At 35.1% G+C, this 71942-nt stretch overlaps 6 protein-coding genes across 9 annotated transcripts; 2 read left to right on the top strand and 4 right to left on the bottom strand.

Moving 5' to 3' along the window:
- The first annotated feature begins 26281 nt into the window (after window positions 1-26281).
- On the top strand, window positions 26282-29855 carry LOC131648995 (transketolase, chloroplastic-like). The gene is made up of 7 exons (XM_058918740.1): window positions 26282-26911; window positions 27279-27369; window positions 27462-27567; window positions 27689-27971; window positions 28161-28309; window positions 28391-28544; window positions 28655-29855. The coding sequence occupies exons 1-7, from the start codon at window positions 26444-26446 to the stop codon at window positions 29612-29614; spliced, it is 2211 nt and encodes a 736-aa protein (XP_058774723.1). The 5' UTR covers window positions 26282-26443; the 3' UTR covers window positions 29615-29855.
- A 133-nt stretch (window positions 29856-29988) lies between these two features.
- Window positions 29989-32538, bottom strand: LOC131648996 (protein trichome birefringence-like 4). The gene is made up of 5 exons (XM_058918741.1): window positions 31411-32538; window positions 31104-31296; window positions 30812-31005; window positions 30541-30699; window positions 29989-30459 (listed from the first exon to the last, which is right to left on the bottom strand). Exons 1-5 carry the CDS (start codon window positions 32460-32462, stop codon window positions 30111-30113), a joined length of 1947 nt encoding a protein of 648 aa, XP_058774724.1. The 5' UTR covers window positions 32463-32538; the 3' UTR covers window positions 29989-30110.
- Window positions 32539-37000: 4462 nt separating this feature from the next.
- On the bottom strand, window positions 37001-41430 carry LOC131648994 (formate--tetrahydrofolate ligase-like). The gene is made up of 5 exons (XM_058918739.1): window positions 40925-41430; window positions 40645-40794; window positions 38277-39452; window positions 37656-37802; window positions 37001-37519 (listed from the first exon to the last, which is right to left on the bottom strand). Exons 1-5 carry the CDS (start codon window positions 41255-41257, stop codon window positions 37244-37246), a joined length of 2082 nt encoding a protein of 693 aa, XP_058774722.1. The 5' UTR covers window positions 41258-41430; the 3' UTR covers window positions 37001-37243.
- Window positions 41431-41797: 367 nt separating this feature from the next.
- LOC131645812 (F-box protein CPR1-like) lies at window positions 41798-43731 on the top strand. Its single transcript, XM_058916022.1, has one exon. The coding sequence runs from the start codon at window positions 41974-41976 to the stop codon at window positions 43600-43602; it is 1629 nt and encodes a 542-aa protein (XP_058772005.1). The 5' UTR covers window positions 41798-41973; the 3' UTR covers window positions 43603-43731.
- Window positions 43732-45090: 1359 nt separating this feature from the next.
- Window positions 45091-46499, bottom strand: LOC131645811 (protein PHOTOSYSTEM I ASSEMBLY 2, chloroplastic-like). The gene is made up of 4 exons (XM_058916021.1): window positions 46187-46499; window positions 46012-46104; window positions 45783-45916; window positions 45091-45433 (listed from the first exon to the last, which is right to left on the bottom strand). The coding sequence occupies exons 1-3, from the start codon at window positions 46446-46448 to the stop codon at window positions 45786-45788; spliced, it is 486 nt and encodes a 161-aa protein (XP_058772004.1). The 5' UTR covers window positions 46449-46499; the 3' UTR covers window positions 45091-45433; window positions 45783-45785.
- Window positions 46500-55349: 8850 nt separating this feature from the next.
- LOC131645810 (high mobility group B protein 15-like) lies at window positions 55350-58938 on the bottom strand. 4 transcript variants are annotated; one of them, XM_058916020.1, is made up of 7 exons: window positions 58847-58938; window positions 57815-58018; window positions 57349-57427; window positions 56846-57008; window positions 56636-56761; window positions 56074-56468; window positions 55350-55915 (listed from the first exon to the last, which is right to left on the bottom strand). In XM_058916020.1, the coding sequence occupies exons 2-7, from the start codon at window positions 57982-57984 to the stop codon at window positions 55580-55582; spliced, it is 1269 nt and encodes a 422-aa protein (XP_058772003.1). In that variant the 5' UTR covers window positions 57985-58018; window positions 58847-58938; the 3' UTR covers window positions 55350-55579. The 4 variants fall into 4 exon arrangements, with proteins under 4 accessions (XP_058772003.1, XP_058771999.1, XP_058772000.1 ...); XM_058916016.1 differs by lacking the exon at window positions 58847-58938 and adding an exon at window positions 58337-58822; XM_058916017.1 differs by lacking the exon at window positions 58847-58938 and adding an exon at window positions 58434-58822.
- Window positions 58939-71942: the final 13004 nt, after the last annotated feature.

Below are 71942 nucleotides of genomic sequence, written 5' to 3'. Positions count from 1 at the left end.
GAGGGCAGGAAGCCTTTCATTTGGAGGTTGAAGGGTCGTCGAAGCATCCTTTGCCATAAGACTGTCCCATGCCATAGAAGGGCAGGTAGTCTAAGGTAAGGATCAGAATAAGCCTTATTCGTAGGCAACCAGAAGATACCTCAGCCTTTTCCGTATGCAACTTCCGAGGGTCGAGGTCATATAGTGTATCGAAGGCAGCATCATTAGGGTCGCATGACCTTTATTTATCGAGGCAGCATGGCTGAGGTATCCTCGTATTCGAGGGACATGGCTTATTCTGCAAAAACACAAAGGCAACAGGCAACAGGCAACAAGGCAACAGAGAGGCTACCCCAAAAGAGTGCGTGTGTGCAACAATCACGTGGTTAATTCGAAATATATTATCTTATAGTTTAATGACTCTAAGTTGATTCAAAGTTGCACGCCCTAATATTACTAACCACAGGCATAAGTGATAATAAAAGACAGAAAATATCAAGATTAGGGTTTAGGGTTACCAATATCGTAGCTTTGGCAGTTGGCAAACCTTTGAGTATGAAGCATTGACCCTGACCATTGGCAAAAGAATAGAAAAGAAGTGAGTGTATGAAGGTTCCTTTTAAATTGCCAAGGCAAAATAAATAATTAAGAAATTCAAAGGTAAAAATAATATGGTATTAAAATAAAATAAAAAGAAAAAGAAATAATAAAAGAAATTTGATCGAGACTTAGCTTTTGATTGCCTGGCGCGTAGTCGGAGGATATGGGGTAACCCTGAAAATATACATAGAAAAAGAGAAATTTTTTAGTGCATGAATGCTCTACGAACCTTAATTAACTAAAGGTCCATAAACCCTGAAAAGAAAACTTATTGTGGCCTCTTTGTAAGGCCAAAATGTACCAGGGTTTATAAATGTATCGAAGTTAACAAAACAAAAAAACTAATTGATTAAAAGTATATACAAAAATAATAATAATTTTTATTGTTGAAAAACAATTATTGATAAAAACTATGAAAAGTCGGATTTTCGATTAAAACTAAATAATTGTCAAAAATATAACATTATTTTAGTTAATATTAATTTTTAGAAAAAAATTATTAATAGTAAAAAAGAAGAGAAAAGAAATAAACAAATAAAAAGAAACTATGTAATTAAATAAATGAATAAAAAAAAGTTTAGAAAACTCAGCTCTGGATTCTGTGTTGCGCGCTGGTGATGTCCATGGTGGAATGGCGTGTCCTGAACTCTTGGATTTACGTTGATGGAGATCCCACGGTTGGAGATTGATGGTGCATCGTAGGCCAGCGGAGCCCGGTTGCGTTGGATCCAAGGAATAATTGTGGCAAGCAAACTAAAAATAAAGAGAATCATGCGCACCTAGGGATTGAACCCAGGGCCTCTCCGTTACAAGCGAATGTCTTTTGCCAACTGAACTGCTTTGCTATTCTGCATACCACACACGCTAATAACATTATATTTAAAAAAGACGTGTCAAATAAAAATTCAAACCAGAAGATCGCGCCTGGGAGGTCTTCTTCTTCCTCGCGATTCACAGAGATTAGGCAACGGTTTTTCTGCGTTTGCATAGACCTGCCATCTTCAAAAACACATCACACACAATATAAATCCAAGATAGAGCCATATACCGAACTGAAATCATTGCCCGAGCATGAACATGGCCTCAATTTTGTCTAATTTTGGTTGTTTCTCATAGCCCCAATCTGAGAACTGTAAGCCCTAGCAATGGTGGTCAGCTTCAAACGTGCTCAGAAATACAATTAAACCTCCAGAAACATTAATGGCATCACGATAAGCATGTACGTGTATTCAAATTATGAAAAAGACGCATGAATCAATATAATCGAAACTTCAAAAAAACAGTTCAAACCGTGGGATGCAGGTGAAGATTTACGATGCTTCGAGACTCAAAATCGATCTAGGAAGCTTACTGAATGCCTTAGGAACATGAATTGATCAACAAAACTCCTTGAATCGGCCTGCAGATTGGAAAACGAATTTGGTTTTTTGTGAAATTTTCTTGAGTTTGTCCATGGTTCTTGAGGCTCTAACCCTTATCATTCCGCCCCCAATGCATATGGAACCCTTGTACATATATAGGGGATGGTTTTTAGGTTAAGAATTGAATCAAATCATTCAAATTTGGAGAATTGTAATTTGATTTTGGATGAATATTGAAACCTTCCTTTTTTTAGTCCTCTATTAAGTCCCAATCATTCTCAATTCAATATTACATGATTCTTGCATTAGGAAACGATTTTATTGGCTTCTAGGAAGATTCAAAAATATGATTTGTGATTTTAATTCAATTATTACATCTTTTAATGATTTATTCAATATTTAAAATGAATAAAAATTCAAATCAATATAAAAATCATGAAATAAGATAATGGAATTAAAGGCTTTTCTTTAAGGTCATGGGCATAATTAGAGTGATAGGCCCATTGGTTCAAAAATTCAAATTTGTTCACTTTCCCCTTCGTGTATTTATCAATAATTTGCCAACTTCAACAAGTCGTAACTCCTTCAATATTTATCGTATGAATGTGTTCTAGGACTTTCTGGAAAGCCCAACATGTCCTCTATAAGCCACTTTGGAACATATTTCCCGTTTGGAGATTTTATCTTGATGATATGGCTCCTAGCACAAAACAACTTTTTGCGGGCTTCTAGAAGGGCCTGTAATGTTTTGACTCATATCTCTTATGCGGAAGCATTTCTTGATCTTGAGCCCAACATCAAAGTTGTAGAGAATGAAATTTCCTTGAGATTAGGCTTTGGTTGGGGACTTTTTGATAAATTATGCAAGAGATATGATCAGTCAAAGTTGGGTTGACTTTTAGGTTAAAACCTTAAATTAAAAACTTGGACTTTTGTGGATTTTTGTTCTTTCCTTGATGAACCATAATCAATTCTTGATCAAATGGTGAATGATACTTCAATATGAGGATCTTGACAAAAAAAATCAGGAGTTTTGACTTTACTTTGACCACAGTTGACTTTTAGGTCAAGATAGTCGACTGTTGACTTTCTGAACTTTTGAGTGATCAATTCTTTGAAATGAGCCTTGATACTTGTCATAGGGATAATGTGAGATGTATTGAGCCATATGAGATACTTTGAAACCATTGATTCAGTGATTTTCCTTTGAATGAACCAAACCCTAATTCAGAGCCTTTGTATGGGAGGGAGTGTCTATGAGCTTTATGTACTGATTTGTATTGGAATGAGGAAATAGTATGGGCAAATTTTGGGGTATGACAGCTGCCCCTGTTCAATTATCTTAAACCTGAAGATGTAGAGTGGTTTGTATGCCAGTCGGTATCTGAAGGTGGAAGATGATTGAACACTAGAGTACCAAGAAATTTGCCCTAGCTGAAGTAGGGACTTTTGTCGGAGATGGGCTTGAAGATGCCATCCAGGTGTTTGGAGAAGATGTATGACGGAGATGGGCTTGAAGATGCCATCCGACTTGATATACTTGAGAGTCAGAATATGTCGTACGTTAGACTGTTTCTGAGGAATAGACTTAGGTTGAGTCGTACGTTAGACTGGGTCTAGTTTGCATCAGCAGATGTCTGGAAAACCGTGCGTTAGGTCGAAGAATAAATCGTGCGTTAGACTATTCTCAATTGCATCCTTAGATGTCTGGAAAACCGTGTGTTAGGTCGAAGAATAAATCGTGCGTTAGACTATTCTCAAATGCATCCTCAGATGTCTGGAAAACCGTGCGTTAGGTCGAAGAATAAATCGTGCGTTAGACTATTCTCAAATGCATCCTCAGATGTCTGGAAAACCGTGCGTTAGGTCGAAGAACAAATCGTGCGTTAGACTATTCTCAAATGCATCCTCAGGTGTCTGGAAAACCGTGCGTTAGGTCGAAGAATAAATCGTGCGTTAGACTATTCTCAAATGCATCCTCGGATGTCTGGAAAACCGTGCGTTAGGTTGATGGATAAGTCGTGCGTTAGACTAATCCAAATTGCATCCGTAGATGTCTGGAGTAACGTGCGTTAGGCTTTGAATAAGATTCGAATCTTTGTAATGTACCTGTCAGATAATATTCACTTGGTAACAATGTCAGTTTTATGCAATGTTTATGATGTATGTAATGAATGAGATGGAGTTCTCAAAAATAAACAGGGCGCTTTGTATGTTATGTATGAATTATAAATGCATGCAAGGTATGAATATGCATGTGATGTATATGATGTATGGATATGATTTATGTTGCTCGAAGCATCTTGATTGAGAAGATAAATCTCTGTGTCATTGTGAGTTTGATGTTTTGATCTTTTCTTGGAGATGCTCAGCTGGGGATTTATGATTTCTTGCTTGGGGATGATCAGTAACTTGATGTACCCTGTTTGGGGATTTAGAGATATTAATAAACCATGTTTGGAAAAAAGAGGAAGGACGGGGAATCAGTATTGTTGAAGATGTAAACTCTGTTGGGGAGTCATGTCTTTGTCGGGACGAGAACGTTTGAAGATATCTTCTTAATGATTACTCTGTGGGGATGTGATTTTGTGAACCTGGATCTGTGGGGAGACATGGGTGTCTTGAAAGTTGCCCCCAGTATCATAGTAACTTACTACTTGATTCAGGACACGCCACTGAGTATTGATCCAGATGTTGGACTGGACTTGCATAGATTTGCCCCCAGCTAGTAGGAACTTTGGAAAGATTCGCCTCGCGAGGACTTCATGAGATGTGCACTATGGGCGACATGCCCCTATAAACTTAGGACGGTGCTCCTGAATGTTTTTGCTTTTGAGAGATTCTCGGAATCTTGACTTGATTGCCCCAGATTGATTGGGAAATAGTTTGAAACCTACTTGGGATGTATGCCTTTCGATTGTTTGGTATTTGAGAGATTCTTTGAATCTTGACCTGATTGTCCCAGATTGATTGGGCAAAGCGTGTCATGCCCCTTGTATACATAGGAGACATTGCTTCTCGGAGTAATCTTGTCTGTCAGGATAACTTTCAGTCATTAGTTGTACCCTGTGCAAGTTCTTTCTGATGCTAACATTTGAAATTATGTAGCAAAATATGTTTAATAATGAATTCATGAGATGCAATGCATACGTTTGTCTTGAGTTTTTGAAAAACATTTAAAACAGGAGATGTGAAAAGCGTAATATTTATAAAAACATGATATTTGTAACAGCGTGATGTTTGTAAAAATGAAATATCAACTCATCATTTTTGGTAAACCTTAAGGAGTCAGGATACCTTTTTAGTGACAGTATACTTTCGAACTAACCATGCTTCAGTTAGGGCTTTCAAGGGTTGTAACGTGGCTTGGTTCGCGGTTTAAGAAACAAAGGATAAAGGCTCAAAGTTTATTTGTACCCACCCCTCTTCGTGATGATCTTCGGTCCTAAGCTCAGTTAATTCAACTTATGCCTTCAGGTTCCAAGAGACTTTTGGATTTGCACCTTTGATAATGACGATGGTTCACCAGCAAAGAGAACTTTTGAGATGGCAGTCACTTCTTCATTTTGTTAGTCACAACATTGTGTTGTTCAAGAATTTATTGACTTCTCTTTTTTCATCCTTCTGATATCCCTACTTTTTCCTGAACTGTCTATTTTGAGCTTACAGTCAGCGGGATGCCTTGTTTTTTTTGCCTAAGTCTTCTTTTTTGATTTTTGACTTAGCAGGCTTTTCTTTGTATATATGTTTTTTCATCATTTTTGTTTTTGAAAGATATTGACTGCCTTGCTTAATGATTGATGAACCATTGTTGGCTTTTGATTGACATCTCCAACACTTCTTTGATGTGTGCGGATGAACGCTTGTGATTGAAACCTTTGTTGAAAGGTGTACTAAATGATTCTCTTAAAATAGAATGCACAACCAAATTAACTGAGAACTACCCTGCCCCAGGTTACGATCAAGGGTTTTAATTAAGAAAGAAACTTCTACTTCTTAGGCTCAAAGGGGTTGACAAGGGATTAACATCCTTATATCTCCACTGTTTAGGAATTGAAACAATGCCTGTACATCGTTAGCATAGTCCACTCGACAGCATACTGTATGAGGTTGCGGTATCGTTTTCGTCATCCTCCCTCAAAAGGCTTACAGCTTAGCAGGAGTTGAATATCACAAAAAACATATGCAGAATAAAGACATAATTAAAAATGAGTGATAACGAAATAATTTATTCAAGACAAACATATGCAATGCACTGATGATGATTATTAAAACAGATAATGTCTATCATAATTTGAATGTTTAAACAAACAGAATAGAAATTGCAAATGAAAGTAAATCTAATGATCTAACGTTCATCCACTCTGACATTAATCAGTTTTGTCATGACTAGGCGTGGAAACGGTGATCGCCACAGGAGTCTTAGGAAGATTGAACTCAACTTCGCCAGCATCGATCATGTCTTGGATCTTATTCTTCAGTGTCCAACAGTTATTAGTGTCATGTCCAGGACTATTAGAGTGATATGCACACCTTGCATTAGGATTATAGCTACAAGTAGAAGTACTAGGATTCTTAGGGGTATCCTTTAAGGTGATCAACTCCGACCTTAGTAGGTGTTATAATGCTTGAGCCAGTGACATATTGGTCTGGGTGAATTGACGCTTAGGTGCATCTGACTTGCGTATTTGTTGTGGAACTAGTGTAGAGATCAGAATTGTCCCCACAGATTGGCTGTGTCCATTGCGACCTTTCAGATTGTGCACAACATTGTTCGTGATGAGAGAACGGGTCATACATTTAGACCATATGTGATAGAGGAAGTCAGAGCAAATAGACCATATATATTGAGGGATATCAGAACGAGTCGTACATTTAGACCTTGTCTGTTGAAGGATGTCAGAACGAGTTATTCATTAGACCATATCTGCAGAGGAATGTCAGAACGAGCCGTACATTAGACCATATCTGAAGAGGAATATCAGAACGAGCCATACATTAGACCATATCTGAAGAGGAATAGCAGAACGGGTCGTACATTAGACCATATCTGTTGAGGAATAGCAGAATGAGTCGTACATTAGACCATATCTGTTGGAGGGTGTCAGAACGAGTCATACATTGGACCATATCTGAGGAAGGATATCAGAACGAGTTATTCATTAAACCATATCTGAAGAGGAATGTCAGAACGAGTCATACATTGGACCATATCTGAGGAGGAATATCAGAACGAGCCATACATTAGACCATATCTGATTGAGAAATACCGGAACGGGTCATACATTAAACCATATCTGATAGAGAATGCTTGCTCGTTAGAGTCGATGAGTTATTTGACGAAGTTTTGGAATGTAAAAAGGCTTGTCAGAATGAATCTCCAGCTCGATTATGTCTGAGAGGAATGATTGTCGAGGCGGAACCTGAAAACAAAGTTAGAAATATGCAATGTCATGAATGCAAATGAAATGTTTTCAAGGATCTTTAAGGAATTTAGTTAGCAACATTGGAAAGTGATTTGGTCGCATATTTGTTTGAAGAATTCTGACTCTTGTCTTTGAACATCCTTCTTTGAGAATCAAGCTCACCATATCGAGTGGGTCATCGCCTCTGATTCGGGATGCTTCTGAATTTGAGGATACATGGCTAGAGGAAAGTAAATCCTCTTGCCCCTTGCTAGGTACTGGGTCTTTGAATTTGAAGGTGTGTGACCAGAGGAAAATAAATCCTCTTGCCCCTTGATTAGGAAATCAGTCCTTGATAGGGGTCCCTGAAATTGTGCGCCCTAAATCCCTGAGATCCTTGAAAGGGTTAGTTAAATCATGTTATGCTTATGATGTCATGATGTCATGCAAATGCATTTCATTAGGCATAGTGTGAGATAGTAAGGACAAATAAGTCCTTTCAACAAAACCTGCGAGGAAACGAAGGTTAGTAGCAAACACAAACAAGTCACGCAAGTCATACAATTTTTGGCTTTAAGGCTTGCATGGAGTCTGATCAGGTTTCCTTCCCAAGGGTATTTCTATGGATAAGGAGATTACAGCAACGGGTTCTACCAAGTTACTCAGAATTGTCAGCCCTCCTAAAGCACCCTCGAACATGATACACACATACCATGCAATGATACTTTGAGAAAGAACCTATCTGAGTTGTAGTATCGGGTAGCGACTATGCTCTCAACATACATCAAGAGTAGTCCCCCCACTACGTTCCTAAAAGTCAAGATGGGTTAAAGGTAACTAAAGGTCCTTAAGCTCCGACTCACCCACGGACATCCGCACGAACCTCCCTCATACAAGAGAAGCATGCAAACACCCATAGAGGCCTAACTTAAGCGTGAACTCTCATATTTACCAATCCTCCACATACATGAAGGAGGTCGCCATGACTATGCCACTTCCTATCTTAGATGTACTTGAATCCGGGTGTAGGATTCGTCCTTTAGTTAATTCCCAAAACAGCCCTGAAAAATAAAGCAAGCAAAGCAAACAATAGAATACAATTAAGTGATCCTAAACTTTTAAGGTAACCCCTCTTTTTATCGAGAATCCCCAGCAGGGTCGCCAGTTCTGTAATACGGTGAACTGACTTTTATAATCGAAATGTCGCGGTAAGCAAGAGTCGCCATCGACTTTTATTTTATCCAAACAAGTTAGAAAGGCTAAAAGAAACAGAAAAAACCTTTTTTAAAAGAAAACGGGTTCGGGGGGTAATTATGCAAAGGGAAGGTGTAAGGCACCCTTTGCATCCATGGTTTTCCATGGGCTCTTAATTGCTTTGCTCTTTAGTTTTGAAACCAAAAGTTTAGAAATGTATAGAAGATGAAGAAACAAGGACTTTAGCTCGTAAATGAGCGTAGCCTTGAGAGTGCTTGTTTAAGAAGAAGTTGATAAAAGACATTTTAGCCAGAGCAAGGCAATTAGGGGCAATTACCTTATAATTTGAAAAAAGGAATTCTTTTAGCCTTTCAGGGTGAAAGGGTCTATCCATGCCATAGAGGGCAGGAAGCCTTTCATTTGGAGGTTGAAGGGTCGTCGAAGCATCCTTTGCCATAAGACTGTCCCATGCCATAGAAGGGCAGGTAGTCTAAGGTAAGGATCAGAATAAGCCTTATTCGTAGGCAACCAAAAGATACCTCAGCCTTTTCCGTAGGCAACTTCCGAGGGTCGAGGTCATATAGTGTATCGAAGGCAGCATCATTAGGGTCGCATGACCTTTATTTATCGAGGCAGCATGGCTGAGGTATCCTCGTATTCGAGGGACATGGCTTATTCTGCAAAAACACAAAGGCAACAGGCAACAGGCAACAAGGCAACAGAGAGGCTACCCCAAAAGAGTGCGTGTGTGCAACAATCACGTGGTTAATTCGAAATATATTATCTTATAGTTTAATGACTCTAAGTTGATTCAAAGTTGCACGCCCTAATATTACTAACCACAGGCATAAGTGATAATAAAAGACAGAAAATATCAAGATTAGGGTTTAGGGTTACCAATATCGTAGCTTTGGCAGTTGGCAAACCTTTGAGTATGAAGCATTGACCCTGACCATTGGCAAAAGAATAGAAAAGAAGTGAGTGTATGAAGGTTCCTTTTAAATTGCCAAGGCAAAATAAATAATTAAGAAATTCAAAGGTAAAAATAATATGGTATTAAAATAAAATAAAAAGAAAAAGAAATAATAAAAGAAATTTGATCGAGACTTAGCTTTTGATTGCCTGGCGCGTAGTCGGAGGATATGGGGTAACCCTGAAAATATACATAGAAAAAGAGAAATTTTTTAGTGCATGAATGCTCTACGAACCTTAATTAACTAAAGGTCCATAAACCCTGAAAAGAAAACTTATTGTGGCCTCTTTGTAAGGCCAAAATGTACCAGGGTTTATAAATGTATCGAAGTTAACAAAACAAAAAAACTAATTGATTAAAAGTATATACAAAAATAATAATAATTTTTATTGTTGAAATTTATAAATGTATCAAAGTTAACAAAACAAAAAAACTAATTGATTAAAAGTATATACAAAAATAATAATAATTTTTATTGTTGAAAAACAATTATTGATAAAAACTATGAAAAGTCGGATTTTCGATTAAAACTAAATAATTGTCAAAAATATAACATTATTTTAGTTAATATTAATTTTTTAGAAAAAAATTATTAATAGTAAAAAAGAAGAGAAAAGAAATAAACAAATAAAAAGAAACTATGTAATTAAATAAATGAATAAAAAAAAGTTTAGAAAACTCAGCTCTGGATTCTGTGTTGCGCGCTGGTGATGTCCATGGTGGAATGGCGTGTCCTGAACTCTTGGATTTACGTTGATGGAGATCCCACGGTTGGAGATTGATGGTGCATCGTAGGCCAGCGGAGCCCGGTTGCGTTGGATCCAAGGAATAATTGTGGCAAGCAAACTAAAAATAAAGAGAATCATGCGCACCTAGGGATTGAACCCAGGGCCTCTCCGTTACAAGCGAATGTCTTTTGCCAACTGAACTGCTTTGCTATTCTGCATACCACACACGCTAATAACATTATATTTAAAAAAGACGTGTCAAATAAAAATTCAAACCAGAAGATCGCGCCTGGGAGGTCTTCTTCTTCCTCGCGATTCACAGAGATTAGGCAACGGTTTTTCTGCGTTTGCATAGACCTGCCATCTTCAAAAACACATCACACACAATATAAATCCAAGATAGAGCCATATACCGAACTGAAATCATTGCCCGAGCATGAACATGGCCTCAATTTTGTCTAATTTTGGTTGTTTCTCATAGCCCCAATCTGAGAACTGTAAGCCCTAGCAATGGTGGTCAGCTTCAAACGTGCTCAGAAATACAATTAAACCTCCAGAAACATTAATGGCATCACGATAAGCATGTACGTGTATTCAAATTATGAAAAAGACGCATGAATCAATATAATCGAAACTTCAAAAAAACAGTTCAAACCGTGGGATGCAGGTGAAGATTTACGATGCTTCGAGACTCAAAATCGATCTAGGAAGCTTACTGAATGCCTTAGGAACATGAATTGATCAACAAAACTCCTTGAATCGGCCTGCAGATTGGAAAACGAATTTGGTTTTTTGTGAAATTTTCTTGAGTTTGTCCATGGTTCTTGAGGCTCTAACCCTTATCATTCCGCCCCCAATGCATATGGAACCCTTGTACATATATAGGGGATGGTTTTTAGGTTAAGAATTGAATCAAATCATTCAAATTTGGAGAATTGTAATTTGATTTTGGATGAATATTGAAACCTTCCTTTTTTTAGTCCTCTATTAAGTCCCAATCATTCTCAATTCAATATTACATGATTCTTGCATTAGGAAACGATTTTATTGGCTTCTAGGAAGATTCAAAAATATGATTTGTGATTTTAATTCAATTATTACATCTTTTAATGATTTATTCAATATTTAAAATGAATAAAAATTCAAATCAATATAAAAATCATGAAATAAGATAATGGAATTAAAGGCTTTTCTTTAAGGTCATGGGCATAATTAGAGTGATAGGCCCATTGGTTCAAAAATTCAAATTTGTTCACTTTCCCCTTCGTGTATTTATCAATAATTTGCCAACTTCAACAAGTCGTAACTCCTTCAATATTTATCGTATGAATGTGTTCTAGGACTTTCTGGAAAGCCCAACATGTCCTCTATAAGCCACTTTGGAACATATTTCCCGTTTGGAGATTTTATCTTGATGATATGGCTCCTAGCACAAAACAACTTTTTGCGGGCTTCTAGAAGGGCCTGTAATGTTTTGACTCATATCTCTTATGCGGAAGCATTTCTTGATCTTGAGCCCAACATCAAAGTTGTAGAGAATGAAATTTCCTTGAGATTAGGCTTTGGTTGGGGACTTTTTGATAAATTATGCAAGAGATATGATCAGTCAAAGTTGGGTTGACTTTTAGGTTAAAACCTTAAATTAGAAACTTGGACTTTTGTGGATTTTTGTTCTTTCCTTGATGAACCATAATCAATTCTTGATCAAATGGTGAATGATACTTCAATATGAGGATCTTGACAAAAAAAATCAGGAGTTTTGACTTTACTTTGACCACAGTTGACTTTTAGGTCAAGATAGTCGACTGTTGACTTTCTGAACTTTTGAGTGATCAATTCTTTGAAATGAGCCTTGATACTTGTCATAGGGATAATGTGAGATGTATTGAGCCATATGAGATACTTTGAAACCATTGATTCAGTGATTTTCCTTTGAATGAACCAAACCCTAATTCAGAGCCTTTGTATGGGAGGGAGTGTCTATGAGCTTTATGTACTGATTTGTATTGGAATGAGGAAATAGTATGGGCAAATTTTGGGGTATGACAGGATGGAAATATGAAATGTTGGGCTTTCTGTTCTTCCACAATTCATAAGGAGTCTTATTTAGAATAGGTCTGATAGAGATTCTATTCTGAATATAACACACAGTGTTTATTGCTTCTGCCCAGAAATGCTTAGCCATATTGGTTTCATTGATCATGGTTCTGGCCATTTCTTGTAGAGTCCTATTCTTTCCCTCTACAACTCCATTTTGTTGTGGAGTTCTAGGACAAGAGAAATCATGGGCAATACCATTTTCTTTGAAGAACTCCTCAAAGAATTTGTTCTCAAATTCACCACCATGATCACTTCTGACCTTTATGATTTTACACTCTTTCTCAGATTGGATCTGAGTGCAGAATTCAAAGAACACTGAATGAGACTCATCCTTGTGTTTCAAGAACTTTACCCATGTCCAGCGGCTATAATCATCAACAATGACTAATCCATATTTCTTCCCTTTGACAGATGCTGTTTTGACTGGGCCAAACAGATCAATGTGCAAAAGTTCTAACGGCCTTGAGGAAGAGACAACATTCTTAGACTTGAATGCAGGTTTGGAGAACTTGCCCTTCTGACATGCTTCACAAAGAGCATCTGATTTGTATTTCAGATTAGGGGGTCCTCTGACAAGATTTAGTTTGTTAATCTGAGAAATCTTTCTCAAACTAGCATGTCCTAATCTTCTGTGCCAGACCCATTGCTCTTCAGAAACAGACATAAGACAAGTCACCTTCTGATTCTTAAGATCCTAAAGATCTGTCTTATAAATGTTGTTCTTTCTCTTGCCTGTAAATAGGATTGAGCCATCCTTCTGACTTACAGCCTTGCAAGACTTTTGATTAAAGATTATGTCATAACCATTGTCACTTAATTGACTTATGGATAATAAGTTATGCGTTAATCCTTCTACAAGAAGTACATTAGTTATGGAAGGAGAGTTACCAAGACTTATGGTTCCAGAGCCAATGATTTTGCCCTTCTGATCTCCTCCAAACTTGACTTCTCCACCTGGTTTAAGCACCAGGTCTTGGAATGTAGACCTTCTTCCCGTCATGTGTCGCGAGCACCCAGAGTCCAGGTACCATGACATTTTGCTTTTTGTCTTCTTTGCCGCCAAGGATATCTGCAACAGAAATTATCTTCTCCTTAGGTACCCACAATTTCTTGGGTCCTTTCTTGTTAGTTCTCCTCAAGTTCTGATTGAACTTAGGTTTAGCAAAATATTTAACAGGAGGAACAGCGTGATATTCTTTAGGTTTGTCAGCATGATATTTCTTAGGATGTGTCACATGCTTCTTGGTGTGAACAGTGTTAAACTTCTGTGCATGTGAAGTGAGCCTAATATCATGAGCATGGCCATATTTGAACTGATCATACAATGGCTTGTATGTGATCTTCAGATCATCAACAGGTTCAAATTTATGTGAGGTATCACCCTCATAGCCAAAACCAAACCTGTTTCCAGAAACACCATATATCATAGAAGCAAGATGACTTCTGCCAATACTTCTAGATAAGAACTTTCTGAAGCTCGAGTCATATTCTTTCAGAATATGATTCATGCTAGGAATGGATTTTTCTGTTTCAGAAGGAGATCCACTATCTTTGGATAGATTTAAAACTTTTTCCTTCAGTTCAGAGTTTTCCACTTCCAGCTTCTTAGTTTCAAATTCAAACTGCTTCTTCAGCTTTTTGTATTTGATACTAAGATGAGCCTTGAGTTCCAGAAGTTCTGTTAAACTGGAAACTAACTCTTCTCTAGATAGTTCAGAAAATACCTCTTCAAAATCTGATTCTGATGTAGATTCTGATCCATCATCTTCTGTAGCCATCAGCGCGAAGTTGACTTGTTCTCCTTCAGAGTCTGATTCTGATTCTGATTCAGAATCATCCCATGTTGCCATAAGACCTTTCTTCTTATGAAACTTCTTTTTGGGGTTCTCCTTCTGAAGTTTTGGACACTCGTTCTTGTAATGTCCAGGCTCATTGCACTCATAGCAGACAGCCTTCTTCTTGTCAGATCTTCTGTCACCAGAATATTCTCCACGTTCAAATATCTTTGAACTTCTGAAGCCTCTGAACTTCCTTTGCTTGCTCTTCCAGAGTTGGTTTACCCTTCTGGAGATCATGGACAGTTCATCTTCTTCTTCAGATTCTGATTCTTCAGGATCTTCTTCTCTAGCGTGAAAAGCGTTAGTGCATTTTTTAACATTAGATTTTAATGCAATAGACTTATCTTTCTTCTGAGGCTCGTTTGCATCCAGCTCTATTTCATGGCTTCTCAAGGCACTGATAAGCTCTTCCAAAGAAACTTCATTCAGATTCTTGGCAATCTTGAATGCAGTCACCATTGGACCCCATCTTCTGGGTAAGCTTCTGATAATCTTCTTTACATGATCAGCCTTGGTGTAGCCTTTATCCAGAACTCTTAATCCAGCAGTTAGCGTTTGAAATCTTGAGAACATCTTCTCAATGTTTTCATCATCCTCCATCTTGAAGGCTTCATATTTCTGGATTAGAGCAAGAGCTTTAGTCTCCTTGACTTGAGCATTTCCCTCATGGGTCATTTTCAATGACTCATATATATCATAGGCAGTTTCCCTGTTAGATATCTTCTCATACTCAGCATGAGAGATAGCATTCAGCAAAATAGTCCTACATTTATGATGATTCTTGAAAAGCTTCTTCTGATCATCATCCATTTCTTGCCTGGTAAGCCTTACGCCACTAGCTTTCACTGGATGTTTGTAACCATCCATCAGAAGATCCCATAGTTCACCATCTAGACCAAGAAAGTAACTTTCCAGTTTATCTTTCCAGTATTCAAAGTTTTCACCATCAAATACTGGTGGTCTAGTATAACCATTGTTACCGTTATATTGCTCAGCAGAGCCAGATGTAGATGCAGGTGGATTTGTTGGAATTTCACCAGCCATCTTATACTGAAGCGTTTTTCTCTTCCTGAATCTTTTCTAAACACGGTTAAGTGCTTGCACCTTAGAACCGGCGCTCTGATGCCAATTGAAGGATAGAAAAACACTTAGAAAGGGGGGATTTGAATAAGTGTAGTCTAAAAACTTGAACGATAAAAACAAATTGCACAGTTATTTTTATCCTGGTTCGTTGTTAACTAAACTACTCCAGTCCACCCCCACGGAGTGATTTACCTCACCTGAGGATTTAATCCACTAATCGCAACAGATTACAATGGTTTTCCACTTAGCCCACGACTAAGTCTTCTAGAGTATCCTGATCACAACCTGATCACTCTAGGAACAAATGCTTAGACACAAACTAAGACTTTCTTAGAGTATCCTGACCACCACGTGATCACTCTAATTACAACTGCTTAGACACAAGCTAAGACTTCCTAGAGTATCCTGATCAACACTTGATCACTCTAGTTACTTACAAATTAATGTAATCAATTCTAAGAGTATTACAATGCTTCTGAAAAGCTTTAATCACAACAGTGATATTTCTCTTAAAGTTTAAGCTTAATCTCACTAATATATTACAACAGCAATGTAGTGAGCTTCGGTGAAGATGAAGTTTCTGAGCTTTGATGTTAAACAGCATTTCAGCAAGTTATTCAAAAAAGGTTCGTTCAGAATTTGTAACCTTGCTTCTCATCAGAACTTCATATTTATAGGCGTTTGAGAAGATGACCTTTGGGAGCATTTAATGCTTTGCGTGTTCCGTACAGCATTGCATTTAATGTTTCACGCTTTTGTCAACTACCTCGAGCCTTGTTCACGCTGTGTCTACTGACGTTGCCTTTAATAGCTTCCAACGTTCCTTTTGTCAGTCAGCGTAGCCTGCCACCTGTACTTTCTTCTGATCTGATGTTTGTGTATACAACGTTTGAATATCATCAGAGTCAAACAGCTTGGTGCATAGCATCTTCTTGTCTTCTGACCTTGAAGTGCTTCTGAGCGTGATACCATGAGAACTTCAGTGCCTCTGCTTCTGATCTCAAGTTCTTCTGATGCTTCCATAGACCCATGTTCTGATTCTGCCTTGACCATCTTCTGATGTCTTGCCAGACCATGTTCTGATGTTGCATGCTGAACCTTCTGAGTCAAAGCTTCTGAGCGCTGATTTGTGTATACTCTTTATATATTTCCTGAAAAGGAAATTGCAATGTATTAGAGTACCACATTATCTCACACAAAATTCATATCCTTGTTATCATCAAAACTAAGAATATTGATCAGAACAAATCTTGTTCTAACACATAATGCACGAGAATATGAAAGATTAGGATAAGGATTTAAACACTTATACTTGGGAGTGAAACCATTATCAGGATTTGGATGTAAACATATTGTTGGTGTTTGTAATTGAGATCGACGAGGTATATGGAAAAAGATTTGTCACCTGTATGATAGAATGAAGGTCTCGAAGGAGCACAATAATAATAAATATGGCTACCTTTGATTAACCGTTCTCTAAAATCTTTTCGTTTCAAAATCTGAATAAAAAGAAATGATACTTTTAGTAGCAATATGAAGGGATATATAGTTCACTTGGTCCATGATCTAACCATACTATTGAATCAATCTCAAAGTTTAAAGTTAGAGTATATGGACTAAGGGTGGGTTAAATATCCATTAATTGTTAAGTATGTAATTTTTTGTGTCTAAATTATGTGTATGTCGAAATTGCTGCGTGTGCATGTCAAGTTGTTTAGAAGTCGAAGTGTCAAAGGAGGTAGCCTCGACATAGTATTTCAACTTAAGTATAAATAGTTATTTTGGCCTTTTGTATCAGCGGGCTTTGACTTAGGGAGCAAGCGAGCTCAATTATAAATAGAAGGAGTAACCTTTATTTTTGTAAGTATAACACCCCATACTACTTTCAGGATTATCGACTGACCCCACAAACCAACACGGGTCTTTTCAGCATGCTCTAACCTCGTTCACACGTTTTCCGAGAATATTTCCAGAAGGTCACCCATCCCAATATTATTTCAATTCAAGTTAAGCACGCTTAACTGTGGAGTTCTTACGAAACAGACTACTGAAAAGAAAATGCATCTTCTTTTCGGTAGCCCATTCCATAAGAACTTCATAGTTAAGCATGCTTGACTTGAAGCAATTATGGGATGGGTGACCTTCTAGGAAGTTTTCCGAAAAGCGTGTGAGTGAGGACAAATCAAGCTGAAAAGACTCGTGTTGGTTTGTGGGATCAGTAGATCATCCCGATAGCAGTCTGGGGCGTTACAGTAAGCACTTGTATTCACAAAATTTTATAGTTGCGAAGTGAATAAGATTTCTCATAGTTTGTGAGCAGAGAGTTACTCTGTGGAAATCACCATCTTCTTCCCCAATTTCGTCAAACCCTAATGATTTCTTTCATTGTCATTGTGTATTGATAATAATCTTGTTCATCAAGATTGATAGAAATTTCCCATAGGTCGTGGTGGATTTCCATCATCTGGTATCTAGAGCTCCGGTTGCGTGATTCAAGGCAAAAAAATCACGATGGCGATGAATCATCCGAATAGGCCATTTCCGTGAAGTATTCCAATTATAAAAGTTGATAACTATGAGAATTGGTGCAAGCAGATGAAAATCGTGTTCTGTTGTCAAGATCTTTAAGATCTTGTGAAAGAAGGGTTATAACCACTTGAAGAAAATGCAACAAAATAGAAGAGATTGCACACAAAGAATTGAAGAAGAAGAATTATAAAGCTTTCTTTATAATTCATCAATGTCTGAGTCCAAACAATTTCGAAAAGGTGAGTGATGTAAAATCTGCGAAAGAAGCTTGAAAAATTCTGGAAAAGTCTTTTGGAGGTGCAGAAAAAGTGAAAGAGGTGAGGTTATAAACTCATAAAAGAATGTATGAATTGCTTCATATGATACAAAGTGAAAGCATAAATGATTTCTTCACTAGGGTTACAAAACTGGTGAATAAAATCAAGATATATGGAGAAGTGTTGACAACAAGATCAGTTGTTGCAAAGATCTTGAGGTCATTGGCTCCAAATTTCGACCACGTGGTAGTTGCCATAGAAGAGTAAGAGAATTTTTCGACATTGACAAAATAAGAGCTTTAAGGGACGCTTTAATCTCATGAACAAATAATGGTTGAAAGAGCTGTAGGAAAGTCGAAGAGTGACGTGGGTCTGTAGGCACAATAAGTAAGAAAAGAAAGGCAAAGGAAAATGGTTCGACAATATAGGTAGAGGAAGCTACAACAATTCGACTGGTAGAGGAAACTAATAGGAAGGAATTGTGTCGAATCAAAGAAGACCCAAATACCAAAGCAACCAGAAGGGCGGTGTTGAAAATAGAGGAAGAGGTGGTGGTTGAAAACCTAACAAGAGTCACATTCAGTGTTTCAACTGTCAAAAGTATGGTTACTATGCTAGTGATTTTCCATAAAAACAAAAGAATCAAGAAAGTGATGCAAAACATGAAGAGGAGATGATGTTGATGGTCACAACAAGATATGAAGAGAGATTCAAGGACCAATGGTACTTAGACTCAAGATGCTCATCGCACATGTATGGAAGAAAATATTTGTTTGTTAACATAAATACCTCAATGAAGAACATGGTAAAATTTGCAAATGACAATACTCTATCAACTGAAGGTATTTGTGATGTTTTGATTATGAGGAAAGATGGCAAAATGTCAGTAATTTCCAATGTGTTGTACATACCAAGCATGAAGAGAAATTTGCTCAATATAGGGCAGTTGGTCGAAAAGGATTATAAAGTGTAGATCAAAGACAAGATGATGAGAGTCATCGACACAAGAGGAGATTAATCTTAAAGACAAGATGACTGAAAATGTAAACAAGGATTCAATGAGAATTTTTTGTGAAGAACCAACCACTAAAGTCGAAAGAAAAGAAGTTCGACTAGAAGAAGTCAGAGGTGAAATATGCCCAAGTAGACCTCAAAGAACAAGATGCATGCTTACAAGGTTGCAAGAATGTGTGATTACATTAGATGATGTGGTGGATAATGAAGGTGAGCTGGTACACTATGCTTTCTATGCAGTTGTTGAACCAATCAATGCAATTGAGGCATTGGAGGATTCGAAGTGGTTGAAAGCTATGAATGAGGAATTATAGTCCATTGAAGTCAACAACACTTGGTCACTTATCAAATTTCCTAAAGGCAAGAAGGCAATTGATGTAAAATGAATATACAAGATGAAATTGAATCCCAAAGGGGAAGCATCTTAACACAAGGCCAAACTTGTGGCAAAAGTATTTCTTCAGAAAGAAGGAATCGACTTCCATGGAGTTTTTGCACTTGTTGCTAGGATCGAAACAATCAGGTTGGTTGTTGGTCTAGCGAACATGAATAACTGACACATATGTCATATGGATGTTAAATATGCATTCCTAAATGGATCCTTAGACGAAGAAGTTTATGTTTAATAACCAGTTGAATTTGTGAAGCATGGCAAAGAAAGAGAGGTGTACAAGCTGCATAAAGCCCTGTATGGACTCAAACAAGCTCCAAGAGCTTGGAATAAGAAGATGGACAATTTCTTAAAAGAGAAGAAATTTGTGAAGTGCACAACTGAGCATGGAGTATATGTAAGAAGAAGCAATATTGAATTGCTTATACTATGTCTATGTCGATGACTTGTTGATAACAAGTAGATGCAAGAAAAAAATCAAAGACTTCCAAGGTGTGTGTTAGCATGTTCAGATGATTTTGGGAGTTAATGAAGTATGGTACTTTTGGTGACGTAAAGGATTCTATTGCAGTTAAGTAACGATGGTTTACGCTACCATTATGGTTGTCGGCTATCTATTGACAAATTGAGGAACTGATCACCCTTAATCTCTTGTTGATAGTAGACGGAATCGTATTGGAATGAGATAGACTTGTCTTACCAGCTTGATAATATTGGAAGTGAATAAGTCTGTGCAAGATGGTGCGATGTTGTTTAGGTTGTTTGCAACTTTGGATGTTCATGAGGAAATAACGATTGGAGGATTATCGATAGTTGGCGCATTTGCATAAGTGTTTCCTGAAGATGTAAGTGATTTACCGTCAGAAAGAAAAGTTGAGTTTTCGATCGATTTAGTTCCTGGAACTAGTCTTGTATCGAGGGCTCCATATAGGATGTCTGCTTATGATGTTGAAAGAGTTGAAGAGTCAACTTGAAGATTTGTTTGAGGAGAGGTTGATTCGTTCGAGTGTGTCGTCTAGAGGTGCATATGTTTTTGTTGGTTAAGAAGAAGGAAGGTTTTGCAAGGCTTTATGTTGAAACAAAAAGGACAAGTTGTAGCTTATGCTCCAAAGCAACTTAAGATTCATGAGAGAAATTATCTGACGCAAGATTTTGAGTTGGCCGCCGTTGTTTTTGTTTTAAAACTTTGAAGGCAATACTTATTTGGATCAAGATTCGATGTGTATAGTGACTACAAGAGTTTGAAGTATTTGCTTAATCAGAAAGAGTTGAATATGAGACAGAGAAGGTGGTTGGAATTCTTGAAGGACTAGGATTTTGCTTTGAATTATCATCCGGGAAAAGCGAACGTTGTAGCCAATGCATTGAGTAGGAAATAATTGCATATGTCTATGTTGATGATTCAAGAATTGGAATTGTTGGAATAATTTCGAGATTTGAGTTTGGTATGTTGAAGCTTACTTGTGGTATTCTTGATGAGATTAGAGAAGGTCAGAAATCGGATTTGAAATTGGTTGACAAGATGAAATTGATTGATTGAGGATAAGGTGATAATTTTCGGATTGACGAGAACAGTGTCATGAGATGTCGTGATTGAATTTGTATTCCAGATGTTTCGGATTTGAAAAAGAGAATTTTTGGGATGAAGGGCATCAAAGTGGTTGAGTAATTATCCTGGTGCTACTAAGATGTATCAAGACTTGAGAAAGTTATTTTTGTGGCGAGGTATGAAGAAGGATATTGCGGAATTTGTGTATTCGTGTTTGACTTGTCAGAAGTCAAAGATTGAACATCAGAAACCGTCTGGTTTGATGCAACCGTTGTCCATTCCTGAGTGGAAGTGGGATAGCATTTCTATGGATTTGTTTTGGGTTTTTTCTAGGAAATCGATTAATTGTGAGGCAATTTGGGTCATTGTAGATGGATTGACGAATTTTGCTCACTCTATTCCGATAAGCAGGGATTATCCGATGGAGAGACTTGCAAAGTTGTATTTTGAAAAGATTGTGAGTTGGCATGGTATTCCATCGAGTGTTGTTTCTGATAGAGATCCGAAGTTTACTTCTAGATTTTGGAAAGTTTTGTAGAGTACTTTGATTATTAAGTTGTGTTTGAGTTTTGTTTATCATCCACAAGCTGATGGTCAAACGGAGAAGACGATTCAGTAACTTGAGAATCTTTTGAGAGCTTGTATTTTGAAGCTTTGTATGGTCGAAGGTGTGGAACGCCTTTGGGTTCGTGTGATTCTGGGGAGAGTAAGTGCAGTTTTGGAGATGAGATGGTTGTGTCGATGGTATTTTCGAGGACGAAAATATTCTAAGTGGGGGAGAGTTGTAACATCCCGATTTTTATTAATATTTTTATTAATTATATTAGTAATTATATTGTTTGGTGTTTTTAATAATAACTTATTTATTTAGTTATTATGTGATATAATAATTATTTAAGTATTTAATTATGTGAGTGTTTGTGTTGTTTGACTTAATTGAGTTATTAGAGAGATATAACTAAATGGGCCTAAGTGATAGAAACATAATGGATGGATTGATGGGTTAAGCCCAATTGACATAAGTGAGATAGTAAGAGAAGGTTAGGGTTTTAGAGGTTACTATTTTCATTTGGGGGAAAAGATAGGAAGAAGAGAAAAGAGGCAAAAGGGAAGATAACAATGGTGGAAGAGAAAAGCTAGAAGAAACCTCATTTTCGCAGCAAGTTTCAGCATTGAGTCACCTTAGCAAAATGGATGTATCTCTCAATCCAACCGTTGGATCGTCGCGTGGTTTTGACACAACGTTCCTGACTCATAGAGGTAAATTCTGACCGGAGCGATTTTGATTTTGAGGGTTTTAAGTTCGTCTGATAAGCTAATTTCCGAACTGGTTTTTAGGTGTGTCTCCAAATTATGTTTGAAGGATTTATTTTGGAGAAAAACTTAGAGCTATGGTGAAAGAGTTCATATTTACCAAGGTAAGGGTGGGGTTCTTTCATGCTAAAGGGTTGTATGATAGTATGTTATAGTGGGTTTAATTCTATACTTTGATATCCATGTTCTTCTATGTTGCAATTTTGGGTATTTGATGATTTGTTGGAATGTGATGATATAAATGTGATAAGTTGTGTGCAATTGATAATCTATGTGTATTAGATTGTTATGTTTGTTGTGAGTAAACCATTGATAGTGAAATAATGGGTTTTGTTATAGAATTGGAAAATAATGGAATAGAAATATAATAGTTGAATTGAAATTAATATAGTTTAATTATTAATTGGATAGTTAAATTATTAGTTGAATTGATTCCAATAAGTCTATGTGATTGGAATATACTTGGACTTGGACCAATTATTCGGTTTATCGGTAAATTACGGTATTTTGAGAAATTGTTTGTAATTGTGTTTTGGCTTGAATATGTATGTTGAGAAATATATATTGTCATGCCAATGATGTTGTTTTGATATTGATTCTTTATGGTTAGTTGGTTAGCATTAATTCTAATGATTAATTGCTTGATGTTGAAAATGTGTGTTCATGTATAATTGACAAAAATGAGAATTAACATGAGATAGTATGATTACTAGTGTTAATTGGATTGTGTGAATCGTAATTGATTAATTGGCCTCTCATATGTGAATGATGTGTTTGTGTTGTGAATGTTGTGTACAATTGGTGGATAATTCATAGAGTTGAATTATTGTGATATGTGGAAAGTTAAGATGGTAGAGATGATCTTAATTGCATATATTTGTGAGATTGTACATACATTCATATCATAGTGTGCCTTGAAACATAGGTGGAATTGCTTTGAAACACAAGCGTGGCTTGGATTCTAGAGTGAATCGGAAAGCGGTAAACTATATGTTTACATTTGGTGGCTTTGGTCTTGTCCGGATCTGAAGCGTGGCTAGATTCTATATGAATCGGGAGCGGTGGAACTTTGGGTCCATATTGGGTACCACATGCATAGAGTCACATGTCTTGCATTGAGTTACATTGGAGTTATGTGATGTTTGAATATATGTAATTATGTGATTAGGTGATTGTTATGTGTGCATGAGATGTGATAATTAAATTTGGTGATGTTTGATACATGATTTTGGTGATATATGTAAATGAAACGTATATGATGAGAATGCAAATATATATATGTATTAATGATATATGTATATATGTGGAATATATGAACCATGTTTTGCCATTGTTGATAGTTGTATTAATTTACGTTGTGATTATGAAGTATATGTTATTATGTGCTTGAATGACATACTTGTAAACTTGAATACATTGTTATAGTTGATAGTTAACATTATTGTTGTGATGCAAATTGCTTATATTGAGAAGTAGTGAATTGTGTATGATTTTATCTTTGCTATATGTATTATCATACTTTCCTTTATAATGTTTGATATCTCACCCCTTCTGCTGATGTTTCCCCTACCATGGGAAATGGGCAGGTACTCAAGTATAACTATGGAAGTTGTAGGTTCATCGTATCCAGTTGGTGTGTCGCTCTGATACGTAGCACTCGGGGGTTGTCTATATTGTTGTTTCTATGTTGTTCATGTTTTAGTTGTTGAGTTCCAAATTGGATATTGAGAAGTACTATGATGTTTGAATTTGTTTCCGATTAAATAAGATGATTTGTTTATAAAGCTGAATGTTATGATTCCGCTGCATATTAAAATGAAGTTGGTTTGTCTAAGAGCTGTTATAAGTTGTTTTGTGCTTATCTGAGATTAAAGTGCTATGTATCTGTTTATGAGTTGTTAATATGAAGTAAATGTGATATCCCAAATACTTGTTGATAGTTTTTAAAATACTCTGATTTCACGCATGATATTTTCGGGTAAAATTTGGGGTGTTACAAAATATGCCCAAGTAGACCTCAAAGAACAAGATGCATGCTTACAAGGTTGCAAGAATGTGTGATTACATTAGAGGATGTGGTGGATAATGAAGGTGAGCCGGTACACTATGCTTTCTATGCAGTTGTTGAACCAATCAATGCAATTGAGGCATTGGAGGATTCGAAGTGGTTGAAAGCTATGAATGAGGAATTATAGTACATTGAAGTCAACAACACTTGGTCACTTATCAAATTTCCTAAAGGCAAGAAGGCAATTGATGTAAAATGAATATACAAGATGAAATTGAATCCCAAAGGGGAAGCATCTCAACACAAGGCCAAACTTGTGGCAAAAGGATTTCTTCAGAAAGAAGGAATCGACTTCGATGGAGTTTTTGCACTTGTGCTAGGATCGAAACAATCAGGTTGGTTGTTGGTCTAGCAAACATGAATAACTGACACATATGTCATATGGATGTGAAATATGCATTCCTAAATGGATCCTTAGACGAAGAAGTTTATGTTTAATAACCAGTTGAGTTTGTGAAGCATGGCAAAGAAAGAGAGGTGTACAAACTGCATAAAGCCCTGTATGGACTCAAACAAGCTCCAAGAGCTTGAAATAAGAAGATGGACAATTTCTTAAAAGAGAAGAAATTTGTGAAGTGCACAACTGAGCATGGAGTATATGTAAGAAGAAGCAATATTGAATTGCTTATACTATGTCTATGTCGATGACTTGTTGATAACAAGTAGATGCAAGAAAAAAATCAAAGACTTCCAAGGTGATCTTAGCAAGGAATTTGAAATATTAGATATGGGAGACATTTCATATTTCCTTGGCATCAAATTCTACAAGAGCGGTAAAGGATTTATGATACATCAAAGAAGATATGCAAGTGAAATTCTCAAGAGATTTGAAATGGAAAAATGAAACTCGACTTCGACCCGCAGAACCAAGATTGCAACTGTCAAAAGATTCAAATAAAGATGATGTTGATCCAACCCATTATAAAAGACTTATTTAGGTCATTAAGATACCTTTGTCACACAAGGTCTGACTTAACATACAGTGTATGTATGGTAATAAGGTTCGTGTAAAAGCCAAAGATATCACACCTAGCAGTGACGAAGAGGATACTAAGGTATCTGAAAGGAACTCTCGACTATGAGATTCAGTTTCTTGCAGCTGATGAGGGAAAATAATGTAAGTTAGTAGGTTACATCGACTCAAGTTGGTGTAGTAATGTTAAGGATCGAAAATTCACATCTGGCTATGTGTTTATGCTAGGTGGTGCATCATTTGCTTGAAGAGATTACAGGTAGTGGCAATATCATCATGTGAAGTAGAGTACATAGCTACTTCTCTTTGTGCATGTTAAGCAACATGGATGGTGAACTTGGTAGAAGAGATTACAGGAAAGAATCATGGAGCAATTACCATGAAGTTCGATAGCATGTCTACTATGAATTTGGCGAATAATCCAATAGTACATGGACGAAGCAAGCACACTGAAATGAGGTTTCATTATGTTCGAGAGTAGGTAGCTAAAGGGAAGTTGAACTTGGAACACTGCAGAACTGAGAATCAGATTGTAGATATCATGACGAAGGATATGTATGTCGAAGTATTCAGAAGACTAAGAATTATGATGAATGTAGATAGCTTAGACACACTGAATTAGATAGTGTGGTAAGTATGTAATTCCTTGGGTCAAAATCATGTATATATATCGAAATTGCTGCATGTGTGTGCCGAATTGTATAGCTTCGACATAGTATTTCAACTTATCTCATTTTCTCTCCAAGAAAAACTACTAAACTAACTTATCAAACTATATACTATTACTACTAATGTTTAAGTTATAAACTCAAAACTCAAAAGAGAAAAAGAAGATTCGAATATCCAAATAATATTATTTAACAAAAAAGTACAAAATAGTAGAGAGAATATAATATAGATGATGAAATGAATTGAGAGGTAGATAAGTTGAAAGAAGATAGATAACAAAACAAGAAGCATAGGCTGAGATTTTCCACACTCTCTACACCTCACAAAGACCAACCATTCCATTTTCTCTCTATATTCTCTCCATCCATCTCATCTTTCCATCATCACTCATCACACTTCACTCTCCTCTCTCTCAATCATGGCTTCTTCTTCTTCTCTTCATCTCTGTCAAGCACTCCTCGCACGTGCCGTCTACCTCAACTCCGATCGCACCTCCCTCTCCTCCACTTCCTCCCTCTCCTTCCCCTCTCTCAAACCCAAACCACTCACCTCCTCATCAACCGGTTCACGTCGGAGAACAGCATCAACAACCGTCCGTGCAACAGCTGTCGAAACACTCGACAAAACAGCTGAGGTTTCTCTTGTTGAGAAATCGGTTAACACTATTCGGTTTCTCGCTATTGATGCTGTTGAGAAAGCGAATTCGGGTCACCCTGGTTTACCCATGGGTTGTGCTCCAATGGGGCATATTCTGTATGATGAAATTATGAGATATAATCCTAAGAATCCGTCTTGGTTTAACCGTGATCGGTTTGTTTTGTCTGCTGGTCATGGTTGTATGCTTCAGTATGCTCTTCTTCATCTTGCTGGATATGACAGTGTCAAGGTTGATTTTCTTTCATCTTAGTCATGAAATTAGCTTGATTTCTATATATTGTGTATTAAAGTTTGAATTTTTTTTGGATTTGGTGATTTAGTTATGAAAGTAGACTAATTTGGAAATAGTGTATATGTATATGTATATGATAGTTGAAAATATTTGACTATTTTTATGTTATTGGGTTGATCAGTTTAGTAAGGTGAAAATTGTTCATGATTGCTTATGTGATTGATCGAGTATTTTTTCGGTTTTGAGTTCGGCTAGCTTTTTAGAGTTTTGTTAGTCTGTTGATGATTGGATTGATTGTATCGAATGGTTTTTTTGTGTGTTGGTTGAGCTGAATTTGTTGTGTTTGGTTTGGATGAAATAATAGGAAGAAGACTTGAAGCAGTTTCGACAATGGGGAAGTAAAACTCCTGGACATCCTGAGAATTTTGAGACTTATGGAATTGAAGTCACCACAGGTGTCATAAGAATAATAATACTGATAATGTTGTCTCTCTTTTGTCTATGTTACCGCGAGTATTCAAATATTGTATTCTTTTTTGTTGTTTAGGTCCTCTGGGTCAGGGTATTGCCAATGGTGTTGGATTGGCACTTGCTGAGAAACATTTGGCTGCACGGTTTAACAAGCCTGACAGTGAGATTGTTGACCATTACACGTGAGATAACCAATTACATCTTTTTCCGTGTTGATTATACATGTTTACATTTGTGAATTGGTGTTTTTCTAATTGGTAATGACATTTGTTTTTTTCGTTATTTGTTTTTTGCCGATTCTAGGTATGTTATATTGGGTGATGGTTGTCAAATGGAAGGAATTTCAAATGAAGCGTGCTCACTTGCTGGACATTGGGGTCTTGGGAAGCTTATTGCGTTTTATGATGATAACCACATTTCAATTGATGGTGACACTGAAATCGCATTCACTGAAAATGTTGATCAACGTTTCGAGGCACTTGGATGGCATGTGATTTGGGTAAAGAACGGAAACACCGGGTATGATGAAATTCGTGCAGCTATTAAGGAAGCAAAGGCTGTCACAGACAAACCTACTTTGATTAAGGTTAGTGACATGAAATGGAGATTTAAGTAAGTGGATATATGAATTGATTATACTAGTTGAAGTGACATAGTGTGATTGCTCTAGATGAAATTAAACCTCCTTTTTCTTAGGTGTTGTTTTATCGGTTTTATTTGGCTTTGAGGCTGGTCATATGGTAATATTTCATTAATTTTGATTACGATTTCACAGGTAACCACTACCATTGGATTTGGTTCTCCAAACAAGGCTAATTCCTACAGTGTTCACGGAGCCGCATTGGGTTCTAAAGAAGTGGACGCTACAAGGCAGAACCTTGGGTGGCCATATGAGCCTTTCCATGTCCCGGAAGATGTTAAAAAGTACGAATGGATGCATTAGTTATATCTTTGTTTTACTGATATTTTCATGATCTTGAATGTAACTTGCTTAACATTCCTTAGGCATTGGAGTCGCCATACCCCTGAGGGTGCTGCACTTGAAGCTGAATGGAATGCTAAGTTTGCCGAGTATGAGAAGAAATACAAAGAGGAAGCTGCAGAGTTAAAGGCTATTATTAATCGCGAATTACCCGCTGATTGGGAGAAAGCACTTCCGGTAAGTAAATTGTCACACTTCTTGGTTTCTTTTGATTATGTCTAAATAAAATCTTCCATCAACCATTTGCGGAATATTGATTATACTTCCAATTTGACTTCAACTTTCAGACATACACTCCAGAAACCCCTGCCGACGCTACAAGAAATTTGTCACAAGCAAATCTAAATGCCCTGGTTAAGGTTCTTCCTGGTCTTATTGGTGGTAGTGCAGATCTTGCCTCTTCCAACATGACCTTGTTGAAATCGTTTGGAGATTTCCAAAAGGCTACTCCAGAAGAGCGCAATGTTCGATTTGGTGTTAGGGAACACGCAATGGGAGCAATCTGCAACGGTATTGCTCTTCATAGCCCTGGATTCATTCCATACTGTGCAACCTTCTTTGTCTTCACTGACTACATGAGAGCTGCCATAAGGATTTCTGCCTTGTGTGAAGCCGGAGTTATTTATGTTATGACCCATGATTCAATTGGACTTGGAGAGGACGGGCCTACTCATCAGCCAATAGAGCACCTGGCAAGTTTCCGGGCAATGCCAAATGTTTTGATGCTTCGCCCAGCTGATGGTAATGAAACTGCTGGATCATACAGAGTCGCCGTGCTTAACGCGAAGAGACCCTCAATTGTCGCCCTTTCTCGGCAAAAGTTGCCCAACCTTCCGGGAACTTCTATTGAAGGCGTAGAAAAGGGAGGCTACACCATTTCAGACAACTCGTCAGGTAACAAACCTGATGTTATCTTGATTGGAACTGGTTCTGAGTTGGAAATTGCCGCGGCTGCCGCCGATGATCTAAGGAAGGAAGGAAAAACTGTAAGAGTTGTTTCTTTTGTAAGCTGGGAACTTTTTGATGATCAGTCAGATGAATACAAGGAGAGTGTTCTCCCTGCGTCTGTTACAGCAAGAGTCAGCATTGAAGCAGGATCAACTTTCGGTTGGCACAAGATTGTCGGAAGCAAGGGAAAAACCATAGGTATTGATCGGTTCGGAGCAAGTGCTCCGGCAGGAAAAATATACAAGGAGTACGGTATAACCAAGGAAGCTGTTATTTCTGCCGCTAAAGAAATTTCATAGATCTATTGATGTTCTGTTTCTCGAGATATTAAGATTTGTATTACTACTACGAGAGTTGTTTCTTGAGATATCATTTTCGCCACAATAAGGATGAATAGATTGCTCTTGCATATGATTCACAAAGGAGCAACATAGATTAAATGATGAGATGAATTAAGGAAGTTGTATGAATTTGTAAAAACTATTTTGGCTTGTGAATTACAACACTGTGATGTAGTTGAATTCAGTGATTCTCACTCTACCACTTTTCTATTTCTTTATTAAAAAAACGCGTCTATTTTTGTTTGCTTCCTTGGCAACTTCCTTGAATTCATCGATCCTCCCTCGAGTTTTTGGGAGAATGAATTGAAAACAAGTACAAGAAGCAATCGTTTTCGCTACTTTGATTGAAAATAATATAAATAACACAACCCGGTGATTCGATTTATGAGCTGATTAAATCACAACTATATTATGAAGCCTGTTAAGGATTATAACAATGTATCAAAAATCAAGTTCAAGGATTTCCCTTGTTTGTTTTCAACCTTTGTAAAAGGTGAGCATACACTAATTCATTCCACAAGTCAGGAACACCAGGAAGACACCAATGGCTACAATCCTGATGCGTGAGCGTAAATTTTTTGGTCTCCTCAGTCATATTGGTGAATCTGAACAAGGAAGGGTGAGCATCAATTCTGTAATCCGTCATTCTCGTGATATTCAGGTAAAACACCGGAGTCTTCATTCCTGTAATTACCGATTCAATAGTCTTCATCATTGTTGCAGGATTTTCTGGCAAATCAGATTCATCTTTCATTGGCTCTGTAATATTCTCACACTGACCACCAGAATTCCATTCCCCGTCCCTGTAGCAGAATCAAAGAGGATTGGTTATACAGAATCCTAAATCCAAACCTTAAACAAGCTAAATGTTTGATTTTTTTTACCTGAAATGAGAAGGTGAATAGCCTCTAAAGAAAACTGTAGTTTTCTTAGGATCAACATGAGTATCCACCCAATGTGACCATGTCAATAAAGCTTTATTAATTGCATCTTCAACATTCAGTTGTCCATAAACATGATTTCCTTCTTGATAATATTCCTTCCTGCAATTTTCTCGAAAAAGTTCCAATCTTAGTTTTCCTTATTCCGGCCGATAAATCTTCTAAAGTAATTTTTCGTTTGAAAGTAAGGGAAAAGAAGAGAAGAAAGCATTACCCTTCCTTTACTTTCTCATGAGTCCACCAATGACCTGTGTTGAAGATCAAAACATCAGCATTTTTGTACTTGTCATAATAGTTCTCAACCAAATCAAGACGGAGTGTCTCTTTTTTCGATCCTTTCTGGGTTGGAATCTCCCCCTCTTGAACAAGAAACGGGGAACGGAAGAACTCGATGGAACAATTGTAATCCTGTTCATCGGTTAACAAAAAAGAACAATTTCAGTCTCAAATTTGATTGCTGTCATTTTTCTAGTTGAATGGAATGGAATAACATATGACAGACATACTTCAAAGATAAACGAGTAAGAATCTTCTGTTCGAAACTCTTGTCTACCAGAGGCTTCGAAAATCTTGCTCTTATTTTCCACTGAATTACTAAGAACACACACCATAGATTCCCACATGTTCCTATTGAGGGAATCGCCAACAAAAACTAAACGCTTTCCCCTCAGTAACTCCAACATGTCACTACCATTGAACCTGCAGAACATGTACACACTCGTATCAGTTAAACGGAACCAAAATGTACAAGCAAAACAAACACAACTCATCTCTCTCAAACAAAGAGAGGGAGAGACAGAGAGTGAGAAATACCTTGGCATGTTGCAATTCTTAGGCTGCCATCTGAACTTTTCGAACATATTATCAGTTCGACCATTGAGGAAACAGTCAAAAGGCTCATCAATATTAGGACAAGACCCGGCTTTGTAAAGTGGATATGAATCATCATAAACCCATGACCCTTCATACATATTACAATTCTTTGTTAATTCCACCAAATGTTGTTGATCACTTTGCACTACATTTGGTGAAGGCATGGGTGCAAAAGACTTCTTTTGTTGTGGTTTAATCGTAGCACCAATCGGTGGATGCGCCTTACGATGTTTTTTACTTCGCTTTCGTGCTAAACCAGAACCTTCTTTTCTAGAAATTTGAGATGGAGACGGAGAATTTACAATCCTATGATCTAGTAATCCATCATTTTCTTTTCTAGACATTTGAGACGGAGACGGAGAATTTACAATCCTATGACCTAGTAATTCATCATCTTTTTTTCTAGAAATTTGAGATGGAGGCGGAGAAGCTACATTTCTATGATCTAGTAATCCATCATTTTCTTTTCTAGAAGTTTGAGACGGAGAAGGAGAACCTACAATATGATGATCCAGTAATCCATCATCTTCTTTTTTAGAAGTTTGAGACGGAGAAGGAGAACCTACAATCTTATGATCCAGGAATCCATCATCTTCTTTTTTAGAAGTTTGAGATGAAGACGGAGAATCTACAATCCTATGATCCACCAATCCATCATCTTCTTTTCTAGAAATTTGAGATGGAGAAGGAGAAGCTACAATCCTATGATCCACTGATTCATCATCTTTATGAAAGGTTTTATCATGAGTAGGGCTATGTTGAGGTGAATTAGAAGGAGGTTTCGAAGAATTAGAGGTGAAAATGTGAGTCATAACTTTAGTAAAATGATGTCTACGTGAAGACGGGTGAAAAGTATTTACAATGACAAGCATGAATAAAATAGATGCAAGAGTGAAAGCATAAGTAAAAGTTATAGCTCCTCTTCTTGTAGGAAAGATGCGAACGGAGTCGGTTCTAGCCAACAAACGCTTCCTTGCGGGAGAATCCACCATTATTAACAATTAATTTCTTCTACTTTTCTATGTACATGGTAATAATATGAAGTATATTTACAAGAAGAAGAAGAGATGATAGTTAGAGGGAGAGGGAAAAAAATGCATGCATGATGCATGGGAGAGATGATGATGGTTGAAGTTGAAATGCTATTTTTGGTATGAAGTTGGGAATGAGAGAAGAAAAAGGAGGGAACGGAAGATTTTTATGTATAAGCCGTTTTGGTAGTTTCGTTTGTATGCATATATAGCATCCCTCAAATCTAGGTGCATATCATTGCCAGACACTTTTCTCATTTGTTTACAAGTTACAACAACACATATTATGCAAAGACAATTTTTTAATGATAATCCTATAAAATTTAAGAAAACAAACTATCACCATAAAACCCATTATGCCCCAACTTAAAATATTTGCATGTATTATGTATTAGTGGCAAATCTTGATATTATTAGGTTACACTACATACCAGAATTCTAACTTTGATACTACCAACTGGGTTTGTGAATTTTACGTGGTTATTATAATTTTGTCTACGAACTTAAAAATATATTACATATATTACATGTATTCTTTTAGAAGATTTCTTAATCCACCCAATAGGTACGAGGCGCATCACTGAATTGACAAAACTGCCATCGTGCTTTCGTAGATGCATCTCCGAAAGCACCCTTTTTTAAATGTTATTTTGTTCCGTAGATGCACTTACGAAAGACTTCCGTAGATGCATCTACGGAATCAACCCAGACCCAGAAAACCAGAACAACAACATTTTTAACCATAAAAGACCCATGCATTGATTCATTGATTAATCGACATTACAACGGAATTTCAAACAGAAAATTAAGAAAACTAAGAGATCTAAGATATTACAACAGTTAAAACAATGTCATTAATTAATTCTGCTATTTTTTTTTGGCAGAATTCAAAGCAGTAACAGCAGTGGCATGTAATAGTATAAAACACATAAACACATAAACTACAAAAAGGATTATATTGCAATAGTATATAGTGCATACATTACATTTTTCCCCATATACACTAGTTTATTACGCTTCCGTAGATGTATCTATGAAAGGAATTAATTTTTTCAAAATATGAGGTGTTTTCGGATGTGCATCTACGAAGTTGAGGGTAAAAATAGAATTTTTTGTGGTATTTAAGAGATCTATAGGGTTTGTTGAGAATATGTATAAAGGTTTTTCTTTCTATTTTTCTTCTTTTCATTGTACAAAATAAATATTTATTGGTAATAGGTTAATTTAATACTATATATTATATGCTTTTCAAATAAAATTGTATTCATTTATATGTATAAAACCCACATTTTTCCATTTTTGTTTACCTTTATTTATTACTTATCTATATACTAGTTGATTAAGTCGAACACGGTGGATCTTCGTGTTCGATTATGAAAACTCTTGATATGATAAATTGAAAGGTTTCAAATTGATGAATCAATAAGAGAATGTGCAATTGCGGAAAACACCAGCATCAGAAGTCGAATCCTACATATGGCGTCATTGTTCTATTGTGGAATCAGAAGTGGATGGTAAATCAGTGGTTGTGGAGGATTACGGTGGATCTGAGCTTTCGATGCGGTGGAGTGGGGATTGACCGACAAGGTTAATACTCCAATGTCAAGTCAGTATGTGAGGGAGAAGAGTAAATTGAAATTGAATTTGAAATTGTGTCCCTAAATTCTTGGCGCCTATTCTTTATATAATGAGACGATTATAACAACCAGCTGCTAGGCGTATTTTGTGAAGAGTCGTTGAATACATCTTGGATTTGGATTGTGTGCACCTTTCCATATGGTAGTTTCTATGCACTACGAATGTTCTAGACAAATTTCCACGCCTCCCGAGTGGTTGTCTGATGACCATCATAATCGGGCCAAAACATCAATCACATTGTTAAGGTTCTGTTTGGTAAAATTAACCATTGGGTGATAAGGTAGCTTATAGCTGATGACTGATAGCTATTGGCTAATGATTCATAGCTGATAAGCTAATTAAAATGTTTGATAAAATTAGCGGTTTAACTAGTTGATAAATGTAAAATGACATAAAAAGATATTTCTTAATTAATAATTGAATGCACATTTAAAATAATTAAAATTTATAAGGGTATTAATGGAAGAAAAAATGATAAGCTATAAGCTAGAACGCTATTTAAAATAGCGTTTGAAAAATAAGTTATAATCTAGTAAAATACTCCCTCCGTCCCAAAATATAACAGAAAAAAATGCATTTTTCTTATCCCAAAATATAAGAGAAAAAAATCAATTTCATATTTGTCAAGGTAAAATTAAATGTAAATTGCTTTTAATTTTTTTTCTCTTATCTTTTCTATTCTCAACGACCAATTATAATTGTTTTTACATCTTTCAAAGCAATTTATTTCAACAAAATCTTAGTTAAATTATTATGTTTTTTACTTATTTTTAATAAGTGTGTTTTTTATTTTTTTTCTCTTATATTTTGGGACAGAGGAATAAATTATAAGTTTGTGATAAAAAACGGTTACTAAACAATTTTTTTTTTTCATACAAGCTTTAAGTTCAAAATATGGCTTGCCAATCAAGCCTAAGTTTGATATAGTTAGGGCAATTACTTAATTTTTCCACAAATGATTGAATCTTTTCTAACTATAATGCAAACACCTTGGTTTTTATCCCAATGAGTCACTTTCAAGCATGAGATAATGCCTAAAGTCCTTGACGATAGACTCCAAATGAATATTTTGAACAGATCATGGGCCTCTGAATGTAAGGTAACTATTATTTCAACCATTATTAATTCGACTAGTTCTATATGATTTGCTAGCAACCAATTAAGGTTCAACAACATTAATGAACACTGGAGACACTGCATTTCATCAATCATATCCGATGTATCGTCGACTGGTAATGCTACATCTAAAGTCTCTAGAATTTCCATGATTGATTTCTTCATGCTTAAGGCCTTTATAGTCAAGATCCACCCTCCTAATGCTCCCTCTATCGAGGAAGTCTTTTAGTCACCTCCTTTTTCTGACTTGATCAAATGTAATCATGATAGGGCTTACCTTGGTTGTTCCCGGTACTGTTAGTTGTGGAGGTATTTTTAAGAATTCCACTGGTGATCACGTAGGGAGCTTTGCTTTCAAGATTGGCATTGTTGATGCTTTCATAGTTGAACTCATGGGTGTAATGTTAGTTGTGGAGACTGCTTCTTTAAGGAATTAGTCCAAGCGGTTGGAATCAGATTCAAAGATGGTCATCATGGCCCTAAGCAAGCCTTCCATGGTTCCTTTGAGTATGAGAAACATATGGCTCAATTGCTTGTAACTCACCATGTCTATGCAATTCATTGCAACTCACATTTTTCCCGAAGGTAACCAGTGTCCAGACACCATTGCTAATCTTTGGACTTCGAGCAATAAACTTTACATGGTGGGAGAGAGTCTATAAGAGATCACTACTCATTACTTTAGAAAGAAGTTAGGTAATTCTGAATTTAAATTGATGCACTAAAGGAGACTTGGTCCTTGTTGTTTCTTTGTATGTCCCTTTGTTTTATCCTTTTTGTAATCTCTTTTTATTTTTTAATACATTTATTTAGGGTGTTTTGCATCCTTTTATTTTTAAACAAATATGTGGTGATATTTTTTTTGAATATGCTATTTTAACAAAAAGAATTGACATATACTATTGACATCTTATATTATGAAGTAGGATGACAAATTGGCATGTCTTTTCGGTTAAGACATGTCACACAAAAGCCCGCAAAAAAATGGAATGAAACGGAGCGGGCATACTTGATAATGCATGCCTAAAATTTTGGTCCGCCCCGCACTAAAAGTGAGGGTAGGTGGAACGGGTCTGCGAACAAAATTTCATACAAATGCATGTGCCCGCAAAGCCCGTAAAAATAGAGCGGAGCAGACACATTAGATGGTGCGAACTTAAACTCTTTGCCCACCCCGCACTCAAGTGCAGACAAAACTGACATTTTCAACGAACCGGACCCGTTTTACCATCCCTACTATCAAGTAAACAACGAGATCAAATCAATTTCGGTATACATCCCGTGATAGAAAAAATGCTAAAAAAAACTTAATAACAGTTAATACAGTGTTGTTTTTTATTAATTTATTTATCATTTCTCCATCCTCTTTGATTAATATTTTTTTTGTTTAGTTAGCATTTCTCAATTTTCTTTAAAAACATGCCAAACCTTTGCATTATTAAGTTTCATAATCAACATGTTAATATCAGCAATGACAGGACTAAAGTTATCGCATTCTTTTTGTCAAATTTAACTGTCATCCATGTTAGACATAAAAGATAATAGAGGATGTTTTTATCTTCTAGGCCATTTCATTTTTCAGCCAAAATCTCCGTGGTACATTCTGCAGCAAATCACAAACTTCACAATTAAAGAAATATGTCTCTTGAATTTCCAAAAAGAACCAAATTAACAATAAAATCATCTAAAAACTTTTAAGTAAATTATTATGAAACTTTAAGTTCTCTCCATTTAGATTTCATGAATTATGTGAGACTGTTATGCCTTATAGCTGTGAGTTTTCCATAAATTAAATTATGCATTATCAGAAACGGTAACATGAACAAAAAGTACACAATATTTCCTCAGATAATTATTCCATTAAGCAAAGAAACAAGAGAACATCATGGAGGAATATGGTGTTGTAATAACACTTGGGAATTTGGTAATAGCATCCGCGAAGGTTTTGCAGCAGCTAGAGCGCGATCCACTAGATATAGGTTTAATAATTAAGAGAGACCAATGACTTTTCCGGTTGTTGTGTCGATATCAATGTCATAGAAGCATGGTCTTGTTGGCAATCCAGGCATGGTACTCATTGTTCCAACTAAAGGATAAATAAATCCAGCTCCAATGCTAGCTCTTACATCTCTTATTGGTAAGACAAAACCAGTTGGAGCTCCCTTAGCTGCTGCATTGTCTGAGAATGAATACTGAGTCTTAGCCATACAGATTGGAAGCCCTGAAAATCCTTGCTTGGTATACATCTCAATTTTCTTCTCGGCCTGGTTAGACATTGAGAATCTCAATCAGGAAGTAAAAAATACATCTATTTGTGTTCCACTAACAATTCATAAATAACTTTAGTTATATTTTTCAGGAGTTAAAGTAAAGTGACATAACCAAACAAGATAAGATCACCTGCTCTGAGTACTCAACGCCGCTGGCTCCATACGACTTTGCTATTGCCTCTATTTTCTCTTTTATACCTATATCCAAAGGATATAAGAACTTCAATGGCTGTGTTGCATTCTCACAAGCTTTTTGAACTGCAATGCCCAGGTCCACCTAGATCATGACAAGACATACCTCAGCAAATGATAGAACCAAGACTTGCAAAGTTACTAACAGAAAGATAATAGGACTTGCATCTATCCTATTAATGCATGTATATGAACTTAATTTTGCTGCTAGTTGTAGCCCTGAAATAGTGCAATTTGTTTAAAATCAAGTTTAAACCACAGGATGGATAAGTTTGTGTTACCATCAGCACTATTAGGGTTTTTGACTCAATACAAAATAAAAATTAGGAGGGCACAACTGGCTAGGGATTAAAATTTTAAGTTTCCGTCAAGAAAATAATGAAGAAAGCTAAAAACTAAATTTTATATCAGAATATGATAAGCCACAACTTAATTATAGTGATCTATTCACTCTTATGTTTCTCTATGTTCTTCTATGGCCTTGCTAATATTATTATAACTCAATTTCCTATAATTTTGTGTTCAGAAATATGCAAAGACATGTGAAGCATGAACTTACTGCTCCTTTGCCACCATGGGCATGATGGCTACATACTACAGCATCAAAAGCTCCAGCATCTAAGGCAGCTTTTCTAACCGCATTTAGCTCAGCTTCAGTGTCGGTTGAAAACTTGTTGATGGCAACTATAACATTCGCACCATAAACTTTTGAATTTATTATATGCCTTGCCAAATTAATACAACCAGCCTCAACCAAAGCAACATTTTCATTCAAATATGCATGATCAAGAGGTTTTCCAGCAGTAACTGCAGGCCCTCCACCGTGCATTTTTAGTGCCCTTATTGTTGCAACAATAATTGCACATTGGGGTGACAAACCACTATATCGACACTTAATGTTCATGAACTTTTCAGTTCCAATATCAGCCCCAAAACCAGCTTCAGTAACAACAAATCCACCTGGTCCAACCAACTTTAGTGCAATTTTATCAGCCACAATAGAAGAATTTCCATGAGCAATATTTGCAAATGGACCTGCATGAACAAAAACAGGTGTTCCTTCCAAAGTTTGCATAAGAGTAGGGTTAATGGTGTCCTTCATTAAAACAGTTAGAGCACCTCCAACACCTAGATCATCAGCAGTTACAGGGTCACCACTCTTGCTATTTCCAATAACCATTTTCCCCAGCCTCTCCCGCATATCAGCTAAGGATGTTGTCAATGCCAAAACAGCCATTATCTCACTAGCAACAGAAATATCAAATGCTGTTTCTCTTACCATTCCTTTCTCATCAGGTCCCTGACCAACAGAAATCTTCCTTAAAAACCGGTCATTGATGTCCATTACTCTCCTCCATGTAATAGAATCAGGGTCAATATCAAGTCTAGCAAATTTAGTTACTTCTTCTGGTGTAAGTTCATCTGGGTTAGTCTTTGAAATGCCAAGTTTCTTGAGACGCCTAAACATGACATCATTAAAGCTCCTTTTTCCTTCTTTATTTGCAGGGCATAACCGGTTGAAAAGAGCTTTATCTGATTGTGTTGATTCATGGAAAATCCGGGCATCAATTGCAGCAGCTAAAAGATTGTTTGCTGCAGTTATTGCATGGATATCTCCTGTTAGGTGAAGATTGAACTCATCCATGGGAACCACTTGGCTATAACCACCACCAGCTGCACCTCCTTTGATTCCAAAAGTAGGTCCTTGTGACGGTTGACGAACACAGGTGACCACCTAACATAAAGAGATGAGATGGGATTACATATAATCCAGCATAAACTTTTTTCTTTCGTAACTAATATTTTGATTAGGGGAGGCACATGCACACACTAATGTAAGGCTGGAAAACCAACAGTAAAATTTACATATCCAGCACAACTTAACACATGATTAAAATGGTGGTTTTTCATTAATATTTCGGACGCACGTCACACAGCCAGTGAAGAGAAGTAATGAAAGAACAGTTCTTAAATCAAAATTTTTTTCATCTCACATCATAAGGGAAATTCAACATGGCAAAACCTCCACAAGAGAGTGAAAACATCTGTATACATTCACAAGAGAGTGAAAACAGTTGTTTCTCTTGAGAATACTACTACTACTAAAAACTAGTCTCATGAATTCATAATGTTCGGAAGTTACAAAATAAACCCCATTGATGCATGCTGTAATGGCCCATACAAAGCATATTATCCTAAAAAAAAACAGAGATTTAACTGTAATCAGGTGTACATTTACATTCATGGTCAAGAATATGAGACAGCACAACATAATAAACAAATAATGCTCCAAAAGTTTCATCCTAGATTAAATACCAAATTAGCCATTATTTTAATCCAAAATTTGCACCCATCATTCACATCCTAGGAACAAAAGTAAAATTCGAAGATACTCATCTTCATTATATAGTTGAGAACTCAGACACACACTACACCTTCTTAATGATGTTCATAATTATAGCGTATCGATACACCAAGACAGATGATTCACTAACTATCTACTGCATTTTACTATCACAATTTCGTACATCAATAATTAAAATGAATAACAATTTAACAAATTAACCATCCATTGAGCTTCATTAACAAATAACTCGGTTAGCAATATACACTCAATGAACGGTTAATGAGCTATAAAATTTTGGTTTACACATTAACCACAATTTTGATCGTCATTAACCAAACCTAGAAAGCATTAAAATCTATGAAGCACAAACACCTCTAGAATTAGGCATGTCGCAGTGTCTGTCTAACACATGTCAGAAAAATCAAACAAATGTAGAAAAGTCAGCCAAGTGTCCAAAAATATTTGTTTCTCTTTAATATTTTTAAATCGGTGTCGGATACTCGTATCACATTCTTATTTCATACCAAATCTCACACACATCTATGATATAAAGAGGTGGCATAATGTCATAGAAGCAAACCTTTTTATCAAGAAAAGCACCTAAAGCTTGACAAAGACCAACAGTAGTAGTAGATTTCCCTTCACCAAGAGGAGTCGGAGTAATACCTCCAACCACAACATAATATCCATTTTTCGATTCTTTCAAATCATCCAAAACCGACAACAAAACCTACACATACACAATTACACATGCACAATTCAAATCAAATCACACTCTTCACCAATCCAAAACAACAATTATCCATAACAAATACGAAACAAAATTGAATAATAATAATAATAATAATAATAATAATAACCTTGGCCTTATATTTGCCGTAAAGATCGTAATGATTGGGAGTAAGGTTAAGATTCTTCGCAATTTCATCGATGTGAACCGGTTGAACGGAGTTAGCGATATCAATATCGGCGGGAACCGGAGAAAGTACGTCAAGCTTTCTCATCACAGAAGAACTCATTGTTGATTTTCGATTGAGTGATTCTTGTTGTTGTTGTTGATGTATATCTAGAGCACAGTTTATTTGGTTGAGAGTGAAAGAGTGGTTTTTTGACACGTGTCGAAGATGAGGGGTGTTATGGTAAATTGACAGAGAGTTGAATGGATATGATTGGACGATTTCAACGCTGTTCATTGTTTCGTCCAATATTTTATTTATAAAAAAAAAAAAAAGATTCGATGGTGACGCAGAAAGCAGAGATGAATGAATTGAATTCAGAGAAAAAGAAAACCCACTTGCAGAGCTAAGAGTGTTTCGGATACTCACTTTAATGCGGTGTTTGGTTTTATGGAATGTGGAGGATGGAAGGGAATATAGTGGAAAGAATTTAGAAAAAGGTGTTGCTTTGTTGTTTGGTTGTGTCAGAGAGAAAGGAAACACGTGTGAAAAGCTTTCTGATTTCCGTCCATTTGTACGAAGAAAGCTTTTAGGAATGTTGCATGCAAGGAAAATGACGGAAGGGTCCCTATTTTTTTAGAATTGTCATTTTTAAACTGTGTTTATATATGTGGAGGTTTAATTATACCTTTTTCGATTATGGTATCACTTGGACGTATTAACAACATTTTATTAGGGTAAATTCCGTTTTTTTTTTTTTACACATGGAAATATATAAGAATTTAATTGGAATACACACTTAGTATAAAGAAATTTTACGCTGAATCACTAGTTAATTTGTTAGAAGCATTGACAGTGTAAAAAAAGCCATTAATTTGTTAGAAGCATTCACAGTGTAAAAAATAATTTAGCAGAATAAAGCAAAAGTCGTTATTGGGTAGACGATGATGGATTCCGCCGCCGTCTCCCACGGTGTTCCGATGGAGAACTGAACCAACTCCTCTGATTCAAAGATGGATGAATATGTGGCGTATGAAGAAGAGAAAAGATCAAGCAATACTCCACTATCGTTCTTCCACACCAAGTCCACCGTCTACCACCCTCGTCCGAGTCCGAGTCCGTATTTTCCGGTAAGAAAGTTTTCAAAGATAGAAAACTATCTGGCAGATATCAGCAGAACCTATATTCCACTCTCGTTATTCACCACTATCGTCGGAGACGATGCCCCGATCGATATGGAAGAAGACAACTCCTCCGCTCCAGTATCCTTCAGATCGTACATGGAAGCATTGACGTCCACCGTCGATCACCCTCGTCCGATACGTAACGTCACCACAAACTATAGTACTCCCCTATCGTTCTTATACACCAAGGGTTCCACCTTCTACCTCCCTCCTCCGTTACGTAAGTTCACCAAAAACTATATTCCAATATCGTCTGGATCAAAGGTCAAGGTCAGTACAAACTCTATTATTCCCGATGATCTTGCTTTCTCTATTCTATCAAAACTGTCTGTAAAATCATTGAAGCGCTTTCGATGCGTACGCAAATCATGGTCCGTTTTATTTGAAGACTCTCGTTTCATGACCATGTACAGCAACCATTTCTTATCTCGTCACGCTTCTGATGATGATTATCATACATTTATTTTCTCATGTCATAGTGATCTCCCCGTGACGCCTGAATATCTTTATCATTCTGAATTCCATTTGCTCAACAACAACGGCGTCAAATTCAATTTGCCACCCCCGTTTCAACAGTCTGGCCGTGGTAGGAGTATTCTCGGCTCCGCAAGTGTTAACGGCATTTTTTGTCTTGCCCAACAATATCCAATTAATCTACAATATGTATTGTGGAATCCTGCTACTGAGGAATTCCGGGTCATTCCTCGTAGCCCCGCTGAACTTTCACCACAACACCCTCAAAACTACCTCGATCTCACACATGCTTTTCATGGATTTGGTTATGATCAAGTTAGACACGACTTTAAGGTCATTCAGTATGTATCATTTGATCCTGATTTTCGGTACTATCCTCGTCCAAGACAAGAAACTTATTTTGAGATATATAGTTTGAAAAATAATTCTTGGAGAACAATCGACATGGAGCTTGTTTTTTCTGGTTGGTTTTATTGTGAGTCATTTGATGCCCGAGAAGTTTATGTGGATGGAGCATGTCATTGGTTGGTTTTCGCCGGAACTGACCCTCTTGAACTAACTCTATTGTCATTTGACCTGAGTGATGAGGCATTCCTTATAACACCCATCGGGGATATACCTTATACTCATTTAGCTTTTCAAGCATGCTTGACTGTGTTAAATGGATCTATTGCTTTGCTCTCACATAATGACGAATATGGCAATGATATTACTTTAACCATATCCATTCTGGGTGAAGTCGGTGTGAATGAATCATGGATCAAATTATATATTTGTGGCCCCTTCTCCATTTATTGGCCCCCAGTTGGATTTGGGAAGAAGGGATATATTTTCTTTAGAAAAAAAGATAATAAACTAGCCTGTGTTGATTTGAGCACCCAAGAAATTGAGGAGATTGGTATTACTTGTTGTGCAGAGGAAAATTATTTTAGAATCGGTCTTTACAAGAAAAGCCTTCTTTCAATTGGAGGATTGAGTAACTAGTTTTTTTTTTCCTTCTTGTTTTCACCCCTAGGTATATGGCTATGGTGATATGATCTTGTTTTATCCATTTAATTTTAAGGGTTTAGACTTTTGTGATTTGCAAACTGATTGTGTTTTGTTTAATGATTATGCTCCAATTTTACAATTATATATCCTTTTTTTAGTTTCAGTATATTCTGATTGAACTTGACAGTCTTAAGCAGATTGTGATTTCCACCATAAGTTAAATGTTTAACAACAACTTGTTACAACAGTTTGGAAGAAACTGCATATATGTGTATGACCATTCACGGTAACAATGTGAAATAATGTATCTTAATCCAAACAGAACCTGATATAATGTGTATGACCACTATGTGCTTCAACTAAGCACAGTTTTAGTCTTGACTCTTGAGGTTATTGGGACAATTTTGAGCCTATCAGAATCAGAACTTTTATTTTATACTAGTAATGTATTCATTAACATCTTTGGACAATGGATATCATTGGGTGTCTATGTTAAACATATATATCTAGTTTCTGATAAATCTATACACTGAGGTCCATCCATGGACATTTTGTTGGGATTGTCATTGATCTCGTCGTTGATTTTGGTACTTAATTCGAAGATGCCACCATTAACATTTTAGCTCCATTTCTGATTAATGTTCTGTTTGGATCAGATTAACAGGTAAACTTTAAGCGTTTACCATATACTATGTGATTAAGAGGTAAACTTTTAAGTATTTATCATTGAAATATGAGCAAAACTTTCTGCCTACGGGCGTGTTCTGTATGGTAGAAGCTGATTACCATTGCACTAGTACAGAAAACTGTTTATTCAGTCCATGAAATACTAGTGTACTGTCATGAATCATATCAAATGAAACACCATTTAACTCTCAAATTTGCACTTACAGCATAAAGGCAACAAAATGACAAATAATGTTGCAAAACAACAATAATAAGACTAAGAAAAAAGATTTTAAATATCCCAAAAGAAAGGGCCCAAAACACAATTTATTACTGATTTGATCAACGAAACAAACCGACTTGACTCGAGACTTGCTTGGACCGTCATTGCCGCTGTACAGAGCTCCCCCGCTATCACAAGCAAAACTCGGACTGTCGTCATAGCAAACTGTGTTTTAATCACGTTTAAAGATGTCTAAGAATAATTATTTTTAGCATATATTTAATTAGTTACAACACTTAATTATATCTTTCAATAATCATGTATTTCAACAAGGTTGTCAAAATCACAATCTATATATTAAAATCTTACAATTTTGCGATCTCATTCACCCCCAACCAACGAAGCTGATTTTAAGTAGAATTGTGTGTTGTAGGCAAATCGTGGAAAAAAAATCTTAAAGCCATTGATAATGCGCGAGCTTGGCCAGTTCAATGTTTACTACTGTCCTATTTTTAAAAGAAACCAATTTCATAAAAAGCTCAAATTGGCTAATCATACATGTTTGAGAATATAATACCCTGGATACAAACAAGTTGCATGAACAATTGTATATTTACTTGGTAACTATATAGAACCTTAAATACCAATACTTGTAACAAGTGTTTGCTCAATGTTTACACTATACATGAAATTCAGGTCTGCATGAATATGACAATCCTAGCATTGAATAATCAGTACAGAATATTGAAATCTAGAGCTCTAGAATGAATCCAGACCAAAAATATGAGCAAAACTTTCTGCTGCGGAGGCGTTCTATATGGTAGAAGCTGATTAACATTGCAGTCACCGGCTTAGTTGACTAGTATAGAAAATTGTCATTGTGCCAGAAAACAGCATTCGCAAAGCCTCACACTTCCATTATGCTCACAAGAATGACTGAAAAGGATGCAATACAATGAATGAATATAACAGCATCAACAGAGATCAATATTCAAGAAAACCGTTACTTAATGAAGTACTCTTTCCGTTTCAAAATGAGTGTCGTTTAAGTTTCTACATACAGATTAAGAAATATAACGATATTGTCATAAAATATTGTACTTTTACCAAATTAACCTTATTAATGTATTGGAAGTTGTGTATATAGTCCTAATAGTTAAAGAACACAATTGTAAAAATAACAATCACTTTTACATTGAAAAGTGAGAATGACACTCATTTTAAAACAAAACTTTTCTAAAACGACACTCATTTTGAAACGGAAAGAGTAATTGAGAAATTTTACCTTCTAAGAGTTGGGAAGTAGCCGTCCATTATACATCTTATCAAGCAGTTTCTTTGCATCCGGCCTTCTCAGAAGACCTTTGTTGTTTGGCACACCAGTTCCTAAACAGACAGGACAGACAAGCTTTCCTCGACCTAAAAACCGAACAAGTTAATTCATATGCTAAATTGGTAAATCTAGAGAAGTTTAAAAACTTGTAAAATTCCTTCATTACACAGCATGGCATTACCATAACAATTTGGACATTCTGTGAACTCATAAACATCTTGTGCTCGCTTCCTGTTAAGAGCTTTCCATTTTCCTGTACCACCACACATATCACCTAAATGATGACAAATTATATAAGTTTTGTTATCATACTAAGCTTGTAAGAAAAGATGATGATGTGATAAGAGAAAACTCACAGATGATGTTGCCGCTTCCTCCGCAATTTCTGCAGCCAGGAGGTTTCTCAAGAGCGGTGGCATTACTGGATGAAATTAGAAATGGAGTTGAACACAAACAAGTGAGACATTGACGTCTGGAAAGATTGACTTCCTTATCTGGTGAAGTAGGAGATGTATCGTTTTGGTGAGATGATTTAACAATAAAATGGGGTTTTCTTCTTGCGGGAGTTGTTGAAGGAAGGCATCGAGGAATAACGGAGGCCTGCAAATTGCAATCCATTATGATTCTTCTGATAGAGTGAACAAGAGAAGACGATGATGATAAGTTTTTTTTTTTAATAATAAATAAATAAATATCTTGTAATATAATCCATAGGTCGTGTGTCTTCCACGTATTGTCTCTCACTCCGTTCATCGTCTAATCTCCAATTTCCCCTTTTAACATTTTAATTAAAATGTGTTGATGTTATATTTAAATTATAAAAATTTATTTGATTTACGTGTGATTTTGACATATTTTGTTTTCTTAAAATTGATTCTATTTCAAATTAGAATTTATAGTTTTGTCTTCAAATTTAATTTTGAATGATTTTTTATATTAAAATTAATTGTTTAACTCATTTTTGTATAAATGCATTTAAATATAAATTAAATTTATTAAATTCAATTCTATTAAAATCAATTATATCAAACTCAATATAAAAAAAAAATATCATTCACCACAATTTTTTTATTTATTAATTATGATACCTTTGGAAAGTATAGCCCCCTATATTCCTAGAAAATATCTAAGAGTATTAAGTCATTTATTTTAAAACAATCGTTAGGATAACTTTAGTACACTAAAAGAAGAATTATGATACTTTGTAAAAAGAGAGTAATCTATAATAATGTATTATTATAGGTAAATCATATGTAGGTATGGAATTTGGTGGTTTTAAGATTAGAGTTTGAAAGTATAAAATTTGTAGGTAAATCATATGCACCTCTTCGTGAAGATACTCAAGCAAGAAAGTATTATCGACACCCAATTGTTCTAAAAACCAAACTTTAATGAAAACAATTGCATGGAAAGATCTTACACTGGTGAGTTTTACAATTAGAGAGAAAGTTTCAAAGTAGCCAACACCCTTAAGCTAAGTGTAACCTTTGGCAACATGGCAAGCATTATACCTTTCAATAGTACATTATATTTAGTTTTATAGACCCATTTAGATCCTATGAGTTTCTTATCACTAGGTGAATGAACAATTGTCCAAGTGTTAGTGGAGATTAAGGCATCCAACTCATTTTTCATAGGTTGATTCAAAAAAAAATCAGATTGACAGGCATGATTGGAAATTTTTAGCTCAGTTATAGAAGAGATAGTAAGTGAAAAAAAATTGTAATGAATAACAATTATGATAAGGGAAAGATAGTGCCATTATAAGTATTGTTGACAGTAGAAGTTCTTGTAAGAAGATCACAATAATAATCATTAAGATAAGACCCGGTGCAATTGTTCCTTGTAGAATGTCTTAAAGTGTCAGATTGATGTGTATGTAAGTAATGGAGTATTTGGAAAAGCAGGTTATTATGTGACACGTTGAGAAAATTTTGGATTAGGTTGCTGAATAAAAGGGTGAGGTGTGGACAAAGTAGGAGTAATAATATTAAAGATTCAAGATCAATCTCAGGAGGTTGAATAGGATGAGAAGTAGTGGCATTTGAACAATTGGTGTGTAGGAGTATCATATAATAAGAAATCTTAAGTATCATTTCTATATCACAAAAAAGTTGTTTTACTAGCACGTTTATCAAACTTAGACATTTATCAGTGTAAAAATTTAAGAAGTAATTTGATTAAGTATTTAATTGAGTCACGAAGATTAAACTAACAATAAATGTATGTATAAAATAAACATTGTGAAAAGTTATAGGATCAGAAAGTATGATATAGGCATGACAACGGAGCGGGTCGGGGACGGTTTTTACCTCCCCAAACCCAAATCCGAATCCCCAAACAATCCCCGTTCCTCGCCCCAAACCCAAACGGGGATGAAGAATTAAAATCCAAACCCGTCCCAAATGAGTTCGGGTTGGATTCGGGTATCCCCGTCCCGCCACCATCTATTTAGTAAAATCAATTTTTTAATTGAAATATATATTTTTTCAAAAATCAAATTACATTGTAAATGATAAAATAAAACAATCTCAAAATATTCTATAGATACATTTCAAATATTTTAAATAATAAATACAAATCAAATTATTAAAACATTGGCCACATATTTAATATTCTAATTTATCATAAATAAATAATAATGTATATAATGAAATAAACGGAGCGGGTTCGGGGTGGGTACTAGTGTCCTCATTACCCGACCCGTCCCCATATTTTATAATCGGGGGAAATCCAAACCCGAACCCAAACCCAGTCAAAGCAGGTTTTCCCCGTCAACTTCGGGGCAGGTTCGGGTGGGTACCCGCGGGTATGGGTTTTGTTGCCATGTCTAGTATGACAGTTCCAGATATTGTGGCATTAGTAGTTCTACCATCGGACATTTTCATAGTAAAAGGCTTACTACTTTGGCAAGAAGAAAAATTTGACAAAGAAAAAGTTATATGGTGAATAACACCGATATCAATAATCCATTAAAAGAATTTCTTACCCAAAGGTGGAGAGATAAAATTGACATTATCGACTAAAGAGACAATGAAAATTTTTGCTTGAATCAAGAAAGGTAGAGTTTTGATTTGAATTAGTAGCTAAATGTTGTTGCAGAAACAGATAAGTTATTGATATTGATCTTGAAGAACACCATTTGTTGTGGTCAAATATTTTATATTAAAACATTGGCCACATATTTAATATTCTAATTTATCATAAATAAATAATAATGTATATAATGAAATAAACGGAGCGGGTTCGGGGTGGGTACTAGTGTCCTCATTACCCGACCCGTCCCCATATTTTATAATCGGGGGAAATCCAAACCCGAATCCAAACCCAGTCAAAGCAGGTTTTCCCCGTCAACTTCGGGGCAGGTTCGGGTGGGTACCCGCGGGTATGGGTTTTGTTGCCATGTCTAGTATGACAGTTCCAGATATTGTGGCATTAGTAGTTCTACCATCGGACATTTTCATAGTAAAAAGCTTACTACTTTGGCAAGAAGAAAAATTTGACAAAGAAAAAGTTATATGGTGAATAACACCGATATCAATAATCCATTAAAAAAATTTCTTACCCAAAGGTGGAGAGATAAAATTGACATTATCGACTAAAGAGACAATGAAAATTTTTGCTTGAATCAAGAAAGGTAGAGTTTTGATTTGAATTAGTAGCTAAATGTTGTTGCAGAAACAGATAAGTTATTGATATTGATCTTGAAGAACACCATTTGTTGTGGTCGGTGCAAAACTAGTGGTGGAATGTGTCTCTAGAGAATTAGCCAAATTCATAGAAGACGACTTAGATCTTTGTTGAAAACTTGGTGGATATACATGTTTGATGAAGAAGTTTCCATTGTGAGATTTATGTGATGACCATAATAAGTGCATACATGAGTTGATCCTTGATACTGACCACGTCTAGTACCATTAGTGGTGCGACCCGACCACGAGAATAATTTTGTTGTGAAACATGATCACACCCATAATTAGATTGAACATGAGATGTTATAGGTTATTTTTAGTGGTGGGTTATGAAGAATTGGGTTGTGTTACTGTTATTCTTAACCAAGAAAAAGAGAGAAAATTTTTTCAAGGGAATGTAGGGGTTCGATCATCATAATTTGGGAAATAACATGAGATTATTGTTCGCTCAAACCTTTCAAAAATTTAAGAACTTTGTCTTGATCACCAAATTTACGAAATTTGGTTGTTGCACCACACGTACAAGGTATAACGTAGATACAATCACATGTTAGATGATAGATGTCAATTTGTTCCCACGTTGAAGTTAAATGAGTAAAGTAATTAGAAATTAAGATTACCTTGTTGAAGATGAAATAGGTTATCTTAAATGTAAGAAATTTGAAGAAAAAAAACCTTCTTAAAACCAATTACAAATATTATCCCAAACAACATAAGTGTTTTTTATCTCACAAATTGATTGTGTAATATTTTTTTATATTCACCATTAAAGCGGTGAACCAAATTGGTATAGCAGAGCCATGGATCATGAAGAATGCTTGCGGAGGCGATTTGATGAAGGTTTCGTCGATGAATTTTATTTTATTTTTAGAGATTAATGCAACTTTCGTGGATCGAGACCAAAAAATATAGTTTTTGCTGTCGTGAAAGGGTGAAACAAGAATGCATGTGGAGTTTTCATTTTGGTAAATTCAAATTCTTATGTCCCATATATGAGCTTTCTTGTTATTATCATCAACTCCTCACAATTACATAAAGGATATTTTGTTATAGCTTGGCCAAAAAGTAGTAGGTCACTCGCATTGTAGCACTTCATTAGGGATCTCCACTTCATTCAGTCAATACCATATCTTTTACAACGACTATGTTCATAATAATATTTCCCCTCAGAGAAAAATTATTTAAGGAAGGTGAGACAATTTTAGCAACAACGATATTTAATTCATAGACCATGATCTTTGTAATAATATTATAAGAAACATTATAAAAGAGAAATTGGTCGAAATTAGTAAAACAAACTTTGTTTATCCACCTTCGAAATTAGACATATATTCTTGAAGTTATACTCGGTAATTTACATGGGGTTGCTCTAGGCTAATCTAGCAAGGTCACATAAATTACTAGCCATATACTTCCATCTATTTTCACCTAAGCAGAAGTAAGACGAAATATATGGAATATAAGTCCAACAAAAGAATAAATGTTTCTAATTTAGAGGTGAAAGTTGGAGACCATATAATCCCTCAAGTCATGCGTTTTAAATATCTTGGGTCTGTAATACATAATGATGGAGTAATAGAATGGGATGTAAATCATCGACTTCAACCTGGGTAGTTGAAATGGAGTAGGACATTGTAACGTCCCGACTTGTTTTATTTATTTTTCGTAATTTAATTATGTGGTATTTGGTGATTACGTGGTATTGTTTTGTGTTTTGGTGCATTTGGAGAATCCTGAGTATGGGTAGTGACATTAAGAGTAGAATTAAGGTGTGGATGGTGTGTGAGTAAAAGTGTAGAATTTGGTAATGTGGGGAGTAAGACTAATTGAATAATATTAGTTAATAATTATTTAATTATTTAATATTAGTTGGATAATAACTTAATTAAATAATTGATGAAATTATTATTATTACTATTATTATTATTTTAATTAGTTAGTATTAGTAATAATAATAATATCTATACCAATATATAAATGGAAAATATAATTTTGGTGTAACCTATTTTCTTTTCTATTTTACCCTCTATTTATTATAAATATTTCAAAAAATAACTAAAGGTGGTAAGTTAAAGTTGACTATATTATTTTTAAATAAAAAGTAACTACTATCTACACTGATAAAATTATAACTTTTTAAATGTATAATTTTTTTTCACAAAATTAAATTAAAAAAATTAAAATCATATTATTTTACACACATTTGTACATTAATAAAAAGCGGATGGACGGGCACGTGAAAGTTTGGAGAAAAGAGAAATGAGAGTTAGGGTAAAGGGGAAGAGAAGATCGCCATTGTTGAGAACTTTTGCAAGAACTCTAAGGTAAGGGTGGGTAGATTATGTCTATGCTTGGTTTGTGTTTTTCTTCTCTCAATATCATGATCATGGTTGCAATTTTGTAATTGTTGGATTAATTGTGTGGATAATGCAATTGTATGTTGTGGATGAAATAGATGTGTTAGAATGTTGTGGTTGATGATTGAATGGTGAATTGCGTAATGTTGTTGTTGAAACTATGTATTTGATGGAATTGTTAATGGTGGATGTTGTGTTGTTGTCTGTGGTTGCGAGTCCGAGTCGGAACTAAGTTATGGGTGTTTTCGGTGAAAAGTATTTGGAGTTGGAAACTTTTAAAAAGTGATTTTTCATGTTAAAACATAAGCTAAATGATTTGTAAGAAAAATGAGGTTTTGGATGACTTAAAAGTGATTTTCTTTTCTGATTTCTTTCTAAGCCGGTGACGATGGACACCAGCATTGTTGTTAATATCCGAAGTACTCTGGTTGGGTGCTGGTGGTGTAGGGAACACAATATCATTTTCATGTTAAAAGAAAACTTAAAGGACATCTGAGTAATGATACCTAATTTGTATCATTACATTAGGAATCTCCACATCATTGAATCAATGTCTTATAAATGAATATTTCGCCTCAGGGAAAAACTAGTTAAGGAAGGTGAGACAACTTTACAAACAATGATCTTCAATTTATTAATCATGATCTTTGAAATATATTATGAGAAACATTTGAAAGAGAAATGGCCGAAATTGATTGACGAACTTTGGTTTTCACCTTCGGAATTAGAAATATATTCTTGTAGTTAAACTATGTAGTTTCATGGGATTGCTCTAGACTAATGTAGCAAGCACACATAAACTACTGGCCATATACTTCCATTTATTTTTGTAGATACCTACTGAAAACCTATAGGACCTAGAAGTTTTCCATGGATCTATAGCAAAGACGATATCTAAAGTCGTCTTAAATTTTTAGAAACTCTGTATTAATTAGATATGGTTCAACCGTGATATAATAAATAGGTAATCTATGTAATTATGGTTTAACCATGACAGATCTATGATGAGATCCTATTAAGTATTTATTCACAAATTTATTTAAAAATTTTGAAACTTTATATTATCATATTCATCTTACACATCCTCAAAGATAGTTTTAAAAATATGCTTAACTTCTATTTGTCTAATATTATCTCTCCCCACTCTGTGTCATCTTCACTAATTTAAGAGTAAGAGTATGAAGCTTGAAACCAAGTGACATCTGCATCACTACTTACAAACAATTTCTTATCAAAGTTATTCAGTATCATTTTGAGTTGAGATTTATTCTCCATCGTCATCACGAAACATAAGGATCTTGTTTTTTCTCCTTGTATTGATAGTTTTAAGGAGATAATATCTACCTTGTATTTACTATCCTCCTTTGATCCATTGAACTTTAGATTTTTGGAACCACATTACTTTTTCTTGCTTCAACACCAAGATAAGCTCATATTGAAGTTCTTTTTCTAATATTTTAGGAAATCGGTTGGATAATCCATATATCTTTTATCTGGTGAAATAAATGCACACGCATATTTATTCACCTTTAACTATCAAACTATTCACCATGACCTGTAAAATAATATTATATGATACATTACATAGAGATATTAGCCATAATTAGTTGACAAACTCTAATTATTCACCTTTGAGGTTTCAACGAATCATTTATCAAGTTGAGTCTCAAATTATTTTTGAGTTGTTTCGATTGATTGTTAATTCTAGTTTATATTAAAATATTAGTGTTTGATAGAAAATTAACACACACTAACATATCAATACACAATATATATATAAAAAACTTTCAAACATGTAATAATCTTAAAGATCAACAATAAACATATGACAGTAAATTGAACAAATAAGGGCACAAGAAAACACTGATATTTTAGCATAAAAGCCCCTCAATATGATAGTAGAAATCACGATTTGTCTAGAACAAAGAAATAGTTCCACTATAATCAAATAAGGGTACAAGAGAGTCTTAAAGTGATTCATAAACTAATGCTAACTACCGCAAATCACAAAACAAACTAACTTACAATAACAATCAAGAAGTTGAAAAAAAATACTCAAATCTACAGCTTCAGTGCAAAGCAGATATCTCTCAGCTTGAATCTTGCCCTCCAAAATTAAGCTTGATTCAACGGTTTACGAATCTGGAATCGTCGATTTAGTAAGAATGGTTGCAGAATAGGATCTCTTCTCTTTTCTCTCTTTTGAAGTCTTCTTTTCTCTCTATCTCTCACAATCCTAAATTTACTTTATCCACTTATATAAGCAATACAAATAAGCTAACATATTAGGTTTTTTTTTTCCACAAAATTCAAATCAAACCCAACATTGTTTTCATAACTAGATTGGCCAATTCATTTATGAATCATCTTATAGTTTGTTCAAACTCATTATCAATTCTTAAGTTGAAGACCAATCAAATCAATCGATTGATTTGTTATAAAAATAAAAAATAAAAAGAGAAATTTAATATATTGAATCAGGCCCGGCCCTGTGGCTGTGCAACCTGAGCAACAGCACAGGGCCTCATAATTTTGGGGCCTCACAATTTTGAGCCAGAGCACATGTTTACTTATTGAAATAGCTGCCCAACCTCAAATATTTTACTTATTGAAATAAGAATAAGGAGAGGGTTTAACATACCACCACTACATTCCTTTTTTGATTTTTTTTTAGTTTTTTGCACGGTGGTAAATTATTTATAATGTTTTATAATTATTTTTACCAATTCAATTTTCTTAATAACTAGCCCCTAGTAATAAAATATACATTTATAAATTGTATATATCAGTATAAGGTTTGCTTAAACTTGTCTGATAAAAGTGTATTAGAGTTCTTAGAAGGATATATCTAAATTTTGATGATATCATAAATATAAAAAATTTAAATTTTAAATTTGTGAATTATTATATTATAAGAATATAACAAGTGAAATGTGGAATCTAGAAAAAATTATTTGAGACGATTTTATGTATTTTTTGTCATCATTTTTAATTAATAAAATTTTATTTTTATATGCCCATATTTTAAACTAACACAGGGCCTCCGGATTGACTGGGCCGGCCCTGTATTGAATACATAATTTTTTTATAAAAAGTTATTTATTTCAAACTCCTAAAGAGTGTCATGCCTTTAGAAAACTTGATACTATTTCCCATAAAATATTGGGCAGACCCTTCACAACTTGTTTAAGAGATTCAAAATTTCGTATCATTTATAAGAATCTATTACTAATGTTTAAATGGTTATTCATATATTAGTCATATATTTCAATAACTTAAACCATGACCCAAATATTTCATGGGTAGGAATTTTTACAAAACTGTTATATATTAGAATTTAGAAATACTTTGGATATTCAATGTGTATAAACAACTTTTTCATTGCATCATCAAAAAAAAAAATTCTTTCATACTACTACTACTCCATATTAGTAATTAGTTATTATCATATATTTGAGCATGCTATAAAATAACTATTAAGCCAAAATGAGCACCTTAAATTGAATAATAAAATGACCAAGCCCGGTTGATCACTATGATAATCAGCAAGCAGGTAATCACTGCAATTTCATCCTACCTCAAAGTCTCCAATGCAATGAAACATATAAAAATATTCCTAAGAAAATCTACTTATGTGCTACCTTAGTGCCAGTTAATTTCTCTTCTCCTCCAACTTCTTTTAAGAACTTAATCAAGAACCTCATAAGCCCCCCTTGGATGATTTCTCTACTGAATCCATAGCCTCAGCTCCAACTCCTATAACAGGAAATGCATCCACACTAAAATCTTTCTCCATGCCTTTATCATCTTCATACTCGCTTCCGACCGAACTGCTCTCCTCTGGTGTTTGAAGAGAATCTGCCTCAGCTTCATCAAATTTCATATCAGCATTCAACATGTCCGTATCGGCTTCAGGAAGTCGCTGTTGAAGTGGCATCGCATCACTAATGACTTGATCCATCTTCAATTTCTCGCGGTAAGACTCCATTTCTGTTTTGTACCTCTCTTTGTCCTTCATGGCTTGTTCTTGATAAACCTTCAATGTCAGTGCAACTTAACATGTTAACATAATAACAAAACAGTGCCTATTTATGTTGTGGAATAAATCATCATTTAAGTCCCTAATAACTAAATTGCAGAGAAAATAGCATTTTAATGGTTTATTCCATGATGTAAGATAAACAAATTCCTTACTGCTTTTTCAGATTCGTTTAACTTGTTCCAGAGTTCACCGATGGTCCTACTGATCTCTCGGTCCTTCCCTTGGTTAAGAGGTTTAAGCCTAGCATGTTGTTCTGCAAAGAAGAAGTTGTATCCACTTCTGTTTGGTTTTGGGTGAGCAGGATCTCTCTTTTTCATTTCTGATTTCTTCCTACGCCGGCGACGATGGACACCAGCGTTGTTGTTAATATCCGAAGCACTCTGGTTGGGTGCTGGCGGTGCTGGCAACACAGCAGCATTTTGTGGAGCTTGATAAAGTACACCCTTGAGTTTCTCCGAACCGATTGTGACAGTAACTAGATAGCCACTTTCGAATTTCCCATCAATGACCCCGACAACATGAGACCCTGCCGAAGATGATGCCATTGCTGAGAAAGCACAAGAGAACAAACTATACTGGTTATTAAGTCATCGATAACACCAGAGAAGTTATAGATGTTGCATTTCTGATGAGTTGTTATACAAAAAACATCCGAAAAATCCGGTCACAGATCAAATCGAATGGTTAATAGGGCTGAGAGAAAAAAGGAAAGACCTTCAGGCAGTCTAGCAGCATTAACATTTAACGGCTGAACGGCAGCTGGTTGAGCTTCAGATGAAGGATGCGAAAACGGTATCTTCGGAGCAGAAACTGGGGTGGATGATGGACTCTGCAAAACATCTGCCATAGAGAAATTAACAATTTACACATTAGAGTAGGCCCAAGTGTTAGTACAAACAGCATTGTGGTTCCAATAAACATTACCAGAAGCTGCATGGGTCCAGTTATGAGCTTTAAAATAATAGATTTGCTCATAATGGTAGAGTAATGAAGTATAGTACTTCCTCAGCACAAAAGAAGCATTTGTAGCCGTTGATGGAAAATTGAAAACTAAAGTTATATCTTTCCATTTTCTCTCTTTAATGATCTGCAAGAAATATTAACCAGATAAGACAACTATATCACTACATAGCGGAAAAACCAAAGTTACGAAGACATCATAAGATTCAAGTATCTTTCCAATCAAGGCAAGATCTTGTGATCAATTACAATTTACAAAAACATGCAAAACCGTATTAATAACAAGTTCTTAAGATACGGTAATGAATATATAATATTGATTCTCAAAATAGACTTTTTTTTTATCAAGCTATGTGTTGACAATATCAGTGTCTACTTGTTCACTCGGTGACGGTGTCCATGTTTCATAGATTATAGGACATAAAAATCCATACCAACGAAAAATCGAAATAATAATCACATCTTACTTTCTCAATCCCTCCACGAGAAGTCACTTCAACAAAGAGGCGGTGTAAATCCAACTCCTTTCCCCCAATAATAGGAACCCTACAATAAAAATCCAAGTTTTCAGTAGTTATTACAAATTTATGCAATTGAAAGGCATTAATAGTGTTTAGCATTTCCAAAAATGCAAAACTAGAAGTCAAGAAAACCATTTAGATCCAAAACATGAACCATTTGAAAGCATTGTAACATTAGAATGTCCTCCCTCTTTATAGAATCATTATCTCATCTTAAACATAATGTCAAAACAAAATAATGCCAATGATTAAATAGAGCATCACCAATTGCATGATGCATCACTTCTCAAAAACATACACAAAAACCAAACACTATAGATACAAGAAATTTGACATGATATGCTTGTATTTTCCACATCTTATAAAAAAGTAAACCAAATCATCTAGTAGTTTATCAATCCAAGGAACTTACATGAACTTGGTGCCCATAGTAGCATGGAGCTTCTCCAAGCTATGCAAAAAGAGCTTAGGATTGTCTACAACCTCTTCATACGTTGCCATAGGAGGAGGATATTGACCACAGCTTGAACCCGTCTCTTTCATAGCTAATGGAGTCTTCATAACACAAGATGTTGATGCCATTCACAACACAATATATTCAGTCTTCAATATTTTTCTACACCACCATTAACAAAACAAGGTAAAACAAACCAAAAAAAACCATAAAAACATGAAGATGAAAAACCATCTAGTTAGTATTTGTAGATTAAAATAAAAAAAGCAAAACATAATAGCTAAGCTAAGCTACCTATCTATACATGCAGACAAAAAAAAAGAAACAGACAAGTTTTTTAAGGATAAGAAGAGAGAAACTGTTTCATCTCCTCTCCTCTTGTTAATCTCATCTACCTTGAAGACAACAAAACAGAAAAAGAAAGAAAGAACAACCAATAAAATCAGCATGCATCAGAAAATCCAGAACTGAAACAACAACCTTGAAACCTCTGATGAAATAACTATCAGTAAGAAGAAGGGCAGTAGTACTAGTATACTATACACTATACAGTATAGTATAGATATTAGATACAAACCCCAAGAAAAAAGGTACATGAAAAAGCTGTAACAACAACATAGCCATGAATTCTCTCAGATTACCGAGGATGTAATACAATGCAACACAACCCAAACACAACACAGCAGCATGAACCCATCAAACCTTTGAAACATTAACAGTAAAAACAGCAAAAAGAAAGACCCTTTTACGCTATTGTAATAAAGACACATTCACACAGACCAAAGCACAAACACTTCAAAGTCACTTTCATTTAACCCAAAACCAAAACACTGTTCAGAACCTATACACTACTATATACCCTATAAATTATAATCTCTGACAAAACTTTACAATATCTTATATATAAAAAATCAAAGTCAAAACTTTATTATATAATCTCTGACACTGTTTCAGGGTAAAAACCATTTGAGGGGTTACCAAAAATTTCACCTTTTTTTTCTTCAAACAACAAATTCATATATTCATATTAAAATTAATGTGTGGTTACATAAAAAAGTACGTGACAACCAACAAAGCTTGATAATCCAGAGAAATCAAAAACGATGGATTTTGTATGTATATACAAAAAGAAGAAAAAAACAAGAAAATAATAAAAATAATAATAATAATTTAATTGAATTGAATAAAATATAATAAATATATATATATGAAAAAGGTTCTTACTGAAAAGTGTAATATGAAAAAGATGAGAAGCGTCGTTTTCATGTAAATGTGATGACCATTATTAATTATAATAATGAAGAATGAAGCTTTTAAGAGAGATGCAAATGAATGAATGTGAATTATGAATTTATGAATTATGAACCCTAGTTAATAATAATAAGTTTATTTATATATATTTGAATTTTTGGATTTTTATGTGATGTTACAGTATTGCCCTTGTTAGCGTGTTAATATATTTGATTTGTAGAGGGTGATTTTGACTTTGTATATTAATTTTTTGGTTACTTATTGTTATTGATTAATGAATGTAATGATTTGTGGAAATGGAAATTTTGTGAAGGAGTGTGAAAGGGACGTTTCGGTTTATTCTTTTGTGGAAAACCGTAACCCTCGGCTTATAATATTTATTTTTTCTTTTGTTTTATTGAATTTACTTTAATGGTTTAAATTTAATATTTACTGATAAAATTACAACACCTAATTTAAACTAGTATGTTTGAGTTTAATTTAATTGTCATGTATTATCATTAAACTATGTTAAACATTTTAATGTATTCATAGTTGTGATAAAGTTATTGATTTGTAAAATATATCATAGATTACAATAATTTAACTCAATTAACACATATTTTTTTTTTAGGATAAGAAAAAAAAAACTAAAAGAAAGATATCAAAGAAAAAAAAGTTGAGGATGGGTGTCTCTCAACTAGCACCCTATATGCATCTTATTGCAAAAATGCATAAGAAGGACTCGCTACCCTAACAACTCCTTAACTCCTTAATAGATGGAAAATGGTGTCAAAGATTAACTTATGTCTCACTAAATAGATAGCGATAGTAGATTCGGAACAGCAAACCAAATATGTGATCCTTTATCTCATATTACTATGAGTCTATAATATAAATTGGCATGGAAAAAATCAAATCTCTGATATGAGGAACTCCATGCTGTATATTTTTCCATGGTAACAAGATTTTATTTCGTTTGATAGTTTTCTTATTAAGAATTTAACTTATTAAGTGTGCTCAGCTGTCTTTTGGTTGCAGCAAATCTTTGGTACAATGTATTTTATGGGGTCAACTTGCTTTACAGTTTTACGATTATTATAAGAAATCATAAGGAAGATGGTAATGTAATTGTTCTACTACATAATTAGAGATGTCAATTTGCATCTGTTAATAGAGATTCCTATGAGGATTATCTGTTTGGAGCACTGAAATTGAGGAATTTTTTCTCGTGGGGATGGGGATTGAAGGAAAAATTTCCCCGATGACACTTTGGGAAGGAGGTTGGGAAAGTATCCTCGGTCCCGTGAATTCTCCGACTCCGAACATATTATTTAACTTTTATATTTTATATATTATATAATGCATAATTATATAAGTTTACATAAAAATATTAATGTATTAGAAAATGATGAGTCATTAGTGAGTCATTTTATTTTTATGTTTTATTGTATAATGTATTGTTTCACTATCCAAGTATCCAACCCTAGAAAAGTGCACCCAATACATAAAATGTACGCACCCGTCTCTTTTTTTTTTTTCTTTTCTCAATTATCTTTTTCTCTTCCATTCATCATCTCCTCTATTCTCATCATTATCACAACAACCACTCTCCTTTGTTCATTATGCCTATGGTAATTATTCTTCAAATTCACTTTACTTCCATTAGTAACATGTTTTTCATTCAATTAATAAATTAGTAGTTATGGATTTGCCGCACTCACACATAACAAACCACTTGCGCTGGACGACAGCAGTACCATAGTGTTAAATTAGTGGAAGCATGGTAGCAACAAATTCTATTAATATTTATTATTTTTTTATAAAAAATAAAATAAAATTACCAGCAACAAGTGCTTTTGCTTTTTTTTTTTGGTTAATGATGCAAGATGTATTTTTTTTTCAAAATAAAGATGCAAAATATATGTGTTTTTTTAAAAAGGAAAAAAAATGAAATACTCATAGTTTTGATCGAAAAGTATAAATTTTTTCTTAAGATTCCATATCTGTGGATCTCCGTGGGGATCTGTGGGGATGGCGATGGAGGAAAATATTCCTCCGTGGCGGAGATTGGGGATGGGGAATAAATTTTGTGGCGCAACGGGGAGGGGGAAGCATCTTCTGAATATTCCCTGCCTCGTTGACATCCATATACATAATGCAAGGATAAATGAGGCTCAATGTATTGTTGTTTGCTCTTTGTAATATTTACTAAATTTATAATTTTTCGATACAAAAACTTAGCATTCAACTATTGCAGGAGGTTTCCCATTGAATGTATTCAACGCATGAAATGACACTAAGTTAACTATAAATGATGTTATCATTGTTGAGATTAATAAGTTAAAAGAAAGGTAGTTAAGTTGTACTACTGCATGGTCCTACTCGTGTATTTAGTGTTGAAATCGAATTCGTGTATTTACCTTGATGCATTTTTTCTTTGCTAAACATGACAGTCTTAAAGGTGAATTGCCTTTGTTATCTTTTTCAAGCCTTCAAGTTGAAACAACCCAATATAACACCCTGAAAATCTAGATTAATTATTTAATTAATTTAACGTGAATATGTAAGTCTTTATGAAGTATTTTATGTTTTGAAGATGATATATGATGTTTTGGTGATTTATGCGATCTTCATGTGTGTTATGAGGATTATTGAGAATTAGGAGTATTTTAGAATAATTAGAATATTTAGTTGGGATTATTTTAATTAGTAAAATAGAATAATATTGGTGTAAGAGATGATAAGGGCAAGATAATCAATTCAAGGGGGCTTAGTGATGGCAAAAAGAGGAAAGTTACATTAGGGGTAAAAAGAGAAAAAGAAAGAGATGTATTCATTCGATCGTGAAATCGCATTTGGAGAGAGGCTGAGAAAAGAACATAGCTAGGGCACAGAGGAAGAGGAATTGTAGAACACGAAGAGGTATTAGAATCAAGCTCTAATCTAAGGTAATGGGAGTTTATCGTTGTTATTATAATTGATTTAGGGTTTAGATAATTATAGGTTTTATTTGGGGTTTTTGTTGTATTGATGAACCTATGATGAAATTGTGATAAGCATGGTGATCTTTTACTTGTAATTCCCTCGAGTTAATGACCTTGTTTGTACATGATAATGTATTGATGTTGATTATGATGAAGATTGATGAAATTGGTGAAAATCATTATTTGAATACATGGATGGATGAATCCTTGATGAATTTATGATGTTAGGACCTCTAAATAGGTGTTATAGGCTGTTATAAATTTTATATATTCATAGGATTTCGAATTTTGAAACTGGGACTTTTTACAGAATCGAATTCGGAGGTACGGAAGGTCTCCAACTGTGAAAAATCGCACTTTTCTAGTTTGATGTGCTGTAAGACGCCGGGAGAATGAGAATTCGCCGAGGAATGGTGCGAAACAAAAATAAGTTTAGTTACTGACTTGATTCTCCAGGCGAACCATCCCATTCGTCGGGCAAATATATTCAGAAGCATATTTTTTTTGCAAAGGCTATAACTTGAGTTGCTGGACTCCGTTTGATGCGTCGTTTGAAGCGTTGGAAAGCTAATGCAAAGAAATATACCTCGATAGAATAAAATGATTCATAGTATGTAGTTTCTAGTGCTTTTATTATGACTAGGTGATGAGACTATATAGTGGTAAGATAGTAAGTACGCTATTTGCTATGAATTGACATAACCATGTCATGATATAACTTGATGTGTGTTTTCTTTATGATGGTATGATGTTATTATGGTGATGATGTTGTGTGTTTTCCTTATGACGAGATGATGAGACCATGTGGTGATATACCAATAGGTTATGCTTTCTATTATGAATTGAGTTAACCATGTCTTGTCGTGACTTGACGTATGTTCTATGATGAATTGATGTTGTTGCAATGATGATGTGTGTATTATGAAGTATTTGATGATGTATGATGAATGATGAAGTCTTTTGACTAGCAGTGGTTGTATTTATGTATTATTGTGCATCATGCATTCATAGCATATGTCTGGATGAATAGTCCAGTGATGTTTTGTAGGATAATGATCTAATGAAGTTTGTAGGACAATACGGTCTTGTGATGGCCTCAATCCCATAGTGTGGATTGAGTTTAATTTTATGAAGTTCTCTGGTTCCAAACATGAACCGATCCTATTATTTTGCGTGTGATGTGCATAATTTATGAAAGCATGAAGTATCAAATTGTGTTACAAAATGATTAGTGCATGTTTGGTATGTTTGTTCTGGGTTTTCATTGCGGTGAAAATGACATGTGACGCCCTTTTAATTTTATGCATGTTTATACTCTGAGAATGTTTAACTGTATATTTGGGGTTAGAAAAGGGGTGTTACATGTTTCTTCGAGTTACGCCGGTAACGGGTGTTGGTAGAGCTTTGAAGTCGCGTAAGTTGACGCCGCATTTTATTGGTCCGTATGTGATTTCCGAGAGAGTGGCTGAGATGGCATATCGGATTGCATTACCACCACTGCTTGATAATCTTCATGATATGTTCCATATGTCTCAATTAAGGAGATACATTGTGGATCCATCGCATGTTGTTCAATTAGATGGTGTTCAAGTAAGGGATAACTTGACGGTTGATACGTCACCTATGTGAATTGAGGATCGTGAAGTTAAGAGACTCTGTGGTAAGCAAATCGCTTTGGTAAAAGTGATTTGGGGAGGACCGGCTGATGGCAATGTGATGTGGGAACTCGAGAGTAAGACGAAGGAATCGTATCTAGAGTTGTTCACTTGAGGTAATTTTCGAGAACGAAAATCTTTTAAGTGGAGGAGAGTTGTAACATCCCGATTTTTCTATTTTATTTATTTAAATAGATATTTTATTATTAGTATAATTATTTAATTATTATTGGGAGTGATAATTATTTAATTATGTGTTAATGTGATAATTGAGTTAGTTAGGATTATTAGTAGAATAATGAGATAACAGTTATTGGGCCTAACTATTAGAAATATAAGTAGTAAAGGGGTAAGTGTGACTAAGCCCATTAGATTAAAGAAAGATAGTAAGGGAATTAGGTTAGTTCTCTCATAACTTTCATTTTGAGAAGAGAAGAGAAGAGAAAGAGGAGAAAGAGAGAAAGTGAAGGAAACCTAGAAGAAGCAGAAGATTTAACTTAAGGTAAGGAGGAGAATCCTCATTATTATGGGTATATATGTATGCAATGGGTAGTTGTTGATCTCTTCAATTTCTCATAGTTTCAAATGTTAGGGTTTGTGTAGAATCCATGAAATTTGGGATTAAATCATGTTTTATGTTATTATAATGTTAACCCGTGAGTAAAAACATGATTAGGAATCAATTATATGTGATTAATTGTTGTTTGGTTGAGTTTTGGTTGGTTAAAATCGTGTTTTGAGTGTGCTGTCAAAAAATCTACTTTTTTTCCAAAATACACAGAGCGCGCGTCGCGCGGTACAGAGCTTGTGTAGCGCGTAAACTTCTGATTGAGCGCGTGTAGCGCGGAACTGGATGCGTAGCGTGACCAGCTATGTAATTTTGTGATTTTGATTCTTTGACTTGAGATCCTGTATGCTTATGATTTAAGATGGATTTCCATATATTTTAATAATTTATTCAATGATGTTTGGATAGGTTTTGAATCGAAATTGAATATGTACATGATAGTTGGATTTGATATGTGTGTAAGATGTATTTGGTGAATGGTGTGAATTTATTTACAACTATTCTATGGTGCATCATGCATACATGCATTCATGCATATCATGACTAACCCATTTCAAGGAACTAAGGGATTTTAACCATATATTGTTTTGTAGGTCATCTGAATATGGAGATCAAAGTCCGTAAACCTTTCTTCCTCAGTTTCAAGAAAGTACCTACGCCATAAATGAAGGTAATTTCTCTTCCTACCACATGGGGTGTGGCCCACTACACTGAATGGACAAAAATTCCCTTAGGTGCGTCTCAATATGCCTTTCCAGACACACTCAAAATTAACCAAATGCATGTGTTTCTGAAAATCACCCATTTTTTTTCAAAATTGTATCTGGATATGCATGTTCGTACGTGTTCTAGGGTGCATTCAGACATGCATATTTGAAAATCCTCTTTAGTTCAATTTTAGCTATTTAAACGTGTTTATTTTCGATATGCATATTCGAAAACCCCCTGAATGCATTTGAGGCAGAAACATTGTCCTAACTTTGTAATTTTTTTAAGGCAATTTATAGTTTAAGTAATTTTAAGTGAATTAATAGTGTCATGATTTGATTCAAACATTAATAATCACACACATTAAAAAAACAAACTCATACATTGATTAAATAAGTTTAATAAATAATAGAAAAATTGTTCAGAAAGTACGAAAAATAATACAGTTACGTCTCAAAATACAAAAAGTATAAACTACTGGGTATCCTAACCCATTGGTTCTTCCTCTACCATTTGTAAGCCAAGGAATTTCGTGCCTCGACCATCATGGCATGTACGATGGCCATTGCACCGTGCCTCAACATGTATAAACTCTAAACCTCTTCTCCCAATCTCCACAATATAGGGACAGATCGACAACTCATCAATGGCATGGTCATCCTTGGACTGCTCATTCTCCAGGATCTCTTGATAAGATGGCCTAAGGTGGATCTCCAATAGCGTCTGGTGTCATAATAGGATGTGACACCCTGTAAAATCAAGTGATGTAGTCGTCCATATAAGACTAATGATGTGTAACTAGCACCCTTCGACAGTCCTTTGGTATCAGATCTCTCAAAATCTTGAAAGATGGCATCAAGATCCCTACGGACAAGGGTGTTAGAAGCAGACACTTATGGGTGTCTCGGAATAAGTTCCAGATACCCAAACTGGTGCATCACTCGCTCGGGCATATACGTGTACATATCACCTGCCCTACAAGCTAGCCAACCAGATTATAAGGGAGTGAGGTCGAATGGATGTGTCTGCTGATGCTTGTCGTATGGGGTGAAGTATGTGTCATTTGCTAAATGATGATCAATATAAACCGGAAGGGCCTGACCGCATTATTGCCTTTGTGCGAGAAATATAGGAAAGCATGTTGCAAATAGTTAGTATAGTCATCCCACGTTTGTAGTCGGCAATGCGATAAAAATGAGAAAAAATCCATGCCTGAAAATGGTTCTGATCAAATATATTAGTAACAAGTATAACAAAAGATTTATGAAAATAATAGTAATAGTAAATCACCGATAAGTTAATGAAGTGGCATTGTCTTCCTGTAAGATGCATTGTCTTCCAAAGACAAGTCTCGCTCAACTTCGAGTGCAGGTAGACCAAATATAAGACCCCTCAATTGTACTCGTGAATCACCGATAAGTTAATAAAGTGATTTAGGTAGACCACATCGATGTAAGTGGCACTTTTGTCAACAAAAATGTACGTGTCAGCCAAGTACATGAGGTAACACCTCAAATCACACTATCGATGATAGTCAACCTACAAATCATCACTATTGGCATCCTCGGCCAACTCCAAGTTATCTCCATAAAGCTTCGCTGTGGAGGAAAATATGGCATGAGCACCTCTGGTTTCATTTACCTTCTCCAAGGCCTTAGCTAGGTCAACTCCAAAATACATAATCATTATCTCGTGGGCCTCAACACGAGTGATCATGGAGTGGTCTAGTAATCTTCTTTTGATGGGAAGAAGTATGAGGCAAGCAACGTCATCCAGGGTTATGGTCATTTCGCATATGGGGAAATGGAAAGATGACGCCTTTGGATGTCATCTCTCAACAAAATCGCATGCCATGGCTTATAGTTGTGTACCTAGTGGAACACAGACTGGTAAGCCTAAACTAGCAGATGACATCCTGGAACCAATTATCTTCAGGATGTGGAAGATCTAAAATCCTTCTCTTGTGGTTCCATAATTTCAAACATTTACACTTCTGTAAAAAAAATCAACATCAATCATGAGTCAATTCGTATACAACAAATAAAAGAAAAAATTAAACAAATATACATATCCAACTCATACATGCACAGCAGGATGGTCTCCATAGTAAATTAGTAAGGAGGTGTTATAGGGCTATCTTGGATAACCTCTACACGGACACCCGCATCTGTAGCAGCTTCCTCCTGATAGGCTTCAGGAGCTTTAGGAGCTTCTTGGGCTTCATAAGCAGAGACACACGCCCCTAGGATGTAGACATACATTTTAGACAGACGACTATTAGAACCAGACAATTGAGAAGTCGGTGTTTCCCCACCATGTGCTATAGACTTGACCCTTGACCTCACTTGTCTATCCCTCTCACGTCGTACTAATGCATGATGGATCAGAAGACCAAGTCTAAACTTGTCTGGGTTGTTGTCTGCAGCCATTTTTCTTGCAAACAAACCACAAAATCACATCAGATTACATTTAGGAGACAATCTGGATATGCATGTCCAAAAATAAGTCTTATGAGACAATTTGGACATGCATATTTGTATAAGTTCGTGTTCTACAAAAATGGAAGAAACTCGTAAACCCATTACTCTCTTTACCAATCTCTAACCAAATGTGAATGCATGTCTCTACCAGCTAACTATTTTGAATGTAACTACTACCTAATGCATCTAAAACGACCTATTTTACTAAATATATTAGTCACAGCTAAAGAAAAGTGAAATGAAAACTTACTCAAAAGAAAGTTATGGATGAAAAAGTTTGAATGTAGTTAGTGGAGTGACTTGAGATTAAAAAGTTTGAGTAGAAGTTGTGTTAACCTTGAAAATTTGAGTTGAATAAAATTACCCATGAGCTCAAATAAGGGTTTATGAAAGTTGTTGAAATGAAGGAGGGAAGGGTTTGTCCGTGCACGGGTACATAAATTAAACGCGTCAGAACATGCATGTTTGGACAACCCCCTGAATTTGAAAATAAAGGTTATTTCAAACATGCATGCCCGAACGCACTCAAATACACCTAGGGATATGCATATCCAGACTAAATTTTGACAAAATAAGGGTGACTCGCCCATTTTTCGCTAAATTGTGAGAAAAATTGTGTCCAATATGCATATCTAGATGCCAGGGGCATTTGTGACTTTTCACTAGGGTTTATGAGCACCCTGTAAGGTGGGGAGAGAAATTCATGGAAAGGAAATCAACTTTTGTGGTGATTTTATATCGACGATAAAATGAGGCATATCGAAATGTACATGTTGGGTTGTTGATTGTTATTAGTGTTTATATTTTATTTCTCACTTTTGGAATCGGTAAATACACAAATAATATTTTGCATTTTTAAACATTATTAATCATAATTTTTAAATGTATATACACAAATTTTAATTAATGAGTAAAGTAGACTTTAAGAGAGCACTTTAATAATTATGTACATAATCATAATTTGTATGTGTGATTCCTTTGATAGATTCAATATTGGGACCTTCAATAAAAAGTAAAAAGGAGATCCTCATCAAGCTAAACTGAAATATAAAGGTCAGCATAATGTAAACTTAGGAATAATGCCTACTAAGAAATATCACTCAACGTACTGCTACACACATCAACAACCGAGTACTCAAATGCATTATACTGCTTTAACAGACTTACTTCTTCTCACGAACCCTTTGAACCAAGTACCAAATAATGTTCTTAAATGAAGCATAACACTCCCAAACAGCACAAAACATTCTTTTTCTCTGATAGAAGGGTATTATATGATTTATATTAGTAGTATTATTATTAGTATGGTTATTGGGCTTTTAGTAGTGTTTGGGCTTTTATGTTATTATTATCCATTAAGAATGTTATATAATGTAGTCTCATAGAGACATTTGAAGCAATAAAAAGAAATCAAAGTTATATTTTTATCAAAAAAAAAAAGCTAAAAAGTAGAGATAAAAATATAACTTTGATTTCTTTTGATTGCTTCAAATGTCTCTATGAGACTACATTATATAACATTCTTAATGGATAATAATAACATAAAAGCCCAAACACTACTAAAAGCCCAATAACCATACTAATAATAATACTACTAATATAAATCATATAATACCCTTCTATCATTACCACTTATTTTTCATCAATTAGTCAGAAGATAGAATACTTTAATATAGGATAAACAGAGAGGAACCACAAATATGCTTAAGAATGTTAGGAAGCTAGAACCCTAACCCTAATAAAACTATGAAAAGCTGTAAAACTAAGAGAAAGATAAAACTAAGCTATAAAAATATAACTTTGATTTCTTTTGATTGCTTCAAATGTCTCTATGAGACTACATTATATAACATTCTTAATGGATAATAATAACATAAAAGCCCAAACACTACTAAAAGCCCAATAACCATACTAATAATAATATTACTAATATAAATCATATAATACCCTTCTATCATTCTCAGCTCTCAATTCTTTCCATTGTTGTCCTTAGCCGTATCCAATGCAATTGGAATCTACAAAAGCTGATAGAAAACTTATGGGCGCAAACTTTCAAAACTAAAACTCTAAATAAATAAACATTGCTAGCAAGTAGAAATGGTGGCCGTTGTATAAGGTCTAACTCAGAATCTGCCCAATAACTTCCAAGCAAAAGTTCATTTCCCTGAACAGTATAAACACGTTTGACACACTATAGTCAAAAAATATTGAACTCTATCTAGTATCGAGAGAAGAAAAGATCAAGAACCACAAACACAATGGTTCCCTGCAGATTACGTAATTCTTATAAGATCTTCTTCCTTAAAACTAGTGATAATTTGGTTACAAAGTTGTGTAAATCTTACAGCCTCTTTACCTTTGTTAGACGGGATATGTATCAATATCCTTCCATATTCAGGTGAAACTACCACTTATTTTTCATCAATTAGTCAGAAGATAGAATACTTTAATATAGGATAAACAGAGAGGAACCACAAATATGCTTAAGTAAAACCTATGACTCAATCCAGTTCACAAATTTCTAATTATAACAAGATAAACACATGCGGAAACAGATCCTATCATGTAGAATAAAATGATATGGAACTCTTGGTTGTTGAGAATCAAGTGTGAGTGTGGATAATAGTCCCACATTGGAAATGAATGTGGTGACTTGAGCATATATAAGTGGGAGAATCCACTCACCTATCACCTTAAGGTTTTAGGTGGAAAAGTGGTGTGTCTCCTACGAACGTGTGTTGCTCAAGCGGAGTGTCCCGGAAATTAACAATGCTCTCGAACTCGACCCTCCCCCGATTGTTGCGCTAACATTGGTGAGGAATCTTATCATATACCTACGGGTGAAAACAAGAAGCAAAAATAAAACTAGTTACTCGATCCTCCAATTGAAAGACGGCTTTCCTTGTAAATACCGAAACTAAAATAACTTTCCTCTTCAAGAGTAATTCCAACCTCCTCAATTTTTTGGGTGCTCAAAAGCTAGTTTATTATCTTTTTTCCTAAAGAAAACATTTTCTGTCTTTTCAAATCCAACTGGGATACAATAGATGGAAGAGAAGGGGCCATAAGTATATAGTTTGATCCAGGACCGGTGCCGACATTTTAGAGGCCCTGGGTAATTAACAAAAATATAATTTTAAAAAATCATATATTTAAATTATAAATTATATCAACAAAATCAAAATAAGTCATTTATACGTGTAATTAAGATGCAATATCAAATAAATATTTAATAGTAAGATCGTCTCAAATAATTTGAACAACAGTGTTTTAATTTTAAAAATAGATGTTTAATAATTTATATTTATTAAATCTATTAATTTAATTCTTGTTCAAAAATCTTTTAAATTTATTAATTTAATTATATATATTTAATCATAATAACTTATTTAAAAATAATATTAATATTTGAAATAATATTAATGAAATTTTAATATAAATATAAAGTAACATTTAACACACCACCGATGGTTTAATTTTAATATTGTAAAATATGGCAGTTTTGAAAACAATTGTAATTTGTAAAAAGTTAACATATGCTTGTACACACGACCATTAAGTAGCTGGACTCAAACTCACAACCTGCTAATTCAACTAAAGAGTCAAAACCAACAGCTACGCCATAGTTACATTTGTGAATTATTTTGCAACATAACATATATATAAAATAGTCAATTTATGATTCTAAAGCCCAGCCCCAAAAATATGAGGGCCCATTTTTTATGAGGCCCTGGGATGTGGACCTGCTTGTCCTGGCCTAGGGCCGACCCTGATTTGATCCATGATTCCCTCGCACTGAGTTCACCCAGAATAGATATGTAAAAAATAATATCATCGTGATGATTTGAGATAAAAGCAATAGATCCATTTAACACCGTCAAGCGTGCTTGAAGAGTGTACAAAGAATTAGGTTCATCCTTGATGGGTGTTATAAGGAACACCTCATCACTCATGTCAAATGACAACAGAATCATTTCAACAGAGTCAATTCCGACGGAAACCAACCAATGACATGCTCCATCCACGTAAACTTCACGGGCATCAAATGACTGAGAAGAAAATCAATAAGACAAAACAAGCTCCATGTCGATTGTTCTCCAGGAACTATTTTTTAGTGGTGAATAACGAAAGTGGAATATAGGTTGTGCTGACACATGCAATATATTTATCTATCTTTGAAAACTTCCTTATCTTACGTATCGGACTCGGCAAGGGTGGTACACGGTGGACTTAGTGTAGAAGAACGATAGGGGATTTGGTTCTGCTTCTTCAATTTTAGGTATGTACGATCTTTGAATGAGAGGAGTTGTTTTATCATGAATAGTGATAACGACTTCTGTTTTATTTTCTCTCCAAAATCCTATTTGTTTCTTTTTTTTCTCACACACAATTATTATCTATCTAATTGATTAATTTCTGCCTAATAACTACAAAGAAAATACATATGGTTAGCTCATT

This window comes from Vicia villosa, linkage group LG2, assembly GCF_029867415.1.
Source record: "Vicia villosa cultivar HV-30 ecotype Madison, WI linkage group LG2, Vvil1.0, whole genome shotgun sequence".
Classification (NCBI taxonomy): domain Eukaryota; kingdom Viridiplantae; phylum Streptophyta; class Magnoliopsida; order Fabales; family Fabaceae; genus Vicia; species Vicia villosa.
Note: the sequence above shows the minus strand (reverse complement) of the source record. Positions and strands in the feature narration are given on the sequence as shown.

Coding starts and splice junctions, on each gene's coding strand:
- LOC131648995 (XM_058918740.1), top strand. CDS start 26,444: ATGGCTTCTTCTTCTTCTCTTCATCTCTGTCAAGCACTCCTCGCACGT. Junction 27,370..27,461: donor TGGAATTGAAGTCACCACAG/GTGTCATAAGAA, acceptor TTTGTTGTTTAG/GTCCTCTGGGTCAGGGTATT. Junction 27,972..28,160: donor ACAAACCTACTTTGATTAAG/GTTAGTGACATG, acceptor ACGATTTCACAG/GTAACCACTACCATTGGATT.
- LOC131648996 (XM_058918741.1), bottom strand. CDS start 32,462: ATGGTGGATTCTCCCGCAAGGAAGCGTTTGTTGGCTAGAACCGACTCC. Junction 31,297..31,410: donor AAGAATTGCAACATGCCAAG/GTATTTCTCACT, acceptor CATGTTCTGCAG/GTTCAATGGTAGTGACATGT. Junction 30,700..30,811: donor CATGAGAAAGTAAAGGAAGG/GTAATGCTTTCT, acceptor AGAAAATTGCAG/GAAGGAATATTATCAAGAAG.
- LOC131648994 (XM_058918739.1), bottom strand. CDS start 41,257: ATGAACAGCGTTGAAATCGTCCAATCATATCCATTCAACTCTCTGTCA. Junction 40,795..40,924: donor ACGGCAAATATAAGGCCAAG/GTTATTATTATT, acceptor GTGTATGTGTAG/GTTTTGTTGTCGGTTTTGGA. Junction 39,453..40,644: donor GTGCTTTTCTTGATAAAAAG/GTTTGCTTCTAT, acceptor TCTTTATGTTAG/GTGGTCACCTGTGTTCGTCA.
- LOC131645812 (XM_058916022.1), top strand. CDS start 41,974: ATGGATGAATATGTGGCGTATGAAGAAGAGAAAAGATCAAGCAATACT.
- LOC131645811 (XM_058916021.1), bottom strand. CDS start 46,448: ATGGATTGCAATTTGCAGGCCTCCGTTATTCCTCGATGCCTTCCTTCA. Junction 46,105..46,186: donor AGGAAGCGGCAACATCATCT/GTGAGTTTTCTC, acceptor GTCATCATTTAG/GTGATATGTGTGGTGGTACA. Junction 45,917..46,011: donor AGAATGTCCAAATTGTTATG/GTAATGCCATGC, acceptor TTCGGTTTTTAG/GTCGAGGAAAGCTTGTCTGT.
- LOC131645810 (XM_058916020.1), bottom strand. CDS start 57,984: ATGGCATCAACATCTTGTGTTATGAAGACTCCATTAGCTATGAAAGAG. Junction 57,428..57,814: donor ACTATGGGCACCAAGTTCAT/GTAAGTTCCTTG, acceptor TTTTTATTGTAG/GGTTCCTATTATTGGGGGAA. Junction 56,469..56,635: donor TGCTGCTAGACTGCCTGAAG/GTCTTTCCTTTT, acceptor GTGCTTTCTCAG/CAATGGCATCATCTTCGGCA.